Source organism: Rhinolophus ferrumequinum, chromosome 22 (assembly GCF_004115265.2).
Source record: "Rhinolophus ferrumequinum isolate MPI-CBG mRhiFer1 chromosome 22, mRhiFer1_v1.p, whole genome shotgun sequence".
Lineage (NCBI taxonomy): Eukaryota > Metazoa > Chordata > Mammalia > Chiroptera > Rhinolophidae > Rhinolophus > Rhinolophus ferrumequinum.
In genome coordinates this window covers 25,627,281-25,678,677 of record NC_046305.1, presented here as the reverse complement: position 1 = coordinate 25,678,677, position 51,397 = coordinate 25,627,281, and the positions used below count along the sequence as shown (strand labels likewise).

At 46.8% G+C, this 51,397-nt stretch overlaps 1 protein-coding gene across 1 annotated transcript; it reads left to right on the top strand.

The window, feature by feature from the left end:
* Window positions 1–22,126: 22,126 nt before the first annotated feature.
* On the top strand, window positions 22,127–50,973 carry MFSD4A (major facilitator superfamily domain containing 4A). The gene is given in 11 exon segments (XM_033093711.1): window positions 22,127–22,383; window positions 22,386–22,464; window positions 32,564–32,762; window positions 33,399–33,659; window positions 36,747–36,915; window positions 37,313–37,428; window positions 38,759–38,932; window positions 42,747–42,894; window positions 45,908–45,978; window positions 47,176–47,296; window positions 48,570–50,973. Coding segments are annotated over 11 exon segments (1,542 nt in total). The 5' UTR covers window positions 22,127–22,235; the 3' UTR covers window positions 48,626–50,973.
* The last annotated feature ends 424 nt before the right edge of the window (window positions 50,974–51,397 follow it).

Here is a 51,397-nt window from a genome sequence, read left to right as displayed (position 1 = left end):
GCTCTTCCCTCCCGGGGAAGGCATGTATCTCTGCATCCCTCCTCACCACTAGCTGGGTGTGCTCCCAGAGCAGTTCCTAGGTGCCAGGTGCATCAGTTTTCTCATGGTTTGATTTAATCCACAGCAAGACCAACAGGCAGGTATAGTACCCCATTCCTTATAGATGAGGAAACTGAGTCTCACAGAGGTTAGGAATTAGTTTCAGACCACACAGCTACTTCGTAGCAGAGCTGGGATTTGAGCCCCAAATCCCACTTCAAAGTCCATGTTGTACAGAAGGATTTCTCAAACATTCATATGCATCAGAATTGACGGGTGGGCCCGCCGGTAGCTTAGGCGGTTGGAGTTCTGTGCTCCTAACTCCGAAGGCTGCCGGTTCGATTCCCACATGGGCCAGTGGGCTCTCAACCACAAGGTTGCTGGTTTGATTCCTCGACTCCCGCAAGGGATGGTGGGCTCTGCCTCGTGCAACTAAGATTGAACACGGCTCCTTGAGCTGAGCTGCCGCTGAGCTCCTGCATGGCTCAGTTGGTTGGAGCACATCCTCTCAACCACAAGGTTGCCAGTTCGACTCCTGCAAGGGATGGTGGGCTGCGCCCCCTGCAACTAATAACTGGACCTGGAGCTGAGCTGCGCCCTCCACAACTATGATTGAAAGGACAACTACTTGACTTGGAAAAAATCCTGGAAGTACACACTGTTCCCCAATAAAGTCCTGCTCCCCTTCCCCAATTAAAAAAAAGAAAAGAATTGACTGGGGTGCTGGCTAAGAATGAAGGTTTCTGGGCACTGTCGCCTCTTCCCCATTCTAATTCAATAAACCAGGGTTGGGGGGCAGGATTCTGCATCCTAACCAAATAACACAGGTGATTCTGAACACAGGTGATTCTGAAGCTGTGGGCCACAGATTGAGAAACGCTGCCTTGGGGGCCAGGCTCCATTTTATGACTTCAGCCACAAGCAGCATCCTGGTGTGAAAACACAGGGGCAGTCCCAGTCCTCTGTCAAGACCTCAAGAGGTCGCCCTGTCCCCTCACTCATCCCTTGCCTGGGGAGTGGAACCCAGAAACAGCTGATCTGCAGTCTATAAAAGTCTCCCATCACCCTTTTAACATTTTAAACCCACAGGAGAGGAACCTGAGTGACAAAATCAAGGATAAGGGGCCCTCATTCATCCCTCAGGTGTTTATGGACGACTGCCATGGGAAAGAGCTTGGGACAGATAACCTTTGAGATGCTGAGTAGAGCAGATTTCTCAGGGCGGGTGCATCAGAAACCTCCTGCTTCAGAGTTATTTGGGGTTTGCTAAGATTGCAGGAGGGTCCTGGGCCCCACCCCAAATGTCCATAGTTAGAATCTCTAGGGATGAACTCTGGAGATCTGCATTTTAAATACCCTCCCCAGGCAATTTTGAAGCAAATAGAGGTTTTCGAAGAAGTACCCAAAGGGTCTGGAAGGAAAGGAACTCCTGAGGCTCCAGAACAAAGCTATAGTATTGGCAGGAATCCCTGGGGTGCAGCTTTGGATGAATGGAAGGGAGTGCTGCGCTCGGTGTGTGGAACTCAGGGCTTGAATCCCGGCTTGGCCACTGCGATCCTGGGCACATACCACCTCCCTGAGCTCAATTCCTCACAGAACCAGTGGGGATGACCTGGTCCACGTCTTCGCATGGTTGTGAAGACCTAGTGAGCACACGGCAGGTGCTGAATGGTGAGCACCAGCTGTGTGGTGGAAGATGCTTATTCAGTGTTCTGAGGCAATGCCAACAGAGGGCCCCCAGCTGCATCATGCTGGCACAGACCCACTCCCTCTGCCGTTGGCTGTGGTTAGAATTCAAAATCATGAGTCTGGACTTGATGGGGTAGCCTTGGGCACCCTTAGAGGGTCAGGGGTAATGCTGAGGCCCAAAGGTCAGGTCTGGAGGGCTGTCTGCCACTCCACTCCCCTGTCCATCTACACCCAAGCCCCTCAACTTACTCTAGGTCACACCAAAAACATGGGCTCTGATCTGCGGGGTCAGCTCAGGGGCCCTTCCTCATTCTGCCCTCACTGTTCCTCAGTCTTGTTTCCCTGGAGTTTTCTCTGATGAGCTGGGGGACCTAACTGTTTCTTCTCTCCTCCCACCACTCTCGGATGACTTCAAGGACCTCTATCCTTCCTTGGCCCACATGCCCTCATTAGAGGCGCTGCACCTCCGGTATCCCAGGGGCCATCCTCAGGCCAATCAACAACTCCCTCGTGGGGATAAACCATACTGGGGCCCTCCACAGGAATATTGCAATTTATAAGAAGCAGCAAGAGAGAGGTACAGTGGGACTGGAAGAAGGCCTCTCTCTTGGCAGTCTACCCTCAGGGTTAAGAGAACAGGCTCTGGAGCCAGATGATTCAAATCTTAGCTAGTCCATTCACTAGGTAAGCAACCCTCGGTCACCTGCTTCACCTCTCTGTGCTTCAGTTTATTAGAGTGTAAAACAAAGATATAAAAAACGTCCACTTCCTTAACACAGGGAAATCACCAGAACATGTCTGGCACATATTAGATACTCAGTAAATAGTAGCCATATTGCTTATTGATGTAAGGATTTTGAACATGGGAAGATTTTTTAATAGTCTGGACTTCATAGATAATTGCCTGTGTCCATCCAGGGCTGTGTGCCCACCATACCAGGTTAGCACTGGCTGCTCTCACCTGGAGGTGATGCTGCAAATGGAGCTAAGGGTCCAAGTTCCCAGGCTGGAATTTATCCTCTTGGTAAATCCCCTTGAGAATAAGGATGAGAGCAACAGTGGCCGGATTAGGAGAGAGTCTCTATGAGTGTCTCTTAAACCAGGACATAGAAGGACATGAAAGGAATGTAACATCTGCTTTTCTCTGCCATTTCCTTTTAGTGCAGTTTCCGCATGAATGGGGGCAGGGCTTGGTGAGAGATGAGGGTGAGGCAGTTTGAATCACTGGATCTCTGCACCCTGAGAAACTAGGAAGAAGTGGGAATCTCTGACAGCTCCATTCTTCTACAGGAGTCTGTGAAAAGGCAAGGAATAAATTCAAGTCTTCCAGGAAAGGGAGATGGATGGTGGGACCTGCTTTAATCACTCCTTCTTCCCCTATCTGCTCCCCTTCTGGCAAATTTCCCTTTGGATAGGGGCAGACAGGAAGACTGGAAGGCTCCTTGGTGGTGGAAGGTGGGGGTGGGGGTGGAAGTCTCTGGGGCTAATGTCACCTCATGTCCCAGCCCCACTTTCTCCAACAGACAAAAGGAAAGGCTCTCCTCTCCCTCCCCTTCTCCCTTGGGCAGACCAGCCATCCTGGGAGAGCCCCTTCCTCTCAAACTGGACCACTGAGGCTGGTCCAGGACCATCACTGGTTTGGAAGATGCAGCTGCCTGAAGAATACCGCTAGGTAGAGGGCCCTGCCAGAAGGGCAACAAGGACTGCTGCCAGATCTGGCAGAACACCAAGAACACCCCAGAAACTGACAAACAGAAAGGAGACACCGAAGTGAAGTGAGGACTGCAGCCAACAGTGCCTCTTAGCACCTGTATCTCGCAGAAGGTGGAGGAAGCAAGGAGGGAACACACATTCCCGGCACTCACCTTGAGTCAGGGCCTGCGTTACACCTGGAGCTTGTAAATGACTCGTAAGACAAGGGCCACACACATGAGGAATCCAGTCCAGAGACAGTGGTTACTTGACACAAAGGAGGGAGCCACTGATTCTATCTGGGAGGGGACATTTGAGCTGGACAGGGAAGGCTGGATCTCATATCTGCAGGATGGAAGAGCAGTTAAGAGGTTGTGTTCAGGGGTCAAAATCCTCCCGTTGGGGACAGGGGACATGATAGAAGCAGATGGAAATGCAGGCAGGGGCTTTGACAGGCACGTTGAAAGGACTGAGCTTGATCCTGTGGACAGTGGTGACAGCATACATGCTTTTTACATGATTATTAGAATATATCCTTATCATAAAAAATTGGGGGAGAAACAGAAAAGGATAAAAAGAAAATTAAAATCACTCTTATGCCAACTATCCAGAAATAACCACTGTTAACATTTTGATGTTTTCCTTTCAGATTCTTATAAAGAGACCTTTAAAAAGAGTATATGTATGGTAAATACAATATGTAACATACAGGCATATTAATATAGCAAAATGCATCTGTCATATTAAAAGATTATATCAGAACATGTTCTGAATTCAGAGAATATATAAAGTAACATTTAAGTTATTTTATAATAAATTTAGTGTAATATGGGTGCTTTTTAAAAAATCTAAATTGAGATGATACAAAGGGAGAGTTTTAAATTTTACTTATTTATGTACATACAATTCATTTTTAAATTAAATTTATTGGGGTGACATTGGTTAATCAAATTATACAGGTTTCAAGTGTACAATTTTATAACACATCATCTGTATACTGCACTGTGTGCTCACCACCCAGAGTCAAATCTCCTTCTGTCACCATATATTTGACTCCCTTTACCCTCCCTCTTTCCTCTTGGTAACCACTAAACTGTTGTCTATGTCTGAGTTTTTGTTTGTTTTGTTCATTTGTTGCTTTCAGTTTATACCATATATGAGTGAAGTCATATGGTTCTTGACTTTTTCCATCTGACTTATTTCATTTAGCATGTTATTTTCAAGATCCATCCATGTTGTCACAAATGGCAGTATTTCATCTTTTCTTATGGCAGAATAGTATTTCATTGTGTATATATTTACCACATCTTCTTTATCCAATCATCTATCAAAGGACACTTCAGTTGTTTCCATGTCTTGGCCGCTGTGTATAATGCTGTAATGAACATAAGAGTACCTATATCTTTATGGATAAATGTTTTCAAATTTTAGGGGTAGATACTGAGAAGAGGGAGGCTGGGTCATATGGTAATTCCATTCTTAATTTTTTGAGGAACCTCCATATTATTTTTCATAGTGGCTGCACCAACTTACATTCACACCAGCAATGTATGAGGGTACCTTTCCGCCTACAACCTCTCCAACACTTGTTATTACTTGTCTTGTTGATAATACCCACATATACATGAGCAAATAGTTTTTGACAAAGGAGCCAAAAACATACAATGGAGAAAAGAAAGCCTCTTTAATAAATGGTGCTGGGAAATGAAAGCCACTTGCAAAAGAATGAAACTAGACTGCTATTTGTCACTATACACAAAAATTAACTCAAAATGGATCAAAGACCTAAATATAAGGCCTGAAACGATAAAATACATAGAAGAAAACATAGGTACTAAACTTATGAACCTTGGTCTTAGAGAGGATTTTATGAATTTGACCTCAAAGGCAAGGGAAGTAAAAGCAAAAATAAATAAATGGGACTATATCAAACTAAAAAGCTTCTGCACAGCAAAAGAAATCATCAACAAAACAAAGAGGCAACCAACAAAATGGGAGAAGATATTTGCAAACAACTGTGATAAGAGCCTAATATCCAAAAAATATAAAGATCTCATATAACTCAACAACGACAATAACAACAACAAAAAACCAATCCAATTAAAAAATGGGCAGAGGACCTGAACAGACACTTCTCCCAAAAAGACACACAAACGGCCAATAGATATATGAAAAAATGCTCAACTTTACTAGCTATTAGGGAAATGCAAATCAAAACCACAATGAGATACCACCTCATACCTGTTAGAATGGTTGTTTATTTATTCTTACTAGACAATACATTGGTGTGCTCCATAATTCAAAAGATACAAGAGTGTATATGAAAATGTCCATTTCACTCATCCCCCCCATCTAGTTCTCCCTACTCAGTGAATATTTCGTAACCTTCCAGGAATTTTTTTTTTTTATTAAATTTATTGGGGTGACAATTGTTAGTAAAATTACATAGATTTCAGGTGTGCAATTCTGTATCGCATCATCTATGAATTACATTGTGTATTCACCACCCAGAGTCAGTTCTCCTTCCATCACCATATATTTGATCCCCCTTACCCTCATCTCCCACCCCCAATCCCTTTACCCTCTGGTAACCACTAAATTACGTTCCCCAGATTAATTTTCAAACCCCGTGGCCGTCTTGTGGTTACTGATTGTTTTCTAATCCCTTCACCTTCCCCCTTACCCCCACCCCCCCCCGCCCATCTAGCAACCCTCAGTTTTTCCTCATTGTCTCCAAAACTGTTTCTGATTAGTTCATTCACTTATTCTTTTCTTTAGATTCTGCATATAAGTGAGATCATATGGTACTTATCTTTCTCTGTCTGACTTATTTCACTTAACATAATGTTCTCTAGGTCCATCCATATTGTTGCAAATGGTAAGATTTCTTTCTTCTTTATGGCTGTGTAGTACTCCATTGTATAAATGTACCACAGTTTCTTAATCCAGTCATCTACCGATGGGCATTTCGGTTGTTTCCATGTCTTAGCTATTGTGTATAGTGCTGCAATAAACATAGGAGTGCATAAAGATTTTTGAATTGGAGTTTTGGATTTCTCCGGATAGATACCTAGGAGTGGAATTACTGGATCATAGGGTAGTTCCATTTTCAGATTTTTGAGATACCTCCATACTGTTTTCCATAGTGGCTGCACCAATCTGCAATCCCACCAACAGTGCACAAGCGTTCCCTTTTCTCCACATCCGTGCCAGCATTTGTTGTTTGTTGATTTATTGATGATAGCCATTTTGACCGGGGTGAGGTGGTATCTCATTGTGTTTTTATTTGCATTTCTCTGATGGTTAGTGAGGTTGAGCATTTCTTTATATGTCTGTTTGCCATCTGTATGTCCCTTTTTAGAAAAATGTCTCTTCAAGTCCTCTGCCCATTTTTAATTGGGTCGTTTGTTTTTTGGAGTTGAGTTGAGTGAGTTTTTCATAGATTTGTGATATTAATCCCTTATCAGATATATCATTGGCAAATATCTTTTCCCATTCAGTAGGATCCCTTTTGTTTTATTGATGGTTTCCTTTGCTGTGAAAAAACTTTTTAGTTTGACATAATCCCACATGTTTATTTTTTCTCTTATTTCCCTCGCTCGAGGGGATATATCAGTAAAAATCTTACTCCGGGTAATGTCTGAGAAGTTTCTTCCTATATTTTCTTCTAGGTATTTTATGGTTTCAGATCTTACATTTAAGTCTTTAAGCCATTTTGAATTTATTTTTGTATATGGTGTAAGGAGGTGGTCCAGCTTCATTTTTTCGCATGTGTCTGTCCAGGTTTCCCAGCACCATTTATTGAATAGACTGTCTTTACCCCATCGTACATTCTTGCTTCCATTGTCGTAGATTAAATGGCCATATAGGCATGGATTTATTTCTGGACTCTCTATTCTGTTCCATTGATCTATGTGTCTGTTTTTATGCCAGTACCATACTGTTTTGATTACTGTAGCCTTGTAGTATAATTTGAAGTCAGGTATTATACCTACCTCCCACTTTGTTCTTATTTCTCAAGATTGCTGAGGCTGTACGGGGTCTTTTATGGTCCCATATAAATTTTAGGATTATATGTTCTATTTCTGTGAAAAACGTCGTTGGTAGTTTGATAGGAATTGCATTGAATATGTATATTGCCTTAGGCAGTATGGACATTTTAACTATATTAATTCTTCCTATCCATGAACATGATATGTGTTTCCATCTATTTATATCTTCCTTCATTCCTTTCTTCAGTGTCTTATAATTTTCTGAGTACAGATCTTTTACTTCTTTGGTTAAATTTATTCCCAGGTATTTTATAGTCTTGGAGCAATTGTAAATGGGATTGTTTTTTCAATTTCTCCTTCTGATGTTTTATTATCGGTATATACAAATGCAACTGATTTCTGAATATTAATTTTGTATCCTGCTACTTTACTAAATTCATCTATCAGCTCTAATAGCTTCTTGGTGGAGTCTTTAGGGTTCTCTATATATAGTATCATATCATCTGCATATAATGATAATTTTACTTCCTCCTTACCAATTTGGATGCCGTTTATTTCTTTTTCTTGTCTGATTGCTGTGGCTAGAACTTCCAGCACTATGTTGAATAGAAGCGGAGATAGTGGGCATCCTTGCCTTGTTCCTGATCTTAGGGGGAATGGTTTTAGCTTTTCCCCATTGAGTATGATGTTAGCTGTGGGTTTGTCATGTATGGCCTTTATTATGTTGAGATATGATCCCTCTATTCCCACTTTCTTAAGGGTTTTTATCATAAATGGCTGCTGGATTTTATCAAATGCTTTTTCTGCATCTATTGATATGATCATGTGATTTTTATTTTTCATTTTGTTAATGTGGTGTATCACATTAATTGATTTGCGGATGTTGAACCACCCTTGCATACCAGGGGTGAATCCCACTTGATCATGGTGTATGATCTTTTTAATGTATTGCTGAATTCTGTTCGCTAATATTTTGTTGAGGATTTTTGCATCTATGTTCATTAGAGATATCGGCCTGTAGTTTTCTATTTTTGTGGTGTCTTTGTCTGATTTTGGGATCAGGGTGATAGTGGCTTCGTAAAAAGTGTTTGGGAGTCTTCCCTCCTTCTGGATTTTTTGGAAGAGCTTGAGGAGAATAGGTGATAATTCTTTTTTGAATGTTTTGTAAAATTCACCTGTAAAGCCATCTGGTCCAGGGCTTTTGTTTGTTGGGAGATTGTTGATTACTGATTCAATTTCCGTGGTGGTAATCAGTCTATTCAGGTTTTCTGTTTCTTCTTGAGTTAGCCTTGGAAGGTTGTACGCCTCTAGAAAATTGTCCATTTCTTCCAGATTGTCAAATTTGTTGGCATATAGTTGCTCATAGTAACTTCTTGGTGGGGGGCGGAGCGCAGACGCCCCGCCCGGCTCCCGTCCCTCTTGCGCGTCACCGACTGCCAGCAACGGCGGGTATGGGCCCGACGCTCCAGCACCATCCATTTTCAGGGCTAGTTGATTTGGCAGGTGAGTTGTTACACACTCCTTAGCGGATGCCGACTTCCATGGCCACAGTCCTGCTACCTTCCAGGAATTTTATGCATAGACAAGAAGATAAACAAATATTAGTTTCCTCCTTTACACAAATGTTATGCAAGTGTTAACCACTTATTCTGCATCCTTCCGTTTTTACTTAATATATCTTACATACTATTTCTTATCAATATATAATGAGTTCTGTCATTTTTTATGTTGAAATAATGTTTCATTATATGGAAGTATTGTAATTTATTTAGCAAGTCTCTACTAATAGTCATTTGGGTTGTCTATACTCTTGCTTTTATAAAAGTGCTGTGATAAATAACTTTGTACATATGTCATTTTGTACAAATACAACTCTATATGTGGGATAACTTCCTAGAAGTACAATTGCAAGTTAAAGGGCAGGTGCAGTTATAATTTTGATGGATATTACTCAACAGCCCTCTGGAGAGGTGGTACTAATTGCTTTAACTTATCCTTCTCTTGATGTAAATGAGGGATGAACTCAGGTCTGAATTTAGAGTAAGGAGGCTGGATTAGAGGTGGTAGGCAGGGAGGTAGGAGGCTGCTGCAAGAGTGCAAGAGAAATCCACTTGGAACTAAACGATGGGTCAGAACCAATGGACAAAGGAACAGTGCATGAAGCTGGAGTGGTAACTTCAAGAAAAGTGCTGGACTTAGAATTGACAGGACAGAGAGACAAACTGGCATTTGAATGCGAGAGTACAAAGGTCTCTGACAGGGTGACTGGGTGGAGTATGAGCTGTGTCTGAAATGAAGACGTGGGCAAAACTATAGAGCCAAACAGAGAAGGAAGGGGCCCCCTGGACTTCAGGAACCTCTATTTCCCAATGGGTAGATATTTATTATACTGATAAAACTCTTAATTTGGTCATTTTCCTGTATCAAGGAGAATAACCTTCATTCTGAAAAAGGTAAAACAGACGCATTAAGAGGGAACCGAAGACTTCCCTTTAAAGACAGACTATTGGCCACATATGTTTGTCATTTCTCCTGTGGCCCCACTAAAATGATAATAAAGCAGTGAAGAAAAGTATATTCTAATGATGAGGAGAACAGGAGGGAGGCCACCATAGATATACATATTCAACAAATATATGGAAGCTGGGAAATGGAGAAACGAGTGGTCACAGATGAAGGAGGTGGAGGGCAGTGAGTGAACCCAAAGTGGGAGGCAACAGAGAAGGCTGCCTACTTTCCCAGCAGAACTATCTCAGGACTTCGAGAGTCCATGGGGCTGGACAGTGTAGAGAAGGCAGGAGGCACAGCCATGGTTGAAAAGAGGAATGGCCAACAATATATGGAACAGTCAATTCCTAAGCAACACCTCCCCAATTGGAGGGTTCAATGACCCCAAAGAAGGGACTTCCACGTCTATTACTTAGAGTCTTCCACGTGACACAGATTCCCTACCCAAATTAAATGAAACAAAAATGAAATCTGCCACCTGACCAGTCCTGTCTCACTCTTAAATATGAAAAATCAAAGACCATCAGACATTTGAAGAAAAGCCTCTAGCATGAAAAAGAGACAAAGATAAATAAATGAGGGTGGGGATAATGATTCACAATAAAGAGAAATAATTTAGGAAATTGAAGACAAAAGAAAACTTTAATATATGTCCTCAGGGATAGTTGAAGTGTCACATCCCTAAACAAGAGTAGGTTGCTATGAGAAGGAGCAACCAGAAAATAAGTGTGAGCTACTGGAAATTAAAGATAGGATTACGGAAATTAAAATGTCAATAAAAGGTTTTGGAAGGTGAAAGAATTAGAGAATTAGTCTGATATCTGGATAATACTATGTTCGGGGGTGGGGGAGGGAGTACAGAGAAAATGGAAGGGAAGATATTCTCAAATAAGACAAAATAATTCCTGAAGCTAAAGGACAGAATTTTCAAATGTAAAGGGGACACCAAGAATCCAACACAAGGAGAGAATAAGTGACCCACATATAAGCACCACATGGTGAAATTTTAGAATAGCAATGATAAAGACAAGATCTTAAAAATTTCTCTAGAGGGAAAAAAATGTTACCTCTAAAAATATAAGAATTGGGGTGGTCGGTTAGCTCAGTTGGTTAGAGCGTGGTGCTAATAACACCAAGGTTGCTGGTTCAATCCCCACATGGGCCACTGCACCCTCCTTAAAAAAATTAAATTAAGCTAAATTAATAAATAAAAATATAAGAATCAAACTGGCCTCAGGAGTCTCATGATGCCTTCAACATTCTGTGAAAAAAAAAAATTTTCAACCAAGGATTCTATACCCATCTGAATCACCACTTAAGTATGAGGGTGGAGTTATGACACTTTCAGAAGGAGGGACTCGGAAAATCTACATACCACACTCCTTCTTAAGAAATTGCTTGAAGATGTCATCAGCAAACAAAAAAAAAAAATGAAAAAGGAAAAAAAACTAACAGCATAAACAAAGAATACAAGGAAGTAGAAAGAGAGGAAAGGAGAAAACAGTGGGACACAGCCAGGGATTAGTGAAAGGAAAAAGTCCCAGGCTGACAGCTATGTGACAGAAAGCAACACACCTGAATTACAGCATAAGGGAGAGTGCCCTGTGTGAGAGGTCCCTGGGAAAAAAGGGGGATCTCAGAATACTCAATATGCTCAAAAGTTGGAAACAAACTTGGGGAAATGATCATGGCAAATACAGAGAAGAGAAAGGGGAAGGAGAAGGAGAAGAAAGTCAATTTGAAACTCTATAAAAACTAGAAGAAGAAAAAATGTCAGGCGGCCAGATGGCTCAGTTGGTTAGAGAGCGAGCTCTCAACAACAAGGTTGCCAGTTCAATTTCTGCACATGGGATGGTGGGTTGTGCCCCCTGTAACTAAAGAATTGTAAACGGTGACTGGACTTGGAGCTGCGCCCTCCACAACTAGATTGAAGGACAATGACTTGGAGCTGATGGGCCCTGGAGAAACACAGTTCCCCAATAAAATAAATAAAATAAAATAAAATAAAATAAAATAAAATAAAATAAAATAATAAAATAAAATAAATAAAATAAAAAATAAAACAAAACAAAAAAAATAAAAAAAGCTTTCTTTAAAAAAAAAAAGAAAAGAAATGCCATTGCTGGCTCTGCAACAAACAATATTTACACTGTCACAAATATCAACATTGTTTATTAGATTTATACTTTTTAGAACCAACCTATAAACAAAGCACAGAAGATTAATTATGGTTAGAAAATTAGAATATAAATGTTATTAACATTGAACATTTAAAGTAAATGTTTGGAAGTCAGAAGTTGGGAAGGGAAGCCTAAAGGGGAAGGTAGGAGTGAAAACATCCTTATCCTACAAAATAGTGAGTCAAATTATGATCTATAGCTGGTAGGATGAGAAATAAAGATGCACATATGTTACTTAAAGCAACAAAGGTAGTCAACAGATTTATTTTACTTAGAGGAAACTGAATAAAAATAGCTACATAACCATGTTGGGCATAGAGTGAGGGAGGGTTCTTTGGATGATATATGTAAATCAAATTCTCATCTTTCATAGTTAAAAATCAATAGAGTATGTTGAAAATGGAGAAATCCAGAAACAGCAGCATAAGCATATTATTTAGAGAGATGAAGTCCCTCCCAGAATGAGGAAAAAACAGATAGAGGTCATTGCCTCCCAGGAGCAGGACTAGAGTGGGGAGAGATGAGGCAGGACCGTTCACTGCAGGCGCGTCTGTTCTACTTTATTTTTAACCACGTGCATGAATTACTTGGATGTAAAAGTTAAGTACACAACCCGATAGAGGAGAGGTAGATGGTGAGAGCTTACGAATATGTGACAGCCGATGAGTTTGGGGGTCAGATCAGATGAATTAGACACTAGAACTACCTTGCAGGAAAACAACCCAGATAAATAATGAGGACATTGGAAATGAGAAAATGTTCTGATTTTCACAAAGAGACAGAAGGTATTTCTGGAAACTATAGACCAAGTGGCTCAATATAGAATCCTGGCAAAATTCTAGTGCAGATTATTAAACAGATGGCTTGGGAATGCTTTGTGATTTATTTATTTATACTCTGCCTCATTCCAAAAAGAAGGATTTGCAGTGGCTTACAGAGATACATGCAATACAGTACGATTAAAAATACTTTTTTTAATGAGAAAAGATTCTCAAAAAGTTAAACAGAATCACTGTATGACCTAGCAAATCCACTCATTAGGTACAATACCCAAGAACTAAAATATGTTCACATAAAACTTGCACATGAGTGTTTATAGCAGCATTACGTATGATAGCCAAAAAGTGTAAACCCAAAAGTCCATCAACTGATGAGTAGATAAACAAAATGTGGTTCATGAATACAGTGAAAAATTACTCAGACATAAAAGGAATGAAGTACTGATACACGCTACAACATGTATGAACCTTGAAAACATTATTCTAAGTGAATGAAGCCAAACACAAAAGGCTACATATTATATGATTCAGTTTACAAGAAATGTTCAGAATAGGCAAATCTATAGAGACAGGAAGTAGATCATTGGTTGCCAAAGGCTGAGGGGAGGAGGAATGGGGAGTGACTGCTAATGGGTATAGAGTTTCTTCTTGGGGTGATGAAAATGTCCTGGAATTAGGTAGTGGTGATGGTCACAAAACCTTGTGACTACTAAAAAACACTGAATCATATAGCCTTTTGAAGAGTGAATTTTATGGTGTGTGAATTATACCTCAAAATGATATAATGAAAAAGGATTATATATGCAGCATTACTTACGATAGCCAAGATATGGCTGCAACCTAAGTGTCCATCAACAGATGAATGGATAAAGAAGAGGTGATACATATATACAATGGAATATTACTCAGCCATAAAAAAGAATGAAATCTTGCCATCGGCAGCACAACATGAATGGACTAGAGGGTATTGTGTTAAGTGAAATAAGTTAGATAGAGAAAGACAAATCTTATGTGATTGCACTCATATGTGGAATCTAAGAAACAAACAGCAACACAAACCCAAACAGACAAAATAGAAACAAACTTATAGATAGAGAACAAAATGATGGTCACCAGGCGGGAAGGGGGTTGGGAGATGGTGAAAGGGGGAAGGATTAAGATGTGCAACTGCCAGTTATAAAAACAGTCACAGGGATATAAAGTACAGCACATGGAATATAGTCAATACTATAGTAATCACTATGTATGGTGTCAGATGAGTACTAGACTTATCGGGGCAATCATTTTGCTAGGTATATAAATTGTCTAATCATTATGTTATATACCCGAAACTAACATAATGTATGCAAACTGTAATTGAAAAAAATTTAAGCATTATTTTTTTGGGGAAAAAACAAGGAAAGAAGGGGAACAGAAAAGGACAGAAAATAAAGAGAAATCAAGTCAATACACAACACATATACCATAAAATTTTATATAGGTGATAAAGGTGGACTATGACTTTGGCCATGAGCTTTCCAGCAGCTACTACGAGCTTGGAAAATAGTGTTATTACATGATTCCCAGCATCCTTAAGATAAACATGAACTGGTTCAGGAGAATCACAGCTTTTCCTGATGCTGATGCCCAATAGAAATCTACCAGGTGTGTCTTTCGGTGGACATAGGCTCTCATCCTATTGAGTATACTCCCAGAAGTGAAACTGCTAGGTCATAGGATTGGCTTAGCTATAGCGGGTGCTGCCGAATAGTTATCCAAAGTGATTTTTCCAGTGTACACTTCTACTAGAGTTCCAGTTCCTCCACATCCTTGTCAACATTTGGCTTTGCCGGTCATATTCATTTTAATCACTGTTGGAGTACGCTAGTATCTCAGTGGTTTTAATTTGCATTTCCCTCATAACAAATGCTGTTCAGTATCTTATCATATGCTTATTGGCCACTTGTGATATGGAGATCTCACTCATGACAAAAGTTTTAAGCCCTCTCACTATAGAAATTTTAAATCTCCTTTTTCCTAGTTTCTTAGCTCCTTAGCCCCGGGCTTTGATTACTCTTCTAATCAGTTTCTGAATCCTAGACTAAAGATTGCTCCTAGCCTGAATCACAGAATGTCTCTCAGATAACTACTTAAAAGCCTGACTTCCCAACACCCTCAAGCCTTCCAGACCTAACTCTTGGCCATCCCAAAAACCAAATAGATTTTAACATTCCACAGGCTAGCATACTTGTTGACTGTAATCACTGAAGCCTAATGTTCTTTCCAACCCATTCTATGTCCAGCTCCGGGACACTGACAACCACCTAAATGACTGGGTTGAATGGCCACAGGCTCTATAGAGCTAACAGATTTATTAATTAAAATCTATTTTTCCTCAGTCAGGGGCCTTGGGGATGCAGAGGGTATCCCAGCAAGATTGCCAGTCCCAACCAAAAAGCCAACACGGTCTTCCAGCGGATCCCGAGACCCCTTCCTCTCATCTGAGAATCCGATAGGGCGAGAGTTCCATGAATCCCCCAGTAGGTAGGGACAGCTCTACGCTCCTGCCCAGCAGGAAGCAGATACAGAAGACAAGACCTCCTGTCCCTCAACCTCCCATAGACATTTTAATGGGGATCACGTCTCTCAAAAGACGTGAAAAACAAGGCAGGCAGTTAGAGACAGGCATTGGGTCTCTGCATTCCTGCGTAACCCATAGTAAAAGACCCCCCCTCTTTGTCCAAAACTTCCCCTTTTCATTGTAATTATCTTCCCCTATGAAGAATAAATGGGTACAAAGTACCCAACTAGATCAAATTGGCCACTCACACCTGCGCAGTCTAAAAAGATGAGGTAATAGCCTCTTGTCAATCACAGGTGTCAATCAAGAGGTCCCACTTGATTGGCTGGGACCTGCAAAGGAACAGCCCATTCTAGAGAAAAAAGGACACAAACTCCAAGTCCTCGCCAGCCAGGGCCTTTTGAACCTCTTCTTTTGCTTGGCCCACTCCAACTCTTTGGAGTGTACTTTTTCTCCTATTAATGTCACCTTGGGCCCTTGAGCCATTCCCTACTGCTCGGGTCCACTTCTATTTCTTTGAAGTGTACTGTCCTCTTCTAGTAAACTACTCTTTCACCACTTTATTTCTGTGGTCTCGTCCAATTCTTTGCTCGAGACGCCAAGAACCTGGACACCCACACCGAGAAGGACTCACTCTCTGGTAACACTTGCATATCCGATTTTGTGAAATGCCCTTCAGGTCTTCTACTACTTTTAAAATTGGGTTGTCTCTCTTTTATAATTTACTTAAGAGTTCTTGATATATTCTGGATATGAGTCCTTTCTTAGTTCCGTGTATTATAAATATCTTCTACCTACATTCTCTTTAATCTTCACAATGATCCTGTGAAGGGGTCCACTGGCCACGACATCCCCACTGTAACTCCAGTAACATAAACTAGGGTCATGCAAGCTAGGCATAAAGTCCAAGCATATTCAATAAAGGTACTTTCATGAGGTGCCTAAACGGTGTGGGATATACTAGCAAGTCTGGTGTAAAATGTGGGTTCTCGGCACCAGTGGTTTCCAACATTGGCTGCACATTAGAGACTCCTGGGGAGTTTTTGCAAAACACCCACGCAGGACTCCATCAATCACAGAGTCTGACTTTTTTGAACTTTGAGGTAATTCTAACATATAGCCTAGCCTGAGAACCACTAATTCAACAGATGAATTGTACATCTCTCATGAAATCCTCTATGCATAGTATTTCTTGCCTCAGAGTTTTTCATAGTTCAAGGTCATAGTAATTAAACATATATTTGGGTAGCTACCCAAAAGACAAGTACATGAATGTCCACAACTGCTTTATTTCTAATAGCTCCAAACTGGAAACAACCTGAATGTACATCAATGGTAGATGGGATAACAATTGGTGGTACGTGTGTGTCATGGAATACTACACAGCAATGAAAAATAATGAACTACTACTGCCCTCATAGACATAATGTGGGGCAAAGCATATTACTGTGTCTGGAGTGGGTGCTGGAAATGTTGTGTATCTTGATCTCGGGGGTGGTCGCCTGGGTGTGCACACACGTGAAAACTAATTTGTTCACTTAAGACTCGCGCACTTTAATGTATGTAAGTTCAACCTCAAAAAAAGGAAACAAAAAGTTATTTTATGTCATGTGCTTGACACAGAGTAGGCATTCAATAAATAGCTGTCAACGTTCTAGAACAGAGAAGGCAGCAAACCCATTGCACAGTGCATGGCTTAGATCACTCGGGAGCCCTGGTCAGGTGCTGGGAGCCCCCTTTTAAGAAGGTCACTGACAATGACAATATGACATGGTAGGGAGATAAGGATGACAAGGGGTCTGGAATACATGGTAAACAAGGAAGGAATGACTAAAGGAAGTGGCGAGGATGTTGGTGGGAACAGTAAAACTTAGGAAGAACATGAAGAATGTCTTCAGATAGTGAATGGCTCCCTGTAAAATGGGAATTAGACTTTTTCCTTTGTGGCTCGAGAGCATAATTCTCAAACTGTAGCTGTTAGGGCAGCCGGATGACTCAGTTGGTCAGAGCCCAAGCTTTCAACAACAAGGTTGCCAGTTCAATTCCCACATGGGATGGTGGGGCTTCACCCCTGCAACTAAAGATTGAAAACGGCGACTGGACTTGGAGCTGAGCTGCGCCCTCCACAACTAGATTGAAGGACAACGACTTGGAGCTGATGGGCCCTGGAGAAGCACACTGTTCCCCAATATTCCCCCCCCAAATTAAAAATATATATACATATATATTTAAAAAAAACCAAACAACAACTGTAGCTGCGCTCATTAAAACAGATTACTGAGCCGCACCCCACAGAGTTCTGATTCAGAGCGGATCTGGGGCAGAACTGAGAATATGCATTTCGAATAAGTTCCCAGGACATGCTGATTGATGCGGCTGGCCCAGGGACACAGTGTACCAGCTCCTGTGTTACAGACTCTGTCTACATTTTCTCATTATTCCCTCATTTTATAGTGAGGAAAGTCAGGTGCAGCTTTTCACAGGTCTCACAGGTCTCTGACTCCAAGCCTGGACATGCTGAAGCTGAGGCTGAGTGGCTACCTGCAGGCATGCAGGCTGTGTAAGTGTCATCCATTTCTGAGTGGGAGGTTGCATTAGATACTTTCAGATGGTCTTTCCAACTCTCAAAGTTAGACTAGCTTCAACTAGCACTTTAAAGCACTAACACATATTCAGCACCAACTGAATGTCAAGTATTATGCCACATTCTCTCCAGGATGTGTGCAGTCATTGGTCTAACTCTAAAGATTCCTCTGGTCCATGTCACCTGTTTCTGTCCCTCCTATCCCTCTTGTCACCTGCAGTAACCACCTCCCTCCCTCTCTAGACAGGCTGAAAACTCAGCTCACCCGGATATTTGGGAAAGGAGGCTCTTTGTACACACACCCATCTCTGCTATTTGCAACCATGTCGGGTAGGGTGTTTCACCCTGGGTGCAGCCTTTGGCACTAAGCTGTCTGCCAACTGCCCTATGCCAATCCTGGACAGAGCGTGCCAATCCACTCTCCACATGCTGACCAGCAAGGCAATGAATGTGGGCGCTGAGAAGACAAAATCCAGAAGTGGGTGAGGGGTGGCCTCCTGCCCCAGTATGGCTGGGGAACAGCTGAATGTGCTTAATGACCTTGAACTAGAGACTTCACTTTACTGCCCCTGCCTGGCCTCCTGAGAGTCTGGCAAGCAGAGACTAGAGGAACCTGGCGATCCAGGGCAGAACCATTGTCACTTAAGAGACTCCCACCACGCATAAAATCTGCCCCAAGTCCCAGTGACTTCCCACTAGGCGGCAATAATCAGATCTTTTCTCTTTGTACATTCTTTTTTATATTTAAAGTTTTCAATTCCAACAGATACAGCAATAAAATAAAACATACCTGATGGGTTTAGACACTTAGGAATTTGGGCAGCTGCGATGCATGTAAAAGGATCATGGTTAAGGTAGATAGCTCATATTTCACTCTGTATTATATTGTTTGCTTTCTTGAGTATTTCCAGGATGTAGATCACCTGTCATGGTTCAATAGTGCCATTGATTTATTGCTTATCAACTTCCAGGTATAAATGGGAGTTAGTGTAGTGTAAACACCTCTCACCAAGGAATCAACTCCTGCACCCAGTGAAGAACAGACCCATGGCTCTGGCCTTAGAACAGCAGCAGTGAACAGATTAGTGGCAATGGTTTAGAATGGCAGTCCCAAGGAGGGACCCTAGGAAGGCCAAAGAAATGTCCTGAAGAGGTGACCTTTAAGGAAAATGAAAAGATTTCAGTCAGCAAGAGCTTGAGAACCCTTCACTCCTACAGATCCTTTCTGCCTTTCCATATTCAGTCTTTCCATATTTGGGGCTCTCTTCCAGAGCTTGAGGGAAAGGGAACACTTCCTTCCAATTTTCAGGAGGGAAATCAAAGAATGGCTAGGGTGTCATCCAAGATTTTATCTTTCAAATTTAAGAAAGACCCGCAGAGTGCCCAGCCAGGGCAAGAGATTTGAATACAAGCACAGAGGAAATATAGGACAGCCTCTGCCCTTGGGGATAAGATGTGTAAATAAAAAACCAAATAAAATGGTAAAGGTATTGTGCAAATACTTCAGCTCCCCAGCCATTTATTTATCCAGGACTCTATCTGCAGGGCATTTGGTAAGACACTTGGTAGGGTGGGGAGTTAGAAATGCAGGTAAATATAGTCCCAGCCCTGATCAACTCAGTGTTACTGGCTGCAGGGGAGGCAGGGTGGCAGGAAGAGGCAGCTAACAATCCGTGGAATATAATAGCTGACACTGTGAAGACGTAGGGGCAAGGGATAGATCTGGGGCTTGCTGGAGTTGGGGAAATGGATAGAATTTTCTTGGAAAGGTTCCTGGAGGAATTGGACAGTGTGAAGATGCTGCACATGGAGATAGAGAAAGAGAAGTAAAGAGAATAAGCAAAACCTTTCACATACACCTCCTTCCAGACGCAGTTCAGGAATCACCTCTTTCCTGAAGCCTTCCCAGGCAAATGAGATCCCTCCCCTCCAGGCTCTCAAAGCACCTCAAGAACAGAATGTATCTTTGCTTACTTGTTTCCTTATGGCCTGTCAGAGCTCAAGCCCTCCTCTCCCCCTAAGGGAATGCAGGGAAGGGGAGGGGAGGAGAGGAGACAAGGAAGGCCTTTGGCTATAGCCAGGCTGGGTGTTGCATCCACAGTGGGCTGTCTCACTTTATTTTTGCTTACTTATTTTTTACTTTTTACTATTTTATTAAAATACAATGTACAGACGGTAAAAGGCTCAAATCATAAGCATACAGCCTAATGAACACTTACATATGTTTGCATCTGTGTAACCACCAGCCAGACCAAGATATAGAATGCTTCTAGCACCGCAGATACTGCGGGCTGCCTCACTGCCACGGTGGCCAGAGGAGCTGAACCAGTAGGGCGATATAACTGGGAGCATCATCTAAGGAAATTATAAAGAATTTCAGGTGTTTGGGCTGGAAAAGCCGAGTGCTGGGGCAAGGTCATTAACAGCACACAGCAATTAGACTTGTCCTGTAGGTGGCACAGGGGAGCATGTCAGTTCAGCACCCTTCCTACAACCAGAGCTGACCCACTGGGGAAAAGTGGGTTCCCTTCAATAAAAGGTATCAGTCAAGAACAGGACTGACAAATAGTTATCAGCAAGGATGGGGTAGGGATAGGGGACTCAATTAGAGATGGCTCCTTCTAACTCTGAGCTTCTACGGTTCTGGAATTCTGTGACAGTGGCATAGAGGACTCAACCAAATGCTTGTGGCTATGATTTGTTTGTTTTTCTAGAGGACAAGTTTTTACTTAACCACAAATACTGTGCAGGCCCATCATTATCACTGCTGAATAAGTAATTGTCATCACCTACAGACCAACTGAGTCAGAGAGACCTTGGGGTTCCCCTCCCTGGTGCTCACAGTCTAGGGAGATGGAACAGTTGCTGGGGTGTCACTATGAGATAGGACCAGCATCTGCAAGAGAAGTTGGTTGCCCTTATCTCATGCCAAGTTGTCCTGGGGGCACCCCCCACCTACCTCCTCAGTCCTTTCAGCCCTGGTCCCCCTGGGAGGCAAGAGGGCATGAATAATGGCTCCTGCCACTACCAGAAAACCAGTGCAGAGGTGACACTGTAGCTCTTACTGCTCCACCCCCAGGGAACAAGGCAGGAATGGTGTCCTGGCTCCCTCAGGAACAGGACCACACAGGACCCACCAGCCTCATGATCACCTGTGGGGGAAAGACAGCCTGTGCCAGCTTGCAGGCTCCTCCAAGGACTCCCAGTTTGGAGGCTAACACCCTCCCACCCCACTTCCTTGGGGCTTTTCCCAGCAAAATAGAAATTTCCCCCAGAACACTTTTTTCTTCATAGAGGATTATTTGCAAATTTCTCCTGGGATTTTCTCCAGGTTACCACCCTCTCCTGTTCTCCTCCCCTGCCTCAAATTGGAAGAAGGAGAGAGATGGAGTCTGGACCCAGCACCCACATTTTCCTTCTTCCTGCACCTGTCCAAGGTGCAGATGAGATGTGGCCAGTGAAGACCAGCTCTAGGCCCTACCACAGAGCTTATAGTAAAGAGGATGGATAGTTTCTAGGGTTTTCCAACTGAAGAGCAATGAACCTTTCGAGGTTCTAATGAAAGCCATGAATACCCTCCCAAGAAAAAAAAAATATATGTAGGAAATTTGCCTTCTGTTCTGGGGGAAGCTGGGGGCGCTGTATGACCCTGGAAGTCTCTCTGCGAAGCCCCCTAGGTTTAAGGGGGAGGGCTGGGGCCTCCTCCACGTCAAAGCCCAGGCCAACTTGTGTCTGGCGAAAGCTTCGGGCTCTCCCGAGACCATCTGAGATGCTGTAAGATCCCGCTCTCCAGCCAATTTGTGCACACACAGGACGGCCCCGGCTCCCAGTTTGCCCAGCTCTAATATGGGCACTCAGGGCCTTCGACCCTGGGGATGTTGTATAAGAAGGCTGGCTGTGCCGGGAGCTGGGTGGGAGGAAGATGGGGGGGGTGGAGAGCGGCTCCCGGTTAGTCTCTGGCAGCCGGGGGGAGGGTAAGCTGGTGGGTGCGGGAAAGAGCGGAGACTCGTGCCCCGACGCACTGCCCGCGGGCGGCAGAGGAGCCCCCTCCATCCCCGGGCCTGGAGGCGGGGCCCCTCGCCCGGCGGCCCCTCCCAGCCCCTCCCTCCCGGCGCGGGCCTCCAGGGCCCGCTGGCCCCCCGCGGGCAGGCGGTGTTCGGGCACCACCGCGCTAGGAGCCAGCAGCTGCCAGCCCGTCCGCCAGCTGGGGCCATGGGCTGCGACGGCCGCTTGTCGGGACTGCTCCGCCGCAACCTGCAGCCCACGCTCACCTACTGGAGCGTCTTCTTCAGCTTCGGCCTGTGCATCGCCTTCCTGGGGCCCACTCTGCTGGACCTGCGCTGCCAGACGCACAGCTCGCTGTCCAGATCTCCTGGGTCTTCTTCTCCCAGCAACTCTGCCTCCTGCTGGGCAGCGTCATCGGGGGCGTCTTCAAGAGGACGTGAGTTCTGGGCCCTCGCGGCACGACCCTTCCGTCTCCCTAGGCTCTCTCTCTGTCCACACAGTGCTGGGACTTGCGACCACCCCTCCCAGCTCCGCCAGCTGTGTCCCCGTTGCCAAAAGGCTGCCCCCTTCCCATACCCCAGCTCTACCCGGAAAACTCTCTCCTGAGACTGAAGGTGATTTCTGGATTGTTCATTGGCCTTCACTCACCCCTGTGAGGAGATAAACCCAGGCCTCACTCTGCTTCCCCCACCCAAACCCCACTGGGAGAGAGGGGTGATGGGAGTTTGCAGAGGTGGGAGGGTCTCCGTCCTGCAGACTGGATCTGAGGTTTGTCCTTAGCCCCTGTTGCCCTGGGCAAAATTGGAAGTGAGGTGGAAGGAGAGTGGGATTGTCACCTCAGGTGCTCTGGTAGGTGCTGGAGCAGGCTGAGGCTGACAGATCGCTCTGGAGCCAGCTCCACTCACACCATCAGCTCCGGATCAGCTGACACAGGCTGTTCCTTCCCCCAGGTGGCCACAGGGCTGGTGGGTCCTGCTTTGCAAGGACCAGGGTTCCCTCATTGGAACCTGGAGGCAGAGCCCTTCTGCCTCTGAAACAGCTAGGGCCTTGTAGGGAAGGTGCAGGGTGTCCTCACTTGTATCAACTTGGTAAGGTGACCCTCTGTCCCTGTGCCAGGGTCCCCCTCCATTCCCTCACCCTGTGTTACTCTTCCTTGACCTCTACTTAGGTCGGGGCTCCGGAGTGCCTGGCAGAGCCCCCAAAAGGCCCTCTTTTGGATTCCATTGCAGAGCCTCATTGTCCGGCTCAAATTGGACAGGGCCATCTCTGAGGAGCACTGCAGAAAGGTAGCAGGATCACTCTCCTAGTGCAGCTGGGAAAACAGATCCAAGGCAGGAGATACATTACTTGCAAGCCGCAGGCTGCTGGAGACTGCCTTAGTCCCAGCTCCAGAGTGGGTGGTTTCCTGGATTGCATGGGCTCAAGCAAGCAGACAGCCTGGGAACAAAACCAGTTGGGCTATCCCAGAGAAACCTCTGTGGGGCTGTTCTGAACCAAGGGTTCTCACTGTTTGTCTCACTCCTAGAGGTACCCATGAGGGTGGGTTTTACCATTCACCTTGCTTCCAGAACTAATGGAAGAACGGACACTGGTGTTATATAGATGGGCCCCCACTTTAAGTCACCCAACTGACAAAACATTATCAGTTAAGGAGTGATTATCCCCATTACCAAATCTTGTAACTGAAGACTTCTCCTCTTAAGAAGCAAGTTTCCTTGTGTACACTAGTGTATCTGGGGGTTTTGTACAGGATTAGATGTATGTAAGATTCAGAAAATCTTAAGAAGCTCAAGATCCATTCTGATTCTGCCTAGAGTGTTTTTTTAAATTTACTTCTCATTACAATTAGCATACAATATTATATTAGTTTCAGGTATACAACATAGTGATTAGACATTTCTATACCTTGCAAAGTAATCACCCACCCCGATAAGTCTAGTACCCATCTGGCATTACATATAATTATTGCAATATTATTGACTATATTCCTGGTGCTATACTTTATATTGCTGTGACTATTTTTATAACAGGCAATTTGTACTTCTTAATTCCTTCATCCTTTTTCATCCATCCCCCCAACCACCTTCCCATCTGGCAACCATCAGTTAGTTCTTTGTATCTATGAATTTGTTTCTGTTTAGGTTGTTCATTTATTTTGTTTTTTAGATTTCACATAGAAGTGAAATCATATGGTATTGTCTATCTCTGTCTAACTTATTTTGCTTAGCATAATACCCTCTAGGCCATCCATGTTGTTGTAATGGCAAGATTTCATTCTTTTTTATGGCCGAGTAATATTCCATTGTGTATATATACCACATCTTCTTTATCCATTTGTCTATCGATTGACACCTACATTGCTTTCATATCTTGGCTATTGTAAATAATACTATGATGAACACAGGGGTGCACATAACTTTCAAATTAGTATTTTGGATTTCTTCGGATAAATACCCTGGAATGGAATTGCTGGGTCATATGGTAATTTTATTTTTAATTTTTTGTAGAACCTCTCCGTTTTCTGTAGAGACTGCACCAATTTCCAATCCCACCAACAGTGCACCAGGGTTCCCCTTTTCTTCACATCCTCGCCAACACTTGTTGTTTGTTGACTTATTGATGGTGGCCATTCTGACAGGCGTGAGGTGATATGCCCAGAAGTTATTAATTAGAAATCTGTTAAGATGTTTTTCTGGTTTTGTTTTTACTTTTTAAGTATTTTGACTTACAAAAGCTCCCTTCTCTTGAACTTTTTAGGAACATGTGTAGTGCAAAGAACAGGAAGGGGAGTGAGGGTAATTCTGAATGGCAGGTCAATGTACAGATTTTGTAAAAACGGCAAGTGCACATCCACTGGGCCATCTCTTCCTTATTTGCTTTGCACTTCCTCAGGGTTCCTTACTCAGTAGGGGCTCTGAACAGGCAGTGGAAAGGGTCTTGCAGCAGGAAACCAGTTCTCAGAAAAATGATAATAGTAATAATAAACCAACTTTATTGAGCATTTACCCAATGCCAAGCGTTGTTCTTAGTACCTTACTTGTATCAACTCATTTAATCTTCACAACAATCCTGAAGAGTAGTATTATTATTTCCATTTTATGCATAATGAAGCTGAGGCACAGAGAAGTTAAGGGACTTGCCCCAGGTCACACAGCTATTAAGAAGCTTAGCCAAGATTTGAACCCAGACATTTGCTTCTAGAACCAGATACTTTGAAATGCCTCTTGCTCTATGAATAGTAAGCTTCAGCTCTGCAAGGTACAAGTTATACCCTATACTCCCTGGACACATTCCTGAGCTGACACTCCTGGGAAGGAAACTGGGCCTCTGGGGCTTCCTGCTGGGATCTGAGGGGTGAAGGTAGAGTAGGGTGGGGGCAGTAAGTCCTATCAATGTTTCAGGTTTAAATTCTGAACCTCAGTCCTCCCATCCCCAAGACAAAATGTCACAAAGAACTCTTTCCTTTGGTTAAGGGCAAAGCAGACTTCGGTGAAAATGGAGGGATATCACAGGGGTGGCCTGTATGTAGGTAGGAGTCACCACTTAGCCAGGGCTGGACAGCTCAAGAGACTCCCCATCCCCCCAACAAATAGAACCTCCACCAGCCCAGAAACCAACTTATAAAGTTTGATTGCTTGGGGCCTCCCCAGGTCTCAGTTAAAATGCTAATACCCCTACAAATGCTTTTCAGCTTCGGTGGTTACTGGCTAGTGCACCAGGCCAGCTGTTGCGGGGGAGTAGGGAGAGTGTGAAGCTATGGGGAGAGGAAAGTTTGGGCAGTGCTTCTGTATCTAGGACTCCTGCTCAATCCTACCTACTGCTTGGCCCAGACTGAGGGTCAGGGCTGAGTAGTGTGTCTGGTGGTTGCCTCTATAGGGACGTGCATTGGAGGGACTGGATGTGGAAAGCCTTGGATATTAGAGTGGGTGCAGAGGACGACAGGAGCCCTTGGCTCAGGGCAGGACCAGTGTTTGCTCCCATGCCCCTGCTTTCTCACAGGCACGTGCTCTCTGCTCTCTCTCTCTCTCTCTCTCTCTCTCCCTCTCCTCTCTCTCTCCCTCTCTCTCTCTCTCTCTCTCTCTCTCTCTCATGCCTTGCTTTCTCACAGGCATGTGCTCTCTGCCTTCTCTCTGTCTCTCTCTGTCTCTCTCTGTCTCTCTCTGTCTCTCTGTCTCTCTCTCTCTCTCTCTCTCTCTCCGGCTCCTAGCATAGACAGAGATGTTGAAGGAGGCGACCACATGCAGGCCAAGATGGAGAAAGGTGCAATTAGGGTTAGAAGAACCAGGATTAGACCTTCCTCAGGAGAGAAGGAAATCGGTCAAAGAGAACACAAAGCCATCTGGCTGGCAGGGTGTACAGGTATGTGCTTTGTCAGACAGGAAAGAGGAACGAGGTATTTAGACAAAAGGTTAGGCTTTCTTTCCTGGTTTCTTGGGGACCTGTCTAACCACTCTGGGCAGTTTGGGAGACCCCTTTATCTCAAAGGGTAGATAAATGGCTTTTAGAGTTTCCCAGCTTACCTTGGCCTCTCCCCTGCATGCGCCCACTTGACTGAAGGCTAGTTGAGTTCTTCCCCTCTTTGCCCTATTCATTATCTCCTCTACCTTTTCCCTCAAACTCGTGCAAGTCCTGCCTTGCCCAAGACCCAGCTCTGACTCTCTCCTGCCCCTTGTGAGAAACTCAGTCTTTTCTGCAAGATTCTCCAGGCCACTCTCAGACCTGCTTCCCCATGCTGGCCGCTGCAGTCCCTGAAATACAATACAAAAGCGTGTTCCCTCCCGAGTTGGGCCCTTGGTTGGTCTCCCATCTAGAAAGCCTGTATCTCTCCCTCCAGCAGTTTATCTACCTTTCAGCAAGCAATAAACCTGGGCCGAAAGCCTATGGGTGTATACCACCAGGAATGCTTCTTGCTTTAAAAACCCTTCTCAGCATATGACCCAACAATTCTGTTCCTAGGTATATGCCTCAAAGAACTAAAAACATATGTCCACACAAAAACATATACATGAATGTTCATAGCAGCTTTATTCATGATAGACAAAAAATGGAGACAAACCAAATGTCCATCAACAAAATGTATATCCATAAAATGGAATATTATCCAGCCATAAACAGGAATGAAGTACTGATACATGCTACAACGTGGAGGAACCTTGAAAACATTCTGCTGAATGAACAAAGGCAGACACAAAAGATGATATACTATGTGATTTCATTTATATGAAAATTCAGAAGAGGACAATTTGCAGATAGAGAGAGTAGATAAATTGCTGCATGGGCTGGGGTTTGGAGAGGAGTGGGCAGTGCCTGCAAATGGGTACAGATTTCTTTTGCTCTTTGCTCTAAATTTAGATTGTGGTCATGGGTTTACAACTGTGAACATACTAAAATTCATTGAATTGTATACTTTGAACAGATGAATTTTATGGTATGTAAACTATATCTCAGGTTTTTTTAATTAAAAAAATGTCTCAAGACTCATCCCACCCCTTTATTCACTCATTCAACAAATATCTCTTGAGCCAGACCTTGTTTTCATGCAGCTTACCTTCTGGAAGACTATTTTAATAAAATGAAGGAAATAAAGCAGGGTAAGGATGGAAAGTAGCAGAATTGGGGGTGAGTAACAGAAGGTCAGGGAAGGCCTCCCTGAGGAGGTGACATTTGAGCTGACACCTGAATGAGAGGAGCGAGCCATGCATGCAAAGAACTGGGGGAGAGGTGTTATAGGCTGACAGAAGTGCAAGTCCAGCCAATGTGTAAGGAGCACTCCCTGTGAGCCCAGCACCACATTGGGCCAGGGCACGTCATCATGCGAAGGGTGCAGCCCCAACCTGAGTCTACCAGAATAGTCCTGCCTTAGGTAGGGATGTCCCCAAGACAGGCTTAGCTGTTCCTCCCTCTGGGTACCCCCAGCCTTAAAACAGGGCCCTGAATAAGCTGGGGTGTCAGTGTAAGGGTGACCCAGCTAAAGGAGGCCTCTTCTCTGGCCCCTTCCTCAGTCCAAGCTGCCCCTTCACTATTGCCTGGCTTGGGCTGCGTTTTCCAGCTTGCACAGGGTATGCCCTGTCTCCCATTTCTTGTCGCAGGCTCCCCCTCCTCTCTTGGGGGCTGCCTGCCCTTTTGGGGTGCAGAGGTGCTGGGGATGCCTCTGACTCCTCCTCGGTTCTGCACTCTGCCCGTCCCCTGGTTCTTCAAGGAATGAGATCATCCAGGGTAGACAGGGGGATCCTTTGTGGCAAAAATGTGAGGAGAATATCAGTGCCCATTCTGGGGGTCACTCATTCCAACCTGAGGTCACTCGTCTGTGGTGGTGAGGGGCTGGGCCTCAGCAGCAATTCTCCCCACCCCCGGGCAGCGGAGGGCAGGACAGGACAGGCTGGCTGACACCTTACTGCTCGAGCCCCTCCCCTGTTTCGAAGCCAAGCAGCCCCTCATCTTATCACGGAACCTAGAGGGCCAGAGCAGATGCTCACAGTTAGGCCAAGAGCAGGTGATCACGTGTGCCCTCTGGGTAAGGCAGACCACCTGGCTGACAGGGGCAGCAGTGTGCTCAAGGTCACACAGCAAACTGGCAGGGCCAGCAGAGCCACTGCCAGGCTGGGGGAGGACTTGGCTCCCTGCCCTCCCTCCCCGTTTGCACCTTCCATGTGGAGCTGTCAATGAGTAACTTGGACATTTTTCAGGCTTCTTAAGGAAGGGTTCCCTGGACTGTTTTGGCCATTCCTGGGAGTGGGACCCTTCTTCTGTTAGCCTAATTCACCTCGGAACCCAGAACCCGGGGAGGGCAGATCAGTGACACTACGCGGGCCTTTGCCTGGGTTGGGAGTCAAGAAACTGGATCCCGGCTTGGCGTTACTCAGCTCTCCTTCCCTGTCTGGGATGGGTTCCTGATCTGTAACATGAGGGGTAGGACTCTTAGGTCCCTCTTGTCACTCTTGCAGTTACTGGACCAGCCTCCTGGGTCACTCCAGACAGCGCTGCAACAGGAACAGGGCAGGGCCTGGGGAGAGAATCCAGGAGCTGGCACCAGCCTCTGCTCCCCTCCTGTAGGGTATGCTTCTCTGAGCCTGGCAGTGCTGTCTGGGAGAGCCCAGGGCCAGCATGGAGGGAGTGAGCGTGTGGGAGGGGGGCCACAGGTGGTGGTGGGGAAGATCCCAGTAAGTGAGCAAAGGCAAATTAGCTAGAACATCACCACACTGGCTCCACACAGCAGCCTCAGGAGGCAGAGCCTACTGTCCCCATTTTATAGTGGAAGAAACTGAAGCTCAGAGGGCTATGTGTAAGTGGCTTGCCCTAGCCATCCGCTGGAAGTAGCAGAGGTGGGCCTAGGACCAGTCTTCTGATTGCGGATCCCACCGCGTCCACACTGCCAAAGCTGTTTTGACATTATTTCATAATTTTCAATTCCCCACATTCCTGGGAGGGGCTGGTGACCAAACCATTAAGTGACCAAGCCGATTAGTGTATTTCAGTCTGGCTCTGGGATGTATCTGGGACTCATTTTTTCTTGGCAACAACATGCTCTTCTAAAGAAATTTGTTCAAGCTGACTTGGAATGCACAGGCACAGCCCTGCTGAAGCAACTGGGGAGAGCGGGCAGCCTGCGATCCAAACACAAGGTTTCCTGAGTTGCAGCTGTCCTTTCACTGGGAATGGGTCTCCATCCCCTTCATGCCCAGGAATCCCAGGCCCAGTATGGGCTTGGCCCTTCTCAGCTCCAGCTGGCGGGTGGCAAGCTGGACATGGTCCAGGGGGTGGCAGGAGACGCAGGAAGGGGCCTTCCCAGGCCAGTCTCCCTCCAGCCTCTCTTTTCCACCTGTTCTCTCTTTATCCCTCCCTCTTGCCTGTCACTGGGCCTGGGAACAAGAAAACACCCTGTGGGCATCGAGTGTCCTTCTGAAGAATGACAAGGTGAGAGGATACAAATGGGAGAGAGCAGAGGCCTGACGGGGCAGCCCGCTGGCCACTGGCCCTTCCCCATCTCCTGAGCCTCTTTATTCCACTCAGCACCTCCCTGGCACGTCTCTGTCTCTGTGTCTCTGTCTGCGTCTCTGTCACTCCTATACACTCCCACGTCAGCCTCCTAACAGGCTCCAGTCCCTTTCTCCAGGCCACCGTGTGTACGGTGATAAGACAAACCTTCCTCAAGCACTGCTCCAGTTTCACTAGCAACATCCAGTAACTCAGATTGAGCACCTTCTTGGGGCCAAGCACGGTGCCTGGGCTCCCACAATGAACAGCCTGCGGCAGATGCCTGGGAGGCCTGTGGTGGAGCCAGCAGTTATTATATGAAGCATGTGGAGCTCCCTTAACAGCAGCAGAGGGACCACTGTGGGCTCATGTTCTAGCGACTACAGCTGTTCACCGTTGCTTCTTGAGACCAGACTGCAGAATTTGGCCTCATGCTCCATCCTGGCTGGATCTGTGGCCCAGAACCAGCTCTCTCTCTGTCTCTCTGTCTCTCTGTCTCTCTCTCTCTCTCTCTGTCTGTCTCTCTCTCCGTCCTTCCCTCTATCCCCTCTCGCCATGGAAAAGCAGCATGGCTTAGGGAATATCAAGCCAGAAAACCTGGGTTTCAGTCCAGGCTCCGTCTGCTACAATTGCACAGTCCACCCCACAGCATTGTCATGTGCACCAGTGTCTTAGACACTCTAAACAAATGTTGGTCATTGTCCTGTAAACTTATTTTCTTTTCCCACACTTCCCCACAGCTGCTTCCATGTCAGTGACTGAACCCAGGCCCCCTTTCCTCGGGACTTTGCTACAGGACTGATTACTAACCACCTTTATCCCGGTTTTTCAGGACAGTATGATGATGTGTTAATTCTTCAAGAGAGTATTTGTACTTGGGACATCCGTGCTTCACCGCAGAGTGGTGAGGTGGTGGAAACGTCACCCCTCCCTGTGTACCAGGTCAATGCAGGGAACATTTGAAGGGGAGAGAGGGGACCCTCTTGCTATTCCTGAAGTCAAGCCACCCAGGATTGCCTAGTCTATGTTATTCAGGGAATGGAGGGGGAAAGAGAGAGAAAGCTATTATGAGAGGCTTGCAGCCTATAAAGGTGTGGGCATCTCCTCTGTGCCAAACACAGATGAAAGTAAGATGCATGTGCCCGGCTGCAGGAAGCAGAAACACCTGAAGCTCAGGGAGCGAGCGGCCCAGGCTGTCAGGGCGGGGGGATGCAAAGCAGGGATGTAAGGGGGGACAGGGGTCATCAGGAGGGACCTGAACAGGCATTCCCACAACACAACCTCCCTGTTTTCCTCACAGTCCCTGTGTGGGGGGAGAGGGGACGAGGGGGAGGCGAAGTGAACTCTCCCCTCCCCTCACGCAGCTCTGAGCTGGGAACAGGCAGGGGTCATGATCAGTAATCTGCCCAGCGGATCAACCTGAAAACAAGAAAAGAGAAAATAACGAACTGCTGCTGTCAGCAGAGCCCTTCTGATGAAGGATTTAATCAAAGATTGGCAAGATGAGAAGCTGAGAGCCAAGGGGTGAGAGGCAAGAGCCTCTGGGAAAAGACAGCCTGGAGGGTCTTTTGGAGGCATCTCTCTTTTCCTCAATGTGCTGGAAACTCAGACATGTCTTCTCGCCGCGTACTCCATTCCTGCTCCAGGTCCAGCAACCACAGAGGCTGACTGAGGGCTTCCCAAATTTTCATAATCTGATAAATTTCCTCCACAGCCTCTCCCTTTGAGACCCTTTTCACTGCCCAATCTCCTTCCCCCCACATCAGCCTTTCAGACTTGTCCCAGAAAATACAAGGCTTCCTACCTTTCTCTGGGAGTCTGGTTATTGGACAGAGTGTACCGAGAAGACCTTGACAGAGCCTTAAACAGTCCATTCATTTGTTCACTCATCCATTCATTCACTCATGGGGGACAGGCCCTCAGCCGGCCTGCTCTGGGCTCTCTGGGGGGGATAGCTCTCAGTGGAGATGGCCAGGGCCTGCTTTCCGGACTCTTGCCAGGCACAGAACCCAACACCTCTTCCCACAGAAGGGTCATAAAATTACCCAGATATCTCATCTGTGGCTTTGGTTCATGCAGGTCAGGTCTGGACCTGCAAAGGGCCTGGCATGGGGAGGACACCCTGCAGCCCAGTTCAGGGATTTGGGGTTCAGGTTCCATCCCCTAGCCCACTTCCAGTTTCATGCATGTGGCACAGTTCCCGTGAAATGCTCAAAGCAGATTACTCTCTAATAGTTTATAAGTAAACAATATAAAGTTGCTTATAAGTAAAATAATAGCAGTTACGCATGTTAAGGCCCATTGTGTTCCCCGTTCCATGGGCTCTTGAGTCCTCACAACCACTCTGTGAGGTAGGGATTGTTCTCAGAGGAGACTGAGGCTCATTAAACCTCTTGCCCACAACCCATAGCTGTGAGTGACAGAGCTTGTTCCTCAGATCCTTACCCCCTTCTACCAGAGGGTGGGGGTCTGTCCCCCAGGGCCACCGAGTATGTGGAGGACAAGGGCTCCCTTTGAGGGGCTCTGGGCCCCCCACTGACCTCACCCCTCTGTGACCGCAGCCTGGCCCAGTCACTGTGGGCCCTCTTCACCTGTTCTCTGGCCATCTCCCTGGTGTTTGCCGTCATTCCCGTCTGCAGTGACGTGAAGGTGCTGGCCTCCGTCATGGCACTGGCGGGCCTGGCCATGGGCTGTATTGACACTGTGGCCAACATGCAGCTGGTGAGGATGTACCAGAAGGACGCGGCCGTCTTCCTTCAGGTGAACCCACCGGGCAGCTGTGGGGCTGGCTGCTGGGGAGGGCCCTGTGCACCTGTCCATCTCTCCCCAGGGCTCAGTGTCTTTGCTCCTAGGCCAGGGTGGTGACACAGAAAGAGCACCGGGGTCTCAGTTTAGTTTGACCAGCTATCTCTGGGCTTGGGTCTTCTCGGCTCTAAAATGGGGTAATGAGCCCTGGTCATGGGGATCTAAGTGCTAACCAGAAAGTTGTTTGTACACCAGGAAATAGAGTGGTGGGACGGCTTGCTGTTCTCCTCCTGTCTCTTTCCCTCTCTCGGTATTTCTTTTTTTCTTGTCCTCCCAGTTACCCAGGACTCCAGTCCCGACCTTCCCTTTATTAAGCCTCCTTCCCTTCGATGCATGCTAACATGGGAACAGTCCCCCACTGGGGGCTAAGATTTAGGAAAGGAGGGAGGATGAGGGAGGGGATTGCCACTGTCACCAAGTTATCCCAGAACAAGCCCGAGGCTGAGATGAGCTCACTTCTCTTCTCTCCTGCCTCTCACTCCCTTGCTCCCCACTCTGCCCAGGCAGGGGCTCCCCAGATGGGACACAAGGTGGGGAATGGGGTATGAAGCGTGACATCCCCCTACCCATCCTTCCTCTCTTCCCTCCCAGGTTCTCCATTTCTTTGTGGGCTTTGGGGCTCTGCTGAGTCCCCTGATTGCTGATCCCTTCCTGTCGGAGGCCAGCTGCTTGCCTGCCAATAGCACCGCCAACGCCAGCTCCCGCAGCCTCCTCTTCCATGCCTCCAGAGTCTTGGGCCAGCCCCACATTACAGCCCGGCCTTGGTCCAACCAGACGCTGCCTGGGGTGTCCCCACAGGATGGGGCAGGGACCCGCATATCGTACGCCTTCTGGATCATGGCCCTGATCAACGTAAGTGCCACTGGGGCAGGGCTGAGTGGGGACTAGAAGATAGTCGCATGTACCAGTCTATACCAGCTCCCAGTGCGGATTCTTCTGATTCTGAGAAATGGGCTGGGGCTGAGGTGTGTCCTCAGGAAGGCGAGAGGGTGGGAGAACTCACCCCTCAGGACTCATCTGAACACCAAGGGGTTGCAGAAGATCATCTCTGAGGTCCTTCAGTTGTGACATCCTGTGATTGAGATTCCCAAGGGAGGTAAGGCAGTGAACAAGGTTAGTGAAATCAGGTCAAATTTCAAGTCATCTGAGGCTCTGTGGGAAACCTCCCCTTCTCCTCCAAGGTCAGATGAAGCCAGCCCTGGGCCAGAGCATCGCAGACCAGACCGAGCTCCTCTCCAGGATACCTCATAGCTGGTGGGGTTGTGTTGTGCCTGCTGTGAGGGGAGGCTCCTGTGGCGGCCGGGAGATAAATAACGTGACCTTTGAGGGAGCCTGCCTGCCAAGGCCGCCTTGGTGGGGGCAGAGCAAGGAGACCGCGGCACTGTGACTGGGTTGGACACTGAGTCCCCTCTGAACCCCCAGCTCACATCCTCCCCTGCCATGTCAGCACTGACTCTGGCTGGAAACTTCCTCTGATGCTCTGCAGCCCACGGTGGGTTCTCCCATGTTAGCCCAGGCTGGGGCCAGAGGGAGAGGTGGGGAGACTCCCCCACCCCAAGCCCTGCCCCCGCTTGGGAAACAGTGTCAGGAGCAACACTGGCCTCCTGGCTTGGGCCTAGTATGGGCTGGGAGTAGTGGGTATTCCGGTGGCCGTTGGCCTGCTGGCTGTGGGATGGCATCACCATGTAGCTTATCACTCTGACTTAGAGCTTCTCCTGCACTGAACATACTTGTCACCCTTCCAGAGGCAGGGAGGCTGGGTTCAGGCATGACAGCAGCTACGCAGCTGCCGCTGGGCCTCAGAATGATGTTGTGCATATAGCACGGAAAGGGGCTCTTGAGGCCACCCAGGCCCACTGAGCAGAAGGGCAGAGGGTGTCATACCATAACTGGCCCAAGGCCCTGATAGGGGATTACAAGAGGCCAGGCCAGTCTGGAACCCCAACTCCCTGGGGGCTCTCAGAAATGCCCCCGTCTCTCCCTCTGCTCCTTCCCTTTTCTGCTGTGCCCATCATTGTTTTGGAAACAATGCAGCTTTGGGCCTGTGCTCTCCAAGGGGGACCTGCGAAGGGAAGGTTCACTGTCAGTACAATGTCAAGGTGGGGACTCTGGGACCAGGAAGCCGGAAGGTCCAGCACAAGCCCAGGGTCTGTTTTCTCTTGCCCCATGAGGAACAGACTGGAGGCACTTTGTTTGCTGCAGGATTTCCGGACTTCTCCATGGGTTTGTGTCTGAAGATAAACAGTCCACCACAGAGGAAAACGAGGCTGTGCAAGCATGTGGGCATATGCATGTACACACACACACACACACACACACACAGAGGCACAGCCCACCTGGCACTCTGACTTTTAAGGTGGAGCCTGCCTTCCCTGAATGGGCTTCTACAGATGGGGTGTACTCCTGTGGCAATGCCAGCTAATCGTCTGGAAAGTCCTGCCCACCACCCACCTCTGGAAAGCCCCACCTGAGTGATCGTGCCCCTTTTACAGCTGTTTCCCCTTGGCCTTCACCCAGGCATTCGGCCACTGCAGGACTCTGTGTGTGGGTTTCCTGTTTCCCCCATCAGACTAGAGGGAGGGCCTCATCTTCCCCTTCAGACCTGGGACTCCTGAGGGCAGGGGTTGTGTCTCCTCCCGTTCAGGCCGGATTTGTGGCTCTAACTCCGCCAGGCAGAGTCTGACTTTGACTTATTTTTGAGTGTGGAAGGAGGCTCCCAAGGTGCCCCCAGGGAGGTGTCAGCACAGGGGTGGTGTTCAGGTGACTTGAGAAAATGCCCGTGGGAGCCAAGCTGGCTCCAGGCTAGGAGAGGCTCCCGCAGAGCAGCTCCAGGCAGGGGCTGGCAGTTGCTGACTTCCACCTCTACCTGCCAGCTTCGCCTGCCAGCCCAGAGGAGCACATCAGCCTCTGAGAAACTTCCGCAGCATCCTGAGCTGCCTTTTTCCTAAGCAGGAGAAACTGGATGAAGTTGCAGCAGCAAGGGCAGAGGCTAGACTGGATGAGGAGCTTCCTGGCAGCCAGGGTGGTTAGACAGCCAGAGTACCTGAGGGATGTGGCGGAGGCTTCTCCAGGCAACCTCAGAAGCAGGAGACACGTCTCATTGCCCAGGGGAGTTCATAAAACCTAAGTGGCTTAATGTAAATAGCAGTGAACTTAACATTGGGAGTGCTGCAAGTAGCATTCATTTGTTAATCAAAAGAAGTCCATGTCCCTCAAGACACGAAGACCCTGAGGATAGCCTCTAACCTCTAACCTCCTTGGGTGTAACGTCACCTAGACAACTTCTGAGGTGGAGATGGCACTGGACAGAATCAGGATGCCCAGGTTCCAGTCCTGCTCTGCCCGCAGTCAGCTGTGTGACCAGCATTAATGCTCGCTGGGTCTCTAGCTTACCACTCAGGTCTCTTCTTACAGTATTAGGTTCTGTAATAGGTTCTGACTAAGTGAAAACTTTGAGCCTCATTTGCCCCCATCTGGAAAATGGGGATGATAATTCCCCCCAGCATGTTTTATTGAGCTGTGATGAATGAAAGCAAAACTTCTTTGTAAAGCAACACATGATATACCAGCATGACAGAGTGTGAGAGGCCGTGCTCCGGCACGATCCAGGACAAGGAGGGCGGAAATGAGTTTACCTCTGGCACCTCTCCTGTGCCAGCTGAAGCCCAGTGTGTGTCCAAGCTTTGCCTGTGACAAGTACCTGTCTTTTTAGGGAAATGAATGTGGCTAAGGCTGGACAGCAGTGACACCTAGCCTGCCCTGAATCAGGGCTGCAATTGCTGGCGATACCTTGGAAATAGCTGGGCACCTTTGGAAAAGAGCTGTCTTCTCCCAGGACTGTGCAGAGATGAGCCATTTGGGCTTGTAGGCGTAGGCCAGGCATGGGAAGCGGGGAGCCTGACAGGAACAAGGCTCTCCTGACCCTCTGCCCACCCCCAGCTCCCAGTGCCCATGGCTGTGCTGTATCTGCTGTCCAAAGAGCGGCTGCTGACCTGCTGCCCTCAGAGGAGGCCCCTGCTCCTGTCTGCAGATGAGCTCGCCCTGGAGACACAGCCTCCTGAGAAGGAAGACGCTTCCTCGCTGTCCCCAAATATTCAGCCACACCCAGGTGGGGGCTCTACTGAACTTTCATGCTCACAGCCCCACACTGAGGCTCCTCTGGTAACCCCTCCCCCAGAGGGTGACCATAGGTCACAGGTGATAATGGTTGGAAAAGAACCTTGGCACCAGTGGTCTGGTGAGGCAGGAGATGGAGCAACCTGGCCAAGAGAATGAGGAAGGCAGACTTCTGGCTCCAAACTCCTCCTAACTCTGCTTGTGTGACCTTGGGCAAGTTACTTGACCTCTGGACAGGGGCTATTCCTAACAGATGGTTGAAACTAGAGGAGGTAGGAGGCAGTAAGTGGTCCCCCATTCTTCCAGGGTTCTGTCAGCCACTTCCCCTGGGCATGCAAAGGAAAGGGAGCAGAGGCTGAGACTCACCCTTGTTCTTGTGTCTCATCCAGCGCATGAGGACCTGTTCAGTTGCTGCCAAAGGAAGAACTTCAAAGGAGCCCCTTATTCCTTCTTCGCCATCCACATCACAGCTGCCCTGGTCCTGTTCATGACCGATGGGATGATGGTGAGCCTGCCCTCACGGTGTACCTTCTTGGGGGACCATCTACCCGAGACTCAAGTCTGGGAATGGCAAGAGAGAGGGGTATCAAGGTTTCCTGGAGACCTCACCTGTAAAATTTAGTTTAAATTTTTGGAGTGCTGTACTACTTTGGAGTACAGCACTCCAAAAATTTAAACTAAAAAGAAGTCCTGGGGGAAACTGTCTCCAGAGTCATTCACAGCCCCTTGGTACTATGGCCTTCTGTCCTGGTCAATTTATATTTCTGATAACTCTGTAGATAGGGGCATATAGATTTGTTACTGAGTATAGGATACCCACATTTTTTAAAAGGGCAGAGCCCTATTCCCTCAAGTAGAGGTCATGCCACGTAAACTGCAGGGAACTCCACTTCCTGGAATCCATTCCACACCTGGGCTTCTGAAGCCACTGTAGACAAGCTACAGGCAGCACCTTGGCCCAGCTATTCGGTCCACTTTGGACCTGTTACACTTTTTTTTTTTTAATTTTTTTTTTTAAAGACTTTATTGGGGAAGGGGAACAGTTCTTTACTGGGGAACAGTGTGTACTTTCAGGAGTCGAGAAATTGAACTGGCAACCTTGTGGTTGAGAGCCCACTGGCCCCTGTGGGAATCGACCGGCAGCCTTCGGAGTTAGGAGCACGGAGCTTTAACCTCCTGAGCCACCGGGCCGGCCCTGTTACACTTTTTAATGCCTTTTGCCAGAAATCTCTAAGAATTGGATTAGGATAGTTTTGAATGGCTAATTAACTGATTGCCATATGAGGGACTCTTCAAAGAGAAGAACCTAAAAACTTAGGTGACGTGGTGGAAAGCACTCGTGACAGTTCTGGTTGGTTTCCAACTCTCAATGTGACCTTGGGCAAGTCACTTCTCTTTACCCTTCCTTCTATAAAATGAGATGTTTGTGCACACTTTTTTTTGTTTGTTTGTTTTAGCTGCAGCAAATTTCCTTCAACAAAACACTTTCTGTGGAATCCTCATAAATAAGACATGCAGGGGAACCCTGCTCTGGTGAAGGGGGCCGCAGTGCTTGTGTGCCCAGACCCCATGGGCTCCCTATGGACATACACCTCCCTGGAACCCCTAGGCCTCCGCAGGTGCCGTCTGGGAACTGCGGCACCCCAGGTTCTGTTCTCAGCTCAGGCCTGTGTGTACTGTATGATCTTGGTCCCAAACCCACCCTTTGTTGAGCCTCTAGGAGCTGGACCAGTCCTCCCCGCTCCCACACCACACTTGCCCAGCCAGGCTTCCTTTCCCAAGGTTATGGTCTGGCTCTGCGGCAGTTGTGCTCAGCAGGGCCTGTCTCTCCACAGGGGGCATATTCCACCTTTGTGTACAGCTATGCAGTGGAGAAGCCGCTGTCCTTGGGACACAAGGTGGCCGGTTACCTCCCCAGCCTCTTCTGGGGCTTCATCACCCTGGGTCAGCTTGTCTCCATTCCCATCTCCTCCAAAGTGAACCCAGCCACCATGGTTTTCATCAATGTGGTAAGTGGCCTTCCACATCTTGGGGACCCAGGAGAGCCATTCACTCCTGGTCCTACCACTGCCCCAGGACTTTTGCTCAGGACTGGACTCTGCCAATAGGGTGGGATAGTAGGAATAGAGAGAGGAGAGGACTGGAGAGGAGAGATTCTGGTGCGGAAGGAATGGAAATCCAGGAGGTGGAGCCTACCCATGTGATCTTGGAAAAGTCCTTTCCTCTCTTTGGGCCCCTGATATTGTACCCATAAAAGGAAAGGGCTGTAAGAGGTGACTCCTGCTATATGTGGGGCAGGTCCCAGCTGACAACCCGCCAAGAATAGCAGAGAAGCAGGTGCTGGCTTTGGTCCTCCCGTGTTCACCTCGGTGCCCAGTTGGTCAGAGCCTTGTGGCCAGTGGAGGCCAGGGATCCCCTAGCCCCCTGGCCTTCAGAATCACCCTCTGGGCTGTAGCCTGGGAACTTGGATTTGGAAACTCTCCCAGGTGATTCTCAAGTACCAGACTGGCATGTAGGCTGCCTTCAAGGAACCGGTCTGCCCAGGAGGCAGGAAGTCTGGCCCTGAGCGATGGGTTAAGACTTTCGCCATGATGTTTGTCTATGTCACCATCTATGACAAAGGGGTCCAGATTACAGATTCCTGAAAGGTCATCTAGCCCAATTTCCCACTAGGGCTTTGATCACCTCTATAACATCTCTTTACAGAGGAGGGGTACACAGTCTGTTTAAACACCTCCAGTGACTGGGAACTCACTACCTTTCCAGGTAGCCCAATATATTGTCAGAAAGGCCTTCCTTGGGTTGAGTTTCGGGTGGAGAGGAGGTTGAGAAATAATGTTGGGGCTACACAAACCAAAGAACCCCATGCCCCAAGAAAGGCCCTTGAGATTGGCCTTGTGCTGGGTTATGACCATCAAGAAAGAAGTTTCCGTTGAAGGTAGGTGGGAGGTTGGGTACGTTGAAGCCAAACTCAAGAGGCTGAGGGTGAGAGAGAGATGGGAAGTGGAGGCATGAGTGTTGCAAATATTTCTGAGCTGAAGGGAGTTTTGTTTCACAGGAGTCGGGGTGGTATGGGCCTATTTGTAGGCAGAGGAGAAAGGGAGGATGCCTGTAAGGAGGGGCGGGTCTGTGAATATACCATTGTCTGAGAGGAACTGAGCTAATGGGGGGGGGGGGAGGAATGAAGAGCAGAGGGGAAGGAAGTGCAAAGCTCAGGTAGGAGGGAGGCCCCTGTTCCATGGAGCTGGGATGACATGACGCAGGGAAGAAGAGCTAGAGAACAGTGAGGGTACAGGCGCTGCTGGTGGACACAAAGCCAGCTGCTTAGAGAGGAGCGGGGGTGGGGTGGGGGATGGAATCTGGGTTTGAGAGAAAGAAGAAAGTCTGAAGCATCCACATGAATTAGGCACTGATGGGTTTTAAAAAGTAAAATCAGATTCTGGGGCCTGACCCAGACTGAATCAGAATGTTGGGGGAGGGGCCTCGCAATCTCTCTATTTAACAAACACCCAGGGGTTCGTGTCATCAAGCAAGTTCTGGAAAACACTATCCGAGAGCAAGGGATTCCCAACTATATTAGACCCCGTGGAGGTGCTTTTGGAAAATGCAGATTCTAGGCCACTACCCCAGAGATTCTGACTCAGGGGGTGTGGAGAGGAGCCTGGACATCTGGATGATTTTTAAAGCATTTTGGGTGCTTTGAGTGGGCACCCTGTTGGGCCTACAGCTGAACAGCCCTGAGCAAGTTCCCGATGCTGCAGCTGCCCTGGGACTGTCTCATGTTCACTGCAACTACCCCTCAGTATTCCTCTCATTTTTAAATTAATGGTTACTCGGTGCTCAGCTTAGTCCTGGGTCTCAACTACTGCTGGTTAATGAGCTCTCCTGCAGGGAACTGCAGGGGTGCCCAGTTCTGTGAGAAGAGTTCTCTGCCTTCAGGGAGCTTACAGTCAGCTAGGGAAGAAGCTGGGCAGGGGAAAGGAGCATGTACTCTGGCCCAGAAGGTCAGGATGAGGAGCCTGTAGCAGGTGGGAGGCAGGATGAGAGCCAGAGTGCATCAACTCTGCCATCTGGTGAGGAGGGCCACACCGATCAGGAGAATTGGTTGGCAGAGTTGCTAATTTGCCCTGGACATGCTTAGTCTTCTGTCACCCATGCTGAAATAAGAGTTAGATGTTTCAAAACTTCCCCAAGTCTGGAGATTTTCAGAGTGACTCAAAGCCGGCTTAGAGATGTGCCTGGTTTGTAAGCGGGACGGCAGGTGGTAGGAGGGGAGCAGAAGAACACCTTCAGAGTACTGGTTCTGCCCCAGGCCTAAGATGAGAGCTGACTACCAAGGAGGCATCAGCCTCGTGAAGAGCAGAGGGGAGAGTGTTCCTGGCAGAGGGTACTTCTGGCTGAGAGGCCCCAGGGGGTGAATGAACTTGGCGGATTGGGGGTGGAGTGTGTGGTGGGCACGGCTGGGTGGGGAGCAGAAAGATTTTATTCAAAGGAGGAGGAAGACCTTTAGGTTTTAAGCGGTGAATAACGTGATCTGCTTTGCATTTTAAAAGCACACCCCAGCTGCTCTGTGGAAGGATGGACTGTAAAGAGGCCAGTTATGCAGGGAGACAGTGAGATGGCACTATTGCAGTTCAGGCCTGAGAGGTGGCGCCTGGACAAGGCTGCTCAGAATGGATTTGGAGAAGTACGAACATTCTAAGACGTTTTTTAAGGTCAAGTTGACAGGCCTTGTGGTTGGCTGTGACATAGGAGGTGAGAAAAGGACTCAATCAAGGCTTCCTTTCCTTACCTCCTGAGACATTACGAAAAGCTCACACACAAATAGTAGAACTCATATTTGTCTAAAGCTTCACACATGAAGAGTCCCCGCGTTGCTGTCATTTCCCCACCACTCTTTAGTTAGCTTTTGTAACCCATTTTACAGCTTAGGAAGCTAAGAATCAGAGAGATTGGCTACTTCAAGGCCCCAGAACTGGTCAAAAACAGAGTTGGTACTTACATCTGGGTCTTTGCCTCCAAATCGATGCTGCCTGGGTTTCTTCCCAGATGCATTTTGCATAGAAATTTGTCTATACTGACAAACACATTTTTAAAGAATTTAGAAAAAGGATTATTTTAAAAATATGCCCCTGTGGCAAAGACCCTGACTGAACTAGAAAGATTTCTGGTCCATTAGCCCATCACCTTAGCCCTCCCTCACCTTAGCCCTCCAACCATGGGTTACAATCTGCCCTTGAAAGTTGAACACAATTTGGGGTGCTGTGTGTGGGGGGGGACGGGGGTGAAGCCAAGCTGGCCTGCCACAGCCAATGACCCTCTTCCGGGAGGTCTGCTTGGATCCTCAGAGACTGGGGACCCCCGCAGCCAGCACCCCATTTCTCCTGCTACCCCAATGTGTCCTCTGCGAACTCACGGCTTTTAGGGAAAGAGAAGCAGCTCCTCTTCATGACAAATGGAGGACTCCGAACTCTGACCAATCCACCAGCAGGGCAGAGAGCTGACGACTTGAATGGAATTCCCTGTGCTTACAGATGAGACCTTGGGGGCAGACAGTCTGCCCTCACCGAGCACTTCTTAAGCGTGTGTGCAAGCCATTTGCGGAGATGTTCGTTGGGTTGGGCTCACCTCCCCGCTTTCTTATATTCTCTTGGTTGTCAGACACCAGATTAGGGAAGGTGCAGTCCCCACATATTCCACAGGGTGGCACACTGGTCACAGCGCTGCTCCTGGGGCCGAACTGTCCAAGTCAGGAGACAGGTGGACTCCTGGTTTTGCCCAGCTTTTCCCAATTTCTAATCACCTCCATCACTGCTGTGACAGGTCGGCGTGGTGGTGACATCCTTGGTGCTTCTTGCTTTCCCCTACAACGTCATCTTCCTGTTCGTGGGGACAGCCATTCTGGGCCTGTTCCTCAGCAGCACCTTCCCCAGCTTGCTAGCCTACACTGAGGACATTCTGCAGTACAAAGGTGAGTGTGCAGGCTGAGAGCAAAGGCATTTTGGTTCCCTCCGACTCGGTGCCACTGCCTCCCCCAGACCCCATCTTTCTGTGATGTTCTAGATGGAAGATCACTGCCCTACCTACCTCCTCATAGAAACGACGCTCCCCTGACTGGTGGGAACAGGCTCACAGATGAGGGTTGTTCTGACCTGTGGAGCTCCCCCTGCAACATTGTGCCTGCATCATGTGATTTCAGGCCACAGAGAAGCTTACTGCTTTTTTCCTTTTGCTTTTTTTCCGTAGTAATGTCTACTGACCCACAACTGGCATTTTGTGTAACAGGCATGGAAATTCCAAGTTCAAAGAAAAGCAAAGTGGCATGGGAGAAGTTACAGCCTCGGAAAGGGGTTTTATACCTTGTCGGTCACAGTACCTCCGTGCTTTACTGTTCTTGCGGATGGATGTTGTTCTAAACTCAGAGGGTTAGAACGAGGACCTTACACCTGATTTGTGACACAGCTTCCTTGATGTCAGAAACCTCTAAGTCTCTTGACTAATCTCCTTCCCTTCCTATAGCTTCCCAAATGCATATACCACAGATCTTTTTTTTAAATGAGTTAATTAAAAATAATTATGTTTTGAACAGTTAATATTACCCTTAGAAGTAACTAGAGACTCCCTAAAGTGTTGGAAAACCAGCATTAGGATTTCTTTAAAGGAGGAGAGGGGGAAATTGGTGTATGGGGGGAGGGGGTGGTCAGAGCAATTAGAGCGACACCCACCTCAGTTCTCCACAATGAGGGATAATCCCCAAACCTCAAGTGAGTAAATGAAGTCAAGAAATAATGTTGGCATCATATGTCACACATTATATATATCCCATAGAGTTTTAAGTGAAGTGATCAATAAATGTTAGTTTAACAGTAATAAAAGTAGTTATATTGGTTGATTCTGCCTGCAAACGATCACTCAAACTCGATCATTTCTCTCCATCTCTGCCTTAGTCTGGGCTTTTATCGTCACTTACCTGCTTGGAATATTTAACGGTGCCTGATCACCTCCATCCCTGCCTTGGCAGATCTTGGCTTGTCTCCTTGCCTTCAGATTTGGCTCTACCAGAGGTTCTCAATGCTGTTTCCACATTAGAATCACCTAGAGCACTTGGAACAAAACCCACTGCCTGGGCTTCATCTCCACAAAGTCTGACGTAATTGGTCAGGAGTGGCAGGGTGATTCTAACATGGAGCCAGGGTGCGGACCACTTACCGAGCCATCCTTGGAGCTACAGCAGAAGGACGGCTTTAAAACAGAGCCGGTCCTGCCCTTCATGTCTTCCTGTGAAGCTCTTTTCCTTTCTCCAGCCTCCTCCCACCCTCAGAGGGGAACCTCAGAGCTGGCATTCTAGCTGGTGACTGCCTGATGGCACATAAACTCCCGTCCCTCCACACTTTGGTACATGGTGAACCCTCTGCCTGGAATGCCCTCTACTCCATCTCTCCTCCTCTGTCCCTCCAAGATGAACAGGCACTCAGTGTATTTGTTAACTCTAATTATTCATCTAAGTACCCTCAGTGTTTAGCATAGTACCTGATGCACAGAAGGTATTGGGATGTTTCTGAATGAATGAGTGGAGCAGATAGTGGGTGCTACTGGAATTCAGAGAAGGGAGTAACCAGTGTTGAATCTAGAAGTAGCTTCCTGGAGGAGATGGGGTGTGAGCTGGCCTAGATTTTGGAAAGACAGAAAGAAAAATGAAAGCCATACCAGGGAAGGGTGGGGCAGGACGGCAGTGACCAGTGTGAGAGCAAAGGCACAGGGACAGGTATAAATGTAAGCGAGACTAAAAGAGGGACTTCAAGCCCAAAGTAGAAAATGATCTCTGTTTTATTCAAAAAACACTCAGTGTCTACCATATGTTGGCCACTGTGCAGATAATAACTAGTGGTATATGCCGCTGGACTAAAATTCAAGGCACAGTCCTCTCGGGCTTACAGCTTATGGGGAAGGTTGCCCAGTAAACAGACAGTGGCGGGTATAGGGTGCCGGCGGCTGATGGAGCACAGAGGAGGAGCAACTAATCCAGGTTTGGTACTGGGGGTGGGGAAGAAGATTACAGATGGAAATTAACCTAGGGCTTAAAAGATGAACAGGAGTTTGAGAAAGAGGAGGAGGAAGAGGAATGTTTAGGAGTGAACACGTGTCAGGACTGGTGGTGAGAGTTCGTGGGTCGGGACACTGCAGGTGGCTTCTGGCTGGAGGGTAGAGTGTGCGCAGGGAGTATGAGGGATGAGTCTGAGCTCTCAACAGGGACAGATTATAAAGGGCCCTGGAAACCACATGAAAGCATTTGGACTCTATCCTGAAGGCAGCGTTGACGGGTTTCAGCAGAGAACTGGCCTGGTTTCGAGGGTTTACTATATGCCAGCATTATGCTAAGCACTTACATGGATCGCATCAGAGGGATCCACACAGCAACCCTGGGAAAGACATGCTGTGGTGCCTACTTTATGGAAGGAAACCAAGCCTACAGAAGGGAGAGAACTTGATGAAGGTCACATAGCTAGTAGGTGACAAAGGTGGGCTTGGAACCCAAGTCTGACTCTGAAGCTTGGGCTCTGAAGGTGTGTGCCATGTTGCCAGATTGATGAGATGTGTGACTGGTCTGGGCAATGCCTGGGCAGTGACAACACATTCTGCCCTGAGCAGAGGGCTGGCCTGAGGAGATCGAGAAATCTTTCTGGAAAGGTAGGTAGTGCTCAGATGGGGAAGGGCCCTGGCTAAGTAACTGGGAATTTACCAGGAAGACAATCATGAGCAATTGACGGTTTCAGAATAACGAAGGAACCTAATGACAACAGGACCTAAGCATTCCCAAAGCAAAATTAAGGGCTAAAGTCTGAGACATCTTAGGAATCCCAAGTAGTTCTCTTCGGCAGCCATGCCATTTTCCAGAGACTTCCCAGAAACAACCTAGATTGTGCCAGATGACTTTTATCTCCTCAACTTGCTCTTACTAAACCAAATCCTTCTCTTTTGGGTAGGCTGTGCAACCACAGTGCTGGTGACAGGGGCAGGAGTTGGCGAGATGTCTCTCCAGATGCTGGTTGGTTGGGTATGTGGGAAACTTGGGGGACGGGAGACCAATTGGGGCGCGCTCCTCCAAACTGGTGGAAAGGTGCAGCCAACCACCTTCTAAACCCAGGCTAGCAGGGCCCCACTCTGTCTGTGTCACCTGTTTCCATTTCTAAGCCAGCCTTGAAAGCGAGCCTCCGAATGGGGGACCTGGAGCTGGGAAGGGATGTGATAGTCCAAAGCAAACACAAGTCCTGTCTGGGAGCAGGGCCAGAGGGGCCCCGTGGGAATGTTGTTCAGCTCCTGAGACTGGGACGGGTTCGAGCTGCAGAACTCTTTTTCCACCCCTTCCCAACCCGCCACTCCCTCATCCTACCTCCTGTCGTCTTTGGCCACCTGCAAGGGGCCCAGCTTTCCTGCCAAACTCCTGCTCTGATCACAGGCCCACTCCCTCAGTTTTTGTTAAACATACCCACGGTTCATGTGTTCACCAGGGGGGAAAAAAAGAATGTATCTACTTTTTACTGAAGACGATTTAGATATTGTCATTCCCCTTTTTACAAAGTAGGATACCGAAACTCAGATGAGTGACTTGCCCTCAGTCACACTTCTAATAACTGACAGGGATGATGTCCAAACTTAGGTCTTTCAGTCCCCAAAATGCCCCTCTTCATTGGTCTCCATTCCTCTGCTTATGCTTTGCTGGGCAGGGGAAGAGCTACATCCTACAATGCCCTCTGCATCTAAAAGATGTGAGGCTGTGCTTCAGTGTACCTCAGTGGGGGATGGAGGAAACGTGCTATTTGCTAAAGTTGGTGATGGGTCCATGGGAGTTCCATAGGCTACTTTGGCAAGTATCTAAAATTTTCCATAATAAAAGGCTAATATATATATACATATATACCTTCTTGCAAAGTTCTGGTCAGGCCTTGTGGGTAGAAAAACACCTGGTATGACTGCAGTTTTAAAAGGAAGATAGGGAGATTTTTCCGCAGGTTCCAGACATAGTGCTGGGGTCACTGGGTCCAACCCCTGCCTTAGCGCAGGATTTCTGCCTCCTCCAGAAACATAATCTTGAAACAAGGCCAAGACATCCCTCCTACCCATGTTTCTATCTACTGGTAGGATGGGACTCAACTTGCCTGGAAAACCTGCCAAAGGCCGGAGGCCGCTTCCTCCAATACATCTTCATGTGAGGTTTTGATGGCCTGTATGTCTGTGTTTTCCCCTCTGGCAGTTATTCCAGGCTCAGGGCAGCTACAGTTTCCTGGTCTGTGGCGTGATCTTTGGTTGCTTGGCTTTTACCTTCTACATCTTGCTCCTGTTTTTCCACAGGATGCACCCTGGACGCTCATCAGGTAAGGAAAGAATCTGTGTCGACACAAGAGGAAGAAAACAGAGCAAGGGAGGTGGGGGGGGAGATGTGGGAAATGCTCTGGATCTTAGCACGCCACCCATGCTGTTCTATTCCAAGTAAAATGCAAGGAAATGTTTATTTTTCTACAGCTTCCTTTCCCCTCTTCCTGCTTTGCCATGCGATTGTGCTGCGCTGTTAGGGCAGGAGGGACCTGGATAGGCTGACTCATGGTTTCTCTATTAAGAGAGGGGCATGGATGTGAACTTGGCTTCCTGCATCCCACCGTGCCACGGGACCATGTGCCAAGACTCTTTCCAGCCTTCTTGGCTAGAATTTGGCCCAGCAGCCTAACTGGCCATCTCTTTGCAGTTTAGGATTTTGCCTCTAGTCCAAATCTCTTTTTCAAAAAGTCCTTCAGGCCAGTGACGCTACCTAAGAATAGTCTCACTCCTGGAGACCCCAGGCAGTGGGAGTCCCAAAGCTACTGTCGTAACCCTGAGCCCTCCTCTGCCTTTCTGCCCAGAGCGCTCAAGTCCCCACAAGCCAATCAGCTGTCTGCAGTCCTCTCAGCAGGTGGCAATACCGTGTTTCCCAGATAATAAGACCGGGTCTTATACCATGTTTCCCTGACAATAAGACCGGGTCTTACATTAATTTTTGCTCCAAAAGATGCATTAGGGCGTATTTTCAGGGAATGTCTTATTTTTTCATGTACAACAATCTACATTTATTCAAATACAGTCATGTCATCTTCTGGAACATCGTCATAACGTACTAAATGCGTCCGTCTGGCTGACGATCTTAACGGGCTTATTTTTGGGGTAGGTCTTATTTTCGGGGAAACATGGTAGGCACCCTTTAAACAATCAATTTAAAGGCCCAAAAGAACAATGGGGGGCCCCAATCAGCACTAACTACAGTCTAGCTTCTGAGGCAGCAGGTGCCAGTTGCTGTCTAGCCCAGGGCTCAGCACAGAGCCTTCATTTAGGCCCTGTGCAAGAAATATTTGCTGAATATCAAATGAGTAACATTTAATGAGTTCCTTATTCATGGGAGACAAAAAGAAATACATATTCCCTGAGCCCTAGATACTATTAGTCTCAACAGACTGGCTCCACCAACAGTCTGCCAGAACCAGTAGGTCTGACTTTTCACTTGGCTCCCTGAGGAGCCATAGAACAGCAGACAAACAAAAAGCCTGGGGAAGCTCTCAGATGAATGTTGCAACTTAATCAGAGCTGCTGAAATGTGCTGCCTGTTTTTTCCTGTTGTAGTTCCTATCCAGGACAAACCACTTGGAATGGAAAGCTTGGAGTGCTACCAGAGGTAAAACTAGGTGAAGGAGACAGGCGAAGACATCCAGCCTCTTGAGCGCCAGCAGAGACCAAATGTGTGGAAGAAAGCTGGGGTGGCAGTGGAAGCAATCTCTCCATGCTTTGGTTCAGATGTTCCCCACTATATACTTGTGTATAAGAAATTAAATTGAGTTCTGGTACCTGGGTCCTCCCTGGGCCAATCATTAGTTTACTGGCTATTCCAGTTACCTTCCTTTTCCCTGTTTCACTTTTGCTAAGCACTGTCCATACGAGCTGTCCAGGATGCCCAGATGGGAACGCGACACCATCTGCTTCACTCCACTGGTCCCTCCTGCATGGACCACGCCCTGGGTTTGAAGATCACTCTTAGTTGAAGTTTGAAAAAAATAGGTTGAAATTGTAAAGCTCAACAGTGATTATTGCTATATGTAGATATATTTTAAATTAATCAAAACAAACCCTAAGTTATTCCGTGGCATGCTCACAAGATTTATGTGCTTTTATTAATTGTCCAAAGTCCCACCAATTCCTGCTGCTATCAGTAATTCATCCATAATGTAAAACAGCAAAAGGAAAAGTTGAATCTTGCTATCTTTGGGATGCTAATTCAGTGGTATGTGGGGCTAGCTCATACCAGCTTATAAAAGCTGAATGTGAAAATTTCATTTTGAGAGCTGGTGGTTAAATGCAGCCATTATTAAAAATTGAATTAGACACTTTAAATTACTTTAAAAGCAAAGGTAATAGCTACTCAAAACTCATCACTAATTTTTCTGTATCTATGCTCTTGAGGTGGTTTATGACAATTATCTATGGTGGAAATATTAATATATAGTATATATATAAAAGGATGCTTCCGTGCATCTCTTTCAATTCCACTTTCAGTGATAACGTGTTGGTGGCTTGAGAACAGACATGGTGGGAGTATTTATACCCCATTAATTGGCAAAAGCTACAAATCATGGCTTCCCCTCACCCCGCCGAGAGCCAGCTGTTAAAAACTTTTACCAGCACGCCCCTGCTAGTAACCAATGCTATTGTTCCAGAAGTTGCCAGGGAGAATGGGATGTTGTATTTTTCTTTACTGACATTGACTAGCTTATAAAAGTTCTAAAAACTTCACTAAGAATTTCTCAAAAATACCTAATTTAAATTTTGCATCTCCTGTAGAGAAAAACACTTTACAGGCATACCTCAAGGGTGTTTATTGCAGGTTTGGTTCCAGACCACTGCAATAAAGTATCGCAATAAAGCGAGCTGTAATCTTTTTGCCGGTGGAGGGTCTTACCTTCAATTTGTAAAAAAAAAAAAAAAAAAAATCTGTGAAACACAGTAAGTGAGGCACAATAAAACGAGGTATGCCTGAATACCATGTCAAGTTCTTTAACAAAAGTAGGACTACTGAACAATTCAAGCTGTGTAGTATACTGAAAGCAGTGCCTGTCTGTCAAGGAATAACAGCTCCTGTCCAGAGCACATACTGCAGTAATGCAGAGAGAAGGCAAACTCAGCAACTTGGAAAGAAAAGGACTCTAAGACCACTGTAGGTTGTGAAATGGCTATTTACAGTGACTTGTGTTTATTAGTTTACCTGCACTTCTCTGTGTATATACAAATAGACAAATAGACACACATAAAAAGTAAGTGGAGCATGATTCTTAGCAATCTGTCCAAGAGTGTGATTCACGTGCCCATCATTAAAATGTCTGTCCTGGAACTATAGGCACTGTCACGCAAGCCAGCGCCATCTGCCAGCAGCAGGTGTGGTGATGACGATGTGGCTGCTGAGAGACCTGCTTCAAGCACGGGACTCACCTTCGGGCTCTGTGGTCCTGGGCAGATCACGGAGGCTGTTCCAGCCTTTTTTTTTTTTAAATCTGTAAAATGACATTTCAAAAACCCTTACCCTACCTCAAAGGAATTCTGAATTAAGTGAATTTGTGTAAAACAATTATTACATGCCTGATACAGGAATTGCTTAATAAATGTTAGCAATTTTTATTTTTAAAACATCCTTATAAGCAAGTTAGAAATTGTTCATGTTTGGTGCGTATTTATTGTAATTCAAATAGATCCAAATTCTTTTGAAAGCTGGTGGCCTAGGAGTATAGTTTTCATTACGTCTGTAAATGCTTAAAAGTGTTAGATGCTAGCCAAACTTAAATGTGCAACCTAACTGTAGAGTGACTGACCTGAGCAAAAAGAAAACGGCTGTATTTTTCTTGTGGTTTTTCAAGAAAACCACTTTTTTACACAGATTTAGAAGAATCAATGGCTACATCTAAGGTGATGGTGATTAATTTGTGAATATAAAAAAATGACTGAAACAAATCTAAGAGTGCCTTTTCTAAAATAAAATATTTTAAATTGAGTGTGTTATCTATAATCAAAGACAATTGCTCCTTTTATATAAGCCCAGAAACAAATGACCAAATGTTCCACGAAGACACGTCTGTCTCATACTGTGGGTTCACATGGCTGGTATTTTAGAAGAAACAAAACTCGCACAGACAGGATTGAGAACCACTGTTCCCTCTTACACATAATCAGAGTATGAGAAGGAAGATAGGTTTTCACACCATACTGCATAGTCAGCTGCACACCAAGTATGGCTTTTTTCCTGATCTCCTTTAAAGAGTTTTGATATTTCAGAGTGCTGTGGAGTCACCCTGTTCCCAGATTTCCCTCTGCTATTTGGATGTGGGAATCTAACCCATCGTACACCAGATTCACTAAAGGAAGACATAGTGACAAAAAGGTCTTTGAGAGAATTCATTTATTCACTT